The following is a 72,089-nucleotide window of genomic DNA, read 5'->3' on the forward strand; positions in this document are numbered from 1 at the left end:
GAGCTGATGTGCCTGCTAGCACGTTGTGCCAACTAGGCTGGTAAGTACAGGGGAGGGTGGCATTCCATCTTATCTAAAGGCTATTGTGTAATCAAGTTCACCGATGTGCCACTGCTTAACGGCAGTGTCTTAGTACTACTGGTAATAGTATCTTTACTACCTGATGTGTGTGTATAAATATATATATATATATATATATATATATACTAATGTTGAAAACTTTGGGGTCACGAAGCTGCTTTCATGGAAAACAAGGACATTTCTAGCTGCAACGTAATAACAAAAGGGTTTTCTGATGATCATTAGCCCTTTACGCTTAAACTTGGGTTAGCAAACACAATGTACCATTGGAACACAGGAGTGATGGTTTCTGATACAGAGCCTCTGTACGCTTATGAAGACAGTCTATTAAAAATCAGCCATTTCTAGCTACAATAGTCATTTACAACATTAACAATGTCTACAATGTATTTCTAATCCATTTGATGTTATTTTAATGGACAAAATTTGCTAAGTGAACATAGATATAGATAGATAGATATATGACTTATGCATTCGGATTTGCACAAATAGCAAATTTACAGAATTTTGGTAAATTTGGAGAATTGTACCAAGCCACGAAAATGAGGCCAGACTTCCCATGAATCAGACAAAAACGAGACAAAATGCTCTTAATTTTCATCCAAAATATGTGGGCCCACATTCACTTACACTCTTACTCTCTCACACTCTCATTCTCGTTTGCTCTCTCTCACGCTCTTTAAATGTTTCCCTTCCTTCACTGCTGAGCACTTCCGCTTCTTCTTAATCTTCTATATTTTATCTTCGATCTTGTTCCTTCTCTTCTATCTTTAATCTGCTATCTTAAATCTTCTATCTTTCTAGGCATCTCCACAGACATAACCTGACGAGAACTTTTGCTAAAATGGCAGCACAGATGAAAAGGACATCACCAAAAGTGGTGTCATTTTGCCTTAAGCTGAACCCAGGGCAATATGGTGGTGCTTCTGGTGACTTCCTCTCCCCGATCCTCCAATCGAAGCATTTAGGCAGCAATTCAGCCACGAAGAAGAAAGTCGCCAACGATCTGCTGATTCCATAGCTGAAGAGTTCAAAATTTCCACTGGCATTAATATCAGCACAAAAACTGTATGGCGGGAGCTTCATGGAATGGGTTTCCAAGGCCGAGCAGCTGCATGCAAGCCTCACATCACCAAGTACAATGCCAAGAGTTGGATTGAATGGTGCCAGCACGCTGCCACTGGAGCAGTGGAAACGTGTTCTGTGGAGTGACGAATCATGCGTCTCAGTTTGGTAGGCCGATCAGCGAGTCTGGGTTTGGAAGATGTTAGGAGAACAAACTGTAAAGTTTGATGGAGGAGGAATAATGGTTTGGGGCTGATTTTCAGAGGTTGGGCTAGCCTCCTTTTAGTGAAGGGGAATCTTAATGTTTCAGCATACCAAGGTATTTTGGACAATGCTTTGCTTCCAACTTGGTAGGAACATTTTGGGGAAGGCCCTTTTCTATTCCAGCATGACTGTGCCCCAGTGCACAATGTAAGATCCTTAACGACATGGCTGGATGAGTTTGGAATAGAAGAACTTCACTGGCCCACACAGAGCCCTGAACTCAACTCCATTGAACACCTTTGGGATGAACTGGAATGAAGATTGCGAGCCAATCGTTTTTCATACAACATCAGTGCCTCCCCTCACAAATGCTTAACTGGATGAAAGGAAAGGCACTTCCTGCAGAAGATGCTTGTTGGGATTGAACCTTTATAATGTATAGTGAAGTCAAGGACCTGAAGCACAACTCTCCTGCAAACTCACCTGTCAACCCTAAAGTCATAAAACTAAAGTGATATTTCAAGGCCTCCAATGAGCACTTGATAGAAATGCAGCCTCCATGGAAAAAATTGACACTAGTCAGCAGGCGGCATGAAACTCTGCTTATTCCAAATAAAAAAATGGTGATCAGTCCAGAAAATTGTCCTTTTGTAAAGACCAACTTTGAAATTGTTGAGACACAGTGATGGACATGAGTTAGTCAAATTAGTCAAATGTGCCTGATTTATCCACTCTGGATCCATGCTCTGGAGACAGTCCTCTTTAAAGTGCTTCAATCCACCACTTCAATAAAGTGCAACAGCCAATAAATAAATTAAACAAAAAAATAGATATAAATAAAGATGTGAAAAAGATAGAATAATGTTCTCTCATGTCCTCAATGCATTTTGCAACACCGGGGCTTCATCAGGAGGAAAAAAAAGTCCCTCTAGTTGATTTGTATGAATCGGGTATGAAAACCTGGTCTGACAATTGCCCTTTGAGAATATGACTTGGCATACTATATACCACTTACGTAAAATATTGTAAAATGTTCCATCATTTTCTGTAAATATTTTAAAAGATTGAAAAATATTAATGAAAATAAATCAGCATGCTAGACACTTCAGACTTACAACTAAATCATGCGGAAGGCCTCAGTCCAAAACAATGAAGTCTTGTTTATTTGGAGTTCCGCTTTCAAAATAAACATTTGCATCAGTAATTCAGATAAAATGCTATTTTCAACGAAGCAGAAATGGATTAAAATGCAGAATGGACCATCTGTCTCTACAGAAACCACACAATTTTCAAATCATACTGTAGAAAACCTCAATTTCCCTGTTTAGCCAACACGTTGGTGTGGGTTTTGGTTTTGTGCACGGAGACATGAATGTTTTGCACATTTTGAGGGCATTGTCTGATGTTTGATGGCCCATATTGCAAATGCTGCAAAATCTTCTCTTTGTCACAGTCTCTGAAGACCAAAGCATTCAATATAATAGCTTTAATCTGTAAGCCGGAACACTTTGCTAATGCTCCCGGGGTAAGTAAGGCACCAGTACACAGACAGAAAGATAATCCCGTATGTCTTCATTATGCCTGTAAATGCAGAAACGAAAGGTCTGGCAATACGTGACCATCCCTTTGTACCATCAATGTGTTAGAAGAACGTTACAGCTCTCCATGTCTGATCTTTACTTTGGCATTTGCGAAGAAGAAAAAAAATATATACCTATTTTAACCTTTTGCTGAAAGCAGGGCCTGTTGTTAACCCACGCCATAACTTTCCCAATGTGGAGGCAGCTACTGTTTCCACTTCGAGGACGGAGATACAGCGCTAGTTTCCATATTGGCAAAAAACCAAAACATGAATATGAAGACAGAAACGGCAAAGGATTTCTACAGCTCTTTAAGGTAAGGCAGATTTTTTTCCCCCAGAACTTTTTATATTATCTATATTACAAATATCATGCCCCTGAATTAACATAGCCTTTCAACCCAGTCTCCTGAAAATTACAAACTATTGTAAAATTTTGCAATCTTTTTTTTTAAAAAAAAATTATTGTTATTTAAAAATAACTCGTTATTTCTTCTCAATGTACTTTTTATCAGGGGATTTGCTTGGTTCGTACACATTTAAATCACCGCACGTTATTTCTCATTTATACTTTGCTCGAACTTGAGACAGGGAAGCCAATACGAGTTGCGAAACCTTCTGTTGGAATCCGGCATCATTTTTTCTGATTGCTAAGTAAAACAATAAGCCATGTTGCTAATTAAGACCGATAGGTAATGCGGTCCACAGAATACTAGGGGTCTATTAGCTAAAAAGCCTGATTAAACTATACATGAAGCCACATGGTATAGAACACGGTAATCTGACACATTAAGGGTTATGTATAAAATGTCGCATGTGCATGAAAAGCAGAATGGCTCCAATCTTGCTTGCCATAGGTATAAACAGAAGTCCCAACCTTTAAACACACAGAAACAATACTACTATGTACAATGTGGCAGATTTATGCCTTTTCATTCACGGGCCCAATGAAGACAAATTCATTGTAAAGTGTCGCAGTTACAAGATACTAATACATTTTGATCTATTTGAGATTGGTACATCTTTATACAAAAGCCACAGGGCTAGGTTCAAGAACATTTGAAAATCCTTGCCAAGTAGCCACGTGAGTATATTTGGGAAAGTACAAAAGAAAGAAAAAAATCTAAATCTATTTAGTGAACATAAAAGCTATTTGGAAAAATATTTCCCCTAAAGATCAATGTGGAAAGATGTAAAGTTCTCAGCATAGAGCAGGGACTTGCGATGGCATTACATTTTTGTATCCATATGATATTATTGTTAAGTTTAAACAGATTAACAACACATTTCCAATATTTATAAAACCACAACTAAATTGCAATTAAAACAAAATATTTTCTTAAAAGTGTCAACCCCTATTGTTAAATGTGTATAATATGCAGCTTCTTATCATTTGCACACTGACAATGTAAGGGATGATATGTCAAAGTTTTTTTCTCTATTTCATCTAAAAAAATATTAAAGTTCCCCTTGTGGTCCTGTGCATTGTCCTATAATGAATACTCTGTAGAGCTGATATGAACTTCCCATGTCTGCTTTCGGCATCCCAACCTTTTGTAGTGGAATAGGGAATATATGAACCAGTGTGGAGCTCGGGCAATGACCAGCTTACCTGGTCGTCCTAAACTAACTGTGACATAAATAAATAAAAAAAACAGATGAATTATATTCCAATACGTAAGATGGATCGAAACCTCACCAACTCCTCTCCACAACAATAATAATATTATTATTAATAAAATGCAGACCTGGCAACCTTCTTACTGCTTAGTTTTACACCAAGCTGCATTAAATATGATATTCTTTCACAAAGACATTTCTGAAGCACATCCAAAATTGTAGGCATAAGTTGCATTTGGCTTTTGCATTTGTTGTTCTAAAATAGACAAAATCCTAGACTCACTAAAGGCAAAGTTAAGCTTATACTAGACTTGGACTATACTGACATCAGAGTCATGGAAACATAGAAGTACCAAGTATGTGGGCGCTCTGGGAATTTATCACTCACCATCTTCCTTCAAGTTAAGTTAGTTCAATGGAGATTCCACTCTAAATACTGCTTGTATCAACTTAGTTTTCCATCAGTTGAAGAACTTGGCCTACTCCATAAGTTTCACTTAGTTTTCAGGACAAAGCAACAGGGTTAGTCAGGCAAAAGGAAACCACCTACTGTACCTACTGTAACTCTACACAATAATTCTATTAAAACTGTTTTTCAATATCTGTGGTCATATCCATTCCTCCCTTACAATGTTTTTAATGTCCTCCAGTTACTTTACTTCCTTCATTGGAATATATTTTCTTTCTAAGATGTTTGAAATAATTTAATTTAGATAAAATTAGCAAATAAACAATTCTAAAGACTGATATTTCAAATGATCTTCATTATCATTTGGATCCCTTCAGGATCTTTCTGCTTTTAGGTTAATTAATTTTACTCCATGATCAGCCTTATCTGGTTAATACAATGTGTTTAAAATTGGCATAATCTGCATTTCAAAGGCCGTGTAAAAGATAATACAGTACAACACAGAGCAAAATAGCATGAATGGTGTTTTTCTCTAAATAAAAATGTAATTATCATATATTTACTAATATTTACTCATGTTTATCCATCTAAAACAAAGGTATAATAAAATAAAGGTGACGGATAATATTTTTAAGTAAATGTTTAATGTTAATTTTATACCCTACATGTATCATGAAGGTTTTAGGCAGATTTTCTTCAGAAGAATGATGTGTTCAATGTGTTGTTAGTGGTTCATGGTGTACATAACATGATCATCGCATTATATAAAGGTAAAGAAAAAAAATCTCATTTCACTATATATGACAAACAAAATAGTAGTTCTGAAAACGAAATAATTTTCTTAAAATCTCCTTTTCAACATAGGTGACCACTTTTGCAAGCAGCCATTATAGGTTGCCTGCCCCATGGACAGATTCCTGGGCAGCTGTCCCCTTTGCCATGCTAAAGGCAAATATCAGATTATAGCACAATTCTCTTCTCTGCAGAGCAGGCGAACACATTTAACTGTAAATGCAAGGCTTCATTCTTTAAGTACAGTTACCCATGCAAGACTTTAAGTGGGATGGGGAAAGATGACTGCTGCTCAGCTAGCACACCAGCACCACATATGTGTACGGTACCATACATGTCATCAGCACTCAATGGGGTAAAGTGATGCATAATATTGTAATTTTTGTAGGTCATTATGTTATATATATATATATGGATGCCACTACAGGCACTCGTTACTTGCTGATGTCTTTTTTGTAAGTTTCTTTCTCTATTAACCTAACGTTACACAAACATATATTAAAAAGGCAGTCTAATGTCCAAAATTTTTTTTTTTTTATTTTAATGCACATTTAGTCCTTTTTGCTTGGATTCAGATTCATTTTGCCAAATATAAATTGGTGCATGCATTTTTTTAGTTATTGGAGCCACATATCCAGATGCAACATTTTACAGCTGTGTATCATGTAATGTCAAAAAACCTGATTTTCATGATAATTCCACCTACTCTGGACAAATTGTTACTAATCACATTAGAAACATCCTATCTAGTATACTATTCTATGCACACCTAATTATTATATGACACTAAAGTAGACATTGATTTTTCATATATATTGTTTTGTTCATGCAGCATAATTTCTCCAAGACACAAATATATGATTAATTAAAAACACAATGTTATTTCACTAAGGATGTATTGGACATGGAAGGATGTGCGTTTTATTTGAAACAGAATAGTTGAAGCTGTGATTGTAGCTTGGTTTTGTGTCTTTGTTAGACAATAAAGATTAACAGCCATCTGTTCACAGGACACAGAGTAAATCAGAATCCCAGATTAACTATCATGAAAATCAACAGTCATAAATAATCAGGCTTTATTATACACGCCATCACCGTCTAATGGCTGTTACATTGGAACAGAATACTTTACTGTTTTACGTATTTGCACCAAACAGGCCTTGTTTACAACCAAAGTGAAGTCAATAAATAGCCGTTGAAGTGTATATCATGGTTAATTATCAGTAGAAATTGAAGAAAATGGCTTTTTGTGTATTTGTAAAACAAAATGATTTGAATAATAATAAGACAACAATAAGATGATACATTATATATATAATCTGTATATAGGGTTATTCGTAAATATTTTAGTGGGGCACAGTTATGGTTGTAGCAGTGGTTCATAGTTTTGAGTCTGGGCTGGATGGTTTGGAGGCGAGTTTGAAATGATGGCAATTGTTTTGTTATGACCCCAACCTTTCTGTGGTTGTTTGATTAATCAAGGTAAGATTTCCCATTTTCCACCAAGCTACTATAATCATAAATAAAAAGCATATGAGATAGGAGTTCTCAAGATCTGATCTATGATGGGAATCCTGGTTCCAAATATAAATGTAATGACATGAGCGGATAGCCTTATTCTTAAGACCTTCTGTAGTGATCTTGATTTAATAATGCCTTACTTGTGTTTTTCCATTCCTTATACAAGTGGTTTAACTTATGTAGAACAAAATGATGTTTCTTGGAGAAGGACAGATCACGTGGACGTAAACTTCCATTTAATGTATAAATTCACTTATCAAGGCTATAGACAAATAAAGCTGTGTTGATTAATTAAAAAGTGGGTGCACATGATATCACTACCCTCTCTGCCTTTATCCCTCCTGACAGATGTTGTGAATTACTTGGTAATAGCACCATCTGTCCCTGGTCAGTTGCACTTTTTATGCCCCAAGAAGGCACTTAATGAAGAAGGGTTTCATCCTAAAAAGAAAAGTAATGCCTTCATTATTACAAATAACTCTTCTATAATAGCATTTGCTTTAACAAATCACATGAAAGATAGCAATTGTTCCATGTTTCATTCTATGCCCCCCTACTGTACTGATATGTAAACATTCTAGATCATAAATATTTCAGGAAAAATATACATGGAACTCCTAGCGGCCTATTCATCATTACAGCACTGTTTGTATTTCTAAAAAAAAATATATACTAATTTAATCAGTGTAAATAACCCTAGTTAAATTAGATGTTCTTCAGAATTGAATTATTCAATTTCATTATTTTTAGTTTCTTTGTATTCTTTTAATCTGATAATATACAGGAAAGATACATTAGTGTGTCATAGTTTGCTATATATGTGGGGTCAGTGGACATAATCACATTCTTATTAGGGAATTGTGTAGGAACATTTGGACTATAACATCCTCACCTCCAGCAAGAGATCAAAAATATTCCTAAAATATTACCATAACTATATTTCCAACACATAGTGTATTAATTTATCACCCAAGGTAGGTAGAACACCAATAACAGCTGATTCTATCCATCATTAGTCGTTTCCAGGAAAAGCCTTCCTACGTGTTAGCACACGGGTAACATTTTCAGTTGTAGCATGTCTCTGCTAGCTTTCGATTGATGTACAATTGCATGTAAAATGAACAGAAATAACAGTGGGAGTACACAGGGGTGGAGGTAGAGGAGATGGGAATGAAGAGTCCTCTCCTTGCGCTTTCCATGTAGAGCAACTAAATCATTTAAACAACTCCTTTACAGGTTCAGTTTTGGGATGCATATCATAGGGTTAATTAAACGCTAAATTTCCTGAAACTGTTGGGATCCATACCCACCTCTTAATCTTCCAAGATTAAATATCTGCAGTGATGGTGTCCCACAACCACTGCCCCTTGTTATCTAAAAGGCAAGTAGGGATATACAAAAGTATTGGGACACCTGACAAAGACATTTAGGACATTTCTATGCTTTCTACTTTGTGGGAACAGTTTGGAGAAGGCCATTTTCTGTTCCAGCATGACTGTGTCCCAGTGCATAAAGCAAGGTGCATAAAGACAGGGTTGGATGAGTTTGGTGTGGAAGAACTTGACTGGCCGCACAAGGCCCTGACCTCAACCCCATCAAACACCTTTGGGATGAATTGGAATGAAGATCGTGAGCCAGTCCTTCTCATCCAACATCACTGTCTGATCTCACAAATGTCTACTGGATGAATGGGCAAAAATGTCCACAGAAACGCTCCAAAATCTTGTAGAAAGCTTCCTAGAAGAGCTGTAAAGGGGGGGGGGCAACTTCATATTAATGTCTATGTATTATGCAATGTCCGGGTTGGCGTGATGGTCAGGTGTCCCAATAATTTAGTCCATATAGTGTATTTTCCATACATTAGCATTGATGTCTTATCTGGTTAAAAAATGAAGAGATGACGTGTGATACATATGAGGTGATCAAAAATTTAAATAATAAATATAATTAAAGTACAATAATAGAAGTTGTTATAGAGATATTGGTCTACTCCTATTTCCTCATGTGTTATAGGATGAAACATATGAGTGATGTTTCCTATACATTGGATTATTTGTATCATAAAATAAACTACTGCAAATGATTCTTAGATAGGTTCAATCTCATTTCCACTTCACACTGAAAGTCATATAAAAGAACTTCAGAACTATTCAGAAATAGATTGCCCTTGGGTCTACATTTTAATAGAGTCTCAAGTTGTAAGCATAAAAAGCTTATGTATTATTACTTTCATAATATTATTATGACTTTCACATTTTAAGCTTATATTCCCTAGCAAAAGGATGGATATTTATATTTTCTGCTTAAAGGCACATACCTGCTAACTACAGAGGCAAGATCAAGCGAAACAATGTCCCGCAATTTGACCATGTTCATTTAGGTGTAAAATAATGTTATCACACCCTGTTGAACGCATACCCCCTGTCCCAATATCACAATTCAAAAATGTGGTCACCTTAGGCAGGGGGGAGGTGGAATATACTATACTCCTAACTTTCCCGGCAGTTTCTCCTCCTCTATTCAAACCCTGAATTGATTACGAAAGGCAGAGCTTTTGATGGGGCATTAAGGGTGTATGGGCAGATTCTCAGGATCACATATTCCAGACTCCTTTATATTCTATTTTGATTTAATCTGTTCCAGTTGGTCCTTTTCTCAATGGAACATCACAATAAAATGTTTTAAATACAGGAGAAATAATTCAGAATATGTTTACCATTAGAGTAGTAATGTTTTACAACAAGGATCGTTATTACCATTACTATGATGATGCCAGTATTAACTAGGACTAGTATTAACTAGTCCTAACATAGAATAATCTTAAGGTAAAGCCATTCATAAAGTCAGGCAGGCTTTTTTAATAATTTTGATTAGATATCCCATAATGTAATGCACTATCCAATGTCTCTTCTAGGTACGATCTCCGCATCTGTCTTTAACGGTGAAAATGGAATTGATCTTTTCATGGTCAATAACTCAGTGACAAAGGGCCCTGCATTGAGTAGCAATGCTTAAAACTTGCCTTTTACAATATCGACAGATGGACAGATGAAGCAGTGAATGCACAGACACATGAATAGAAATAAGATTGAACTATGGATCACACCATGCCCATATCATATGGGGAATAACACTTTGAGGATCCAAAATAACATGAAATTTAGAGCCAATTCATGAGCCGGTGGTACACTAAATTCATAAATCAAGCGACGGCAATGCTTTATTCCACAAACGATTGGTGAAAAGAGCAGCATTTCCGTTGAATCTCCTTTATCAAGCACTTTATCACTCATATTCCCCAAACCAGTTCTGAGTTTCTAGAAAAAGGAACACCAGAGAAAAAGAGGGGTACATGAGAGATACAGTTTTATGTACTACACATAATTATTTGCATTCAATTGCTTGGTACCTTTCTACTGATAACCTTCAGTGCAAACTTTATGGTGGGACCATAATGAGAGGACCATGTCTGTCAAGGTTGTCCTTAGAGATGGTGCTACCTTTTGTTCTCATAATTCATAGGCTTGGAGCTGTGGTCAATTATTCTGTTGTGTTATTGGGGTTGTCCTGTTTGCCTTAGTTTAAGCAAATTAGGGTAGAGACTGTCTAGCTTACATTTGAAAATGCTGCCATTATGGAAGAGGTAAAAGTGGAACATATAGGAGGGTATTACTGATGAAAGTCGGGATTGGAGAATTCTCATCTCTGTATTCTTAAGGATTCAATGTGTCTTTTTATATTTATACTTACAATTATTCATGGAACAGAAACTTTCATGGGGGATAAAAGATGACATATGTGTATGTCTATCTCTACAGAGCATTTGTAGTTTAGATAAATTATGCACAGCATCCTGATCTCTTAATCTTTGGCAGCAGATCACAGCCGGTAAATCCAAATCTAGTCAATTTGTTGTATAAGAAGCCTAGTGTGACACAGATTACATTATGTCCTGTTACAGACTGTCCTCTCTGTAAATAAAAACAAATTTGGATCACAAGTGGATTTGTCTCGCAAACCAGTATTGATGAGTCACGTTATAACGCAATTAGTATTCAAGACTTTAAAATTCATACAGCTTGTTTTGAACCACATGTATGTGCACGAAACCTAGTTATTTAAAGTAATGCAAAATGGTAAACTAACCATTTATTAACTGTACCCTGCAGTGAATATTCTGTTGATTTTCACATATATTATTAAATAAATTAGAAAATTTGCCGTTTAAAGCAATTAAACACATTTATTTATTTATGTACAAAACAAGCAAATGTGAGAGAAGATGCACGTATCATGTCTCCTCTACCGTAGCCGCCCCAGTGACCTCTACCATAATGGCAGCATTTTCAAATGTAGTTTAAACAACCTTTATTAATTTGATCGTCTACAAACTTTGTTAATAACAGATAACACTTTATTTAAGGACAATGTCCCAACAGTGACAGAGGATTTATTCCTGACTGTACGCAGATAATTCTGTGATCTAGACCCAGACTGGAACAGACTCCAAAGAGCAGATTACTTCATATACTGATGATACATATAGATGCTCCTGCTCCTGTCAGTTATGCAAGTAAAGAACATTTGAGGCACTTTTAGTCTATTCTTATTTTTTAACCTGTCACTTTTTTTTGTTGCTAAACTAACCAGTATAACACAGACACCTATTATGCCAGCGAGTTCCAGTTTGTCACTGTTTCCCCTTCTTCTTTCACGGAGTATATAAGCACACAAGGCTTGTGTGACGGCCCAGGGTTAATAGGTGCCGTCTGTAGTAGTTATTGTTTGTGATGCCTGCATTTCCCAGTATATGTTGTAATGTGTTACCCTGTCCCTGTGCCACATGTCCTGCCCACGGACTTTAACCCCTCGCAGCCTGGACACCATCGGCCCGACCACAGCACTATTACATGGAGCTACCCCACAGGTTGTGGGGGTACTGACCAGGGGTGGTTCGGGGAGGGAGCCGGCGGTAGATTCCTGGCCGACGGAACTTCCATGAGAGCAGAGGTTAGCCGGCACGGTTACCGAACGCGTGCCCGGCTATATTGCAGTCCATCCTGGGAAAACTTTGAACGGCTGCCACTCGCGGTCCCTTTGACCGTTCGTGTCGCTTTTTGGACAGGATATCCTCAGGACCCCGAGCTATACATCGGTACCCTGTGATCGCTGCCGCTCCTTCGGGATCACCCTGAAAACGACGGTTGAAAGCTGTACGGACATTGCGGGGCTCGTGGCCTAAGTGTTGCACCGGACTGTCTGGGCTGGGTGGGAAGATGTGGACATGATTTATGGTTTGTTTCTCACCTAACCTGTATATAAGCCTGTGTGTTTCCCAAATAAAGAGTTCCTGTTCTACCTTACCACGAGTCCTGTCTTGTTATTGGGGTGAGCCTTGGTGCTGCCCTGATCAGGGCGGTAGAGCACTGTATTGCTATACTTCCATATACTACAGTGCTGCCAATGTTTCTGAAGAGCTGTGTCCTCTGCTATGATCACTGAGCCAAACGGTGTAGCTCAGCTTCGGCTAGCCACAGTGGTAAAGCAGCCCCTTCTCTCTGCAACGCTGGTTCTGTCTGGCGGTGGAGGGGTTAATCTCTGGTGTCCCGGCAGGAGGAAGCAACGATTGGCGGGAGTACCCAGTCGGGGTACAGGTCGGTCCCGTCACAGCTTGATCTGCATATTGATGTGAAAACAATAATTTAATATAAAAGTTAAAAACATTTTCATCTGATTCCGTGGCAAAAATAAACAGACATTTAAAAAGCCCAGAGCGGCCCCCTGAAGACTATGTTTTTGGTGGCAGAAGTTCGTTGGCTGCCATGTCTTCTCAAATACTTCAGTCATTCCCTTTCTTGGGCGGGAGGGGTCAAGAAGATCCATCTCTCCTGCAGGCCTTTTTGGCCAGAGTGGAAAGGAACGGGCCACATACCCTTTTGGGGAGTGTGGCTCCTGGATGTAAAGATTGGGGACCAAGTCATGCACATCCACCACAATACCTCCTGTTTCGCAATTAAAAAAAACAATGCTGTAGTTGTTATCATTGCATGTCCGATGAGAACCCTAGCCTTCAATTTAAGAAAAATACAGCCAGCAGCATAAAAAAAATATGAAAATGTGTCATGGCCTTGACTTCCTCATTTACCTGACTGTAGTTTCATTAACAATTTAATAAAGTGTATACAAAATATACTGCTAATTACATTTTGAGGACCTGGAAAGCATGAGCTACTAGGCTTGATGATATAAATTAGTGGGAGATGTCTGCCATCTGCCTGCCAGCTGTGGTATTGCACCATTTGGAATGTAATGCAGTCTGAAGGTATATATGCTGCCAGCACAAAGATGTGACTTCACAATGTTAAAACCAATAATACTGTAATTAAGTTTGGGCAAATATGTTTCAGCTGCTTAACCCATTTGTTAAAACATGAGGACATGAAGGACCTTCATGAATGATGTAGTAAGCTCTGCATATAGGTCAATCAATTGTTTTATAAGTCTCACTTGATTAAATTATGCATTATATATGACTAAACAAGATTATTTTGCAAGAGAAGTTCACTACAGTGGGCCCTTCATAAAGATGTGAAAGGTGAGGTTAATCTAGAAAAAAAAAAATTCCAGATCCCCTTGCTATAAACTCGACCAAAAACACAACTTTTCCATATAAACATTAAAAACTGTACTCATTATCCTCGTATTGATGTTACCACTTTTCTGCATTCATACATGAGTACAAATTAAACTATTATATATATATATATATATATATATATATATATATATAATGTTATGCTAATGTGTAACTCATAATAGTAATAATTAAATTAATATTTGAGGAAGGACCTCTGCATAAGTGAAAATAGGGCATTAAGTCAAAAAAATAGGTAGCATCGCTACAATTGTTGTTTTTAATGTGTTTTTTAACTGCTACAAATTAGGACAATTCCCTCAATCTACAATGTTGGAATGCGTAACATAAATACATTGTAACAAGTTACTGACACGTATCCTAGATAGCAATTGTGGGGTGAATTCATTTAAACACAGTAAAATAAAAACTCAAAATCTTGACATGGTTATGGGCCATCACTTTATCACTTTATGATGATCCTCCAAACCACCATGTTACTTTAAGGCCAGTGTCCACTAAATGATGTACATGCAGTCGCTGACTGTATAAGCATGTCAAAAACATTACGCTTTTATACTCCCACAGGGTGCAACAGCACATATCCAGCCGGCAGTCACACACTACAGTACATAATCTGCTGCTGAAGTTACAGTAAGGCTAAGTATGGGGTTCTGTTGGCCAGCAACCCATTGGGTATTTGCTCATTGTAACCAGATGGCAAGTCCAGGACTGCGGTTCACGAACACCTACAGACTTGTTAGACAAATGGATGCAAACATTTAAACAATATAAGAAACCATATAATCAAAACATAGTTTATTATTTGTTACTATTATTAAATAGTGTGATGCATCTGATACCTTGAAAGAGACAACAAGCAAAAAAGCTTTGGTGGCACCCATGATTCTCATTGGGACCACTAGATTATGATCGATCCTCCAAAATCTTGTCCTCGTCATAAATGGGAGAATATTGTGGCAGATACAGTATATACTACTCTAAATGATTTCTTGAAATCCACAGTTATTAACCCCTTGATGACAATTGCCGGTCCGGGCACGTCACGGAAAAACATGTCGTTAATGACAAATGACGTGCCAGGACCGTCATTTGTTAAAACGGGTTAAAAAAAATCGATCCGTGATCGATTTTTTTACCCAAACGGCGTTGCTGTAATGCCTCGACCTCGAGGCATTCAGCAACACCATGACCCTCCCCGGGGCGTCAACATCTGCCATACAATGTATGGCGGCGGACGCCCGTTTTAAAAGCATTTAGGAGGCGATCAACGATCACCTCCTAAACTTAAATGGTGTTGCTGGAATGCCTCGATCAGGAGGCATCCAGCGACACCAAACACTTACCTCTTGATGGACTGTGACCGCTCCGGAGAGCGGTCACAGCCGCAGCTGCCGGTGATCTTCGCCATCAGCAAGATGGCGGCGGCCCGGGAAAAAAAATAATAAAGATGAAAAGGTTCGCTAGACGGTCTCCAGACCCTCTAGAGAACTCTGGCTCCACTTGCAGGTTGAATACAGGTACTGCATTCAACCATGCAAGTCAATGGAGCCCAGCTTTCTAATCACAGTGTGATTAGAAAAAATAAATTAAAAATAAAATAAAATTAATAATAATTAGAAAAAAAAAATAGTAAAAAACCAGTAAAATGTAAAAATAATTTCCCTCTGATGTCACTATCAGGGGAACCTTCAAGTTGAAATTTTTTTTTAAAAATGTTTTAAAAAAGGCAAAAAAAAATTAAAATATATATATAAAAAATATATTTTTGTGAGCAAGTCCTAAAATTAGCACATTAGCTTAAAACAATTCTCGCATGGAAAGAGTTAAAATACTGGCATATTAAATGCCCATGGGGTGTCTACTTTTAAAAAATGTATGATTTGATGGGGTAAATTGAATTGGCCGGATTCAACAATGTCCCATTTAACACGGGGGGGGGGAAGGATGGCCACACATCTAATTTCCAATTAGAAAAATGCACACGTACCAAATGTGGCCTTTTAGTTCCCCCCAAAAATGACAAACCCATGCATGTGGGGTATCATTGTACTCAGGAGATGTTGCTGAACACATATTGGGATGTTGTGTGACAGCGGCATATACCAGGAGCTGTAAATTGATATATAAAGTAGGTGTGTGTGGGAAAAATACACACACAAAAATACTACTGCAAACTTTGAAAAAATGCTGGTGGTAAAATGTGTGCATGCAAAGAGTTAAAATACCAGCATTTAAAATACCCTATGGTGTCTAGTTTTCAAAAATATATGGTTTTGTTGGGCACACTGAAATGGCCCGGCTCAAAGATGTACCAAATAGGGCATGGGCAGTGGATCCCCAAATGCCAAAGTTCAACATTGAAAATGCGCATGCCCCAAATGTGGCCCTTTTGCCCCCAAACAGCCAGGCAATATCATTCATGTGGGGTATCACCGCGCTCAGGAGATGTTGCTGAACACATATTAGGGTGTTTTGTGTGACATATACGAGAACTTTTTAATTCATACCTGAAGTAAAATGTGTGTGACAAAACAAATGCAAAAAAATAACTACCACAAAGTTTGACAAAGACTGGTGGTAGATATGGTGCATGGAAAGAGTTAAAATACTAGCATTTGAAATACCCTGGGGTGTCTAGTTTTCAAACAAATATGGCTTTATTGGGCACACTGAAATGGCCCGGCTCAAAGATGTACCAAATAGGGCATGGGCAGTGGATCCCCAAATGCCAAAGTTCAACATTGAAAATGCACATGCCCCAAATGTGGCCCTTTTGCCCCCAAACAGCCAGGCAAAATCATTCATGTGAGGTATCGCTGTACTCAGGAGAAGTAAAATGTGTGTGAAAAAACAAATGCAAAAAAAATGACTACCATAAAGTTTGACAAAGGCTGATGGTAGAATTAGTGCTTGGAAAGGGTTAAAATACTAGCATTTGAAATACCCTGGGGTGTCTAGTTTTCAAAAATATATGACTTGATGGGGTAAATTGTATTGGACGGCTTCAAAGATACCCGAAATGGCACATGGGGGGAAGAATTACCAGATTTGGAAAAAATGGCTTTGAAATAGCAAAACGCTACCTGTACTTTTTGCCCCATAATGTGTAGAAAAAAGCAAAAAAACATAAAAACATTGAGTATTTCTAAACTCAGGACAAATAGTAGAATCTATTTAGCAGGTTTTTTCATTACCTTTTATAGATGAGTAAAAGATTTTTCAACTAAAAGTTAGAAACAGTCATTTTTTTCTAAATTTTTCACCATATGTTATACTTTTTTTTAATAGTAAATAATATGATACAATCAAAACAATGTCATCTAAAGAAAGCCCTTCTTGTCCTGAAAAAAACAATATATAATGTGTGTGGGTTCAGTAAACAGGAAAGAAGAAAATTACAACTAAACACGAGCAGCGCAGAAATGTTAAAACGGCCATTGTCACGAAGGGTACAAAAAGTAAAATCAGCCTTTGTCACGAAGGGGTTAATAATACACAAAAGGTCAACGGAACTTCCATGGTGTGGGTTAAAAGGTTCTGTATATAATGAATATGATTTATTTATGTATTGTTAATGACTCGTCCATTAGCATGTAATTTTGAATAGATTTTTTAAGTATTTATTAAGACTCTACTATGGTGGGTTTCAGTTTTTTAAGCATGTCAATATAGAAGGAGATTATTCCCGTAATGAAGAAAATTATACTGGCTTGAGGCATTCTTGAACAAAAGAAAGGGTAAATGTTCGTCGAAATTTACAGCTAACGATATGAGCAGTCCCAACTAGTTTTAATAAAATGTAATTAACATAAAAATACTACATAGTAACAGTGACAGTAAGTAACAAGTGTGTTAGCATATAGGCTGAATCCATATCGTCACAATTATTGGGTTCAGTGCATTCGGGAGACTTAGCTATGGGCTTTCTTGATTAGCATAATATGTACTGTAGGTAACATTTTGTACAAACTTGGGACCTGAAACTGATGAAATTGTCAGTTGAAATGCGAATTGAAGTAATTGGTTGTTGTGGTGGGAAGAAAGGTGAGTTAAGTAATTATTCTTTGCTTTTGAGTACCTATTTAGAAGGAGAGTCCACCATAAGAAGTCCAGTTAGAGGTTAGAATTTATAGCTGACGTTGATATTTTCCTCAGCAGGCATTCTAGGAAAGTCCAAATACAGAAATCTCCATATTTTTAAATCTGGATTTGTGTTGTAGATTTTAGTTGTTTTTGGATAAAAATTATACTTTCATCGTTTTTACATATTTGTTACTAGGTTCTTTAACAACATGCTAAAGCAGACACCTATGGATACATGACATGGACGATGTTTTTATCTTGAAGCCCTCACACTGTTGTTGGACCTCAGGTCCTATGATTCTCAAGAAGCCTGTGGCTTAACTTGACTATATTTCAAAAAGGCATTTGACACTGTCCCTCATAGACTTGGATTCTTTGAGTTTGCATGCCAGAATAGTTGAATGGATAAGGCAAGTGTTGAGTTATAGGAGGCAATAGGTTGCAGTTAATGGTGTATATTCAGAGGAAGGACTTATAATGGTCTGCAACAGGGTAGACATTCCAAGTGGAACAACTCAAATGGTGAATGACTTAAGTAAATTAGTAGAATGGTCAAGAGTGTGGCAGCTGCGGTTTAATATTGATAAATGTAAAATAATGCACTTGGGATGCAAAAATTCCCAGGCACAATATAGCATTGGGGACACCGTTCTGTCAGTGACAACAGAAGAGAGGGAGTAATTATTTCTGATGACTTAAAGGTATGCAGAAAATGCAATAAGGCATCTCAAAAAAGTAAGCTGGATGCAGGGTTGCATAGGGAGAGGCATTAGTAGCAGAACGAGGGAGGTAATATAAAGATATGTTTCTATATTTGCATTCCAAAATATACTGTGCAATTAACGATAAGAAGAATAAGTCTGTGGACTACGCATAGTCGAAAGATTGGTACTATGAGTTATTCTGCTTAATATTAAATGGAAATGCCCCAGATATTAATGTTAAGTCCTGGCTGTTTGCTGCAAGCTGAATAACATTTGCAAGTCAGCTTTCAGTTTCTTGTAACTTTTCCCAAATCACTTGGCAGGAACCAAAGAAAATGAGAGTTAAAAAGCTTTGCTGCTAAGCAACCACTCAGTTACAGCTCACACGTGCCCATCACTCCTTAGATCAAAGCTGTAATTACAATACAATGTCTATGAACTCACTATAAATAACTAAATATCTGGTATACACCTGTTATTATGTGGTCAAATAACTGTGTAGTTGAAGAAGCATGTGACTTTTTAGCATTTCAGCTGGAATACGAATAGGCCGACCATGATATGCTAATAAATATGCATAATGCCCTGGAGAACATAGTACGGACCAGACCAAATTCTATAGGACTGCAAAATATCACATTAGATCTTACATTCTATAGCACTGCAAAATATCACATTAGATCTTACATTCTTGCAGCTGTATGAGGGCCACTGTAAATATACTTTTTGCATTGTTGTTAATTGCACTATAGAAAGCATCTTTGGAATATATATATATATATATATATATATATATATATATATATATATATATATATATATAATGTGTGTGTTTGAATATGTATAAACAAGGCTGAACACTTCCATGAACCACATACAGATAAAAGCCTGAGTATGTTTAGCAAGATACTATAAACATCTATGTGTGTGTGTATATATATATATATATATATATATATATATATATATATATATATATATGTCAATAAATTAATTTTATTAGACGCTAATGTACCGCTGGCAGAACGTAGGACACTATAGCTTTAGTATTATGAGAACAAACCATGCGTATTATCCTCCTAAAATTAATTTGCAATCTCTCAATATGCATAATTTTGTTTGGGTGATTTTATAATGATAGGTTTTGGGTTTTTTTTTTAAATGTCATATGCTCAAATATATCCCATTTGCAAAAAGTGTCAAATGTGAGCCTTACGTCAATCTCTAAGTGCCCAAATCTCCGATATCAAAACTGGTAGGTAGAAGACAATGTTTTAAAAAAAAAATTAAAAAGGGGGCCTTAAAGATGTTTTTAGAGACTGCTTGGGGATTACGCATAGTAAGGTATATGTGCCGAAGACACTTATACATAAGTGCCAGCGTGTTTGTTAATACTGCATATATTCACTAATGGTGTAGATGGGACCTCCTGTTACTTTTGCCCTTTTAATCCTGGAAAATGGATAATCATGAACTGTGACGTGATAAGCGCCACTGTATTGACTTATGTCTAGTGCTTCTTTTCTCTGGGTTTTTCCACATTTCAGTTTGTGTATGAAAATATCCAGAAAGTCAATTGATTGATTTAGCTGCAAGCGTATACATCTTGACCACAAACATACGTTGGTAATTCTGCATATAGCAATAGCACTTAAGGAGGGGTTGACCATACTGTATAATAGCTAACTTGTTGGATATAAGAAAATGCGAGACATGAAATGACTAGTATACTATTGGTTGGGAAGTGGGATTATGGGGATGGAGGGGGTAAATTTCACATGCGGTTTAATTGGAGGAAGTATAGAAATATATTTTGTCACGTTCTCGAGTAATAGTTGTTAGTTACCACCAGACTCATAATGTTATTTACCAGTATAATTATAATACATTGATTATACGTTCTTGACTGTATTAGAATATGGAATAAGGTTTACACAAAAACAGGATATTATTATTATGACAAACAAATAATGATAACCATTAAACCTGAACACCTATTGTTGCATTACATGTGTGGTGCAACATGTTATGTAGTATTGCGCTCCAAATAAGATAGTTGTTGGTTTTCACCTGTTGCCTGTATTTTAGAATTTAGATAATACAGAATATATCTTTTTCTGTACCTCTACGTTTCATGACATGCTGTAAAGGCTATAATTTATCATAATCGGTAGCCCTACAGGTTTTTCCAGGGCTCCATTGTCAGTAAAAAATGGCTAGTGTTTTTTTTATATAGGGCTTTACCATACCCTCACCCATACCCCTGTACATTATTACTCATGGATTATCTAAAATCTGCGCCTTTGCTTCTTCTTAGCCTGCCCAAAGGGCTTCCATACCAATGCCAATTCCATACCGATAGCGCAGGCATTCTTCCATTAGGTTCTGCCCTGAAACCAGTCAGACCAGTAGTATAAGTGAGCACGCTCCCAGTGCTTGAGCATTTGTGTACACCAGTGGGCCAGAATGTTTTGGTACTGGCACAGAATGGCAAAAGATAATTGCAGTCATGATGTTGGGAAGCTCCTGAACACGAACTGGAGCATTTCCAGGGCAATTGTTTATCTACCTTAAATAAGTATTACTTAAAAGAAAATGCGGTTTAGTCACACAAGGAGCTCCGCTGTCCATGGTGCTGAAGCCAAGGACTCATCACAGTTATTTCACCCTGATATTGTACTTCTTAAAGCGGATATTTCATGATTCCCAAATTCTCCAGTCTAATACACCAAATAAATAATATAAATTTATTAAAAACCCACCTTATTTGTGTTCAGCGGGGAAGATATCTTAACGTGTCTATCTGCATGACACCGATCTTTATGATTATTCCTGTCCATTATGTTATCTCTCCCTTATTGCTAAGTTGCTTCTTGTCGTCGGTTGGTTCAGGTAGGTTTTGTAAGGACAGGTAAACCATAGGAGAGAGATCTTGATTAGATAATGCCGGTCCTGCCACTCCTAGACACACATTTCAGCTTCCAAAAGGTTTACATTAAAGCTAAATATCTCCATAATCATTACAGAGATGACCAGACAATATAACAAGCTAAAGTGTTACATTGAATTCATTATGCTGGCCCTAATTCATTCACTATATACCGATCATTGAGCCCCAATGCGGTGCAAATTCTTACTTTATTACAAGTGATGTCCATTTTACACTCTCAGACCCTGGTTTTTTTTTTTCTTCCCCTCTATTCCTTAAAACATAAACAATATGTCCCTTACTTTACATTTACTATGCTGGACCATCATGACCATGTTGTGGCTGAATTGTAAGATTTTATTAAGCTATGGTTATTATGTGTTGCCTGTTATTTTCATACCTGCATAAAAGCCCATCAAATAAGGGTGTATGCTTTAAATGAAGCACATGGACTGATTTTAATGTATCATATTGCATTTGTCCACAAAATATGCAAGCTGGACGGGTAGATGGATGGTCCATTCCAACGAATTATAGGAACGCCTACAGTGTATATAAAAGAAAAGGGGTATATATGGAAATGGTATAAAGGGATTGTATACCATTTTCTATCAGTATTGATGCTGGTGTGCTGCTGTTCTTGAATTGTAGGATAATGCGGGGTTAATTAACTGGTTTAGCGCAGCAGTCACCTAAAGGGTTAACAGACTGCCGTTGCCGTCTTGATTTTTCGCTGTAACCAGGGAATCCTGAGTCCCGCTTTGGTGACACCAGAGGAAGTGACGTGGGTGTTATTTATATGTCAGGTACATTATTGCTGCAGGATATATTGCAGTGTGCGGAGGGGAGCTGCCTCCTGCTCTCACTGCCACGGCTATGGCCATGGCTAATCTATATGGCTAATAGAGGGAAAAGTTGGTCCTCCGCGCTCCCTCGCCTTCCCTCCTTCTCCCCGTATTAACCCTCTCAGCGCTTTGTGTGCCGGACACTCGCAGGCATTTTGTCGGAATAAGGAGGACAATCACTGCAGTAGCTAATAGAACATAGAATAATACCGACCGCCCGTGTAACTCATACAGTGCCGGAACAAATCCTTCCGAATGCACGCAGTGACCGGTCCATTCATGTACAGCTAATAAAAGCATAGAACGCGTTTATATTGCATTTAACACCTTACAATCCAAGCGAAATCGGGTCATTTCCCTCAATGCTCTACATAATAACAGCCAATGTGCTGAGATGTGCGTGATCACTGACACTCCTGAGGGGCGTGGAGTGCAATCCCTATGATGCTCAGCCGGGCAGAGGCCAAGCATGGTTGGAGTCGGGCGCGCAGGCTGAGCGTGCTGAGAGTGGCGGTGTGAAGCAGCTGAGAGCCCCAGAGGTAGCCCATTCCTGCTGAGCGCACACAATACACACCTAGCCCCTGCCGGGAAGCGCACAGTCGCTGATGCTAATGTCAAGGGACTGAGAGGAAGGGCTGTTACTACATCTCACACTGAGCAGCATTTTAATCGCTCTCCCTGACATTCACGCTTCACTTCGCTTTTACTCCAATATATTCTCTCGCGTCCCTATTCTGGGTGCCTAACAGCTCCCGATTATCGCTTAAGAACAATCCGCGTCTGGCCCCGGCATCCTTCCAAACGAGGCAGGGCAGATCGCCTTATTTGCATGATTTGGGTTTAGTTCTCATTTAACGCAAGTGGATATTCCGTGGAATAATAAGAATAACCATCACCATCCTACTGGCAGAAGGAACCCCCCACGCATGCGCATGGATGATGCTCAGCCGGCCCTGGGTGAGCAGCCCAGCTTTAACGGATGTGACCACGGCAAAGATTTGCAGCTCTCCCCCGGCATTGATGGTGAAATTGTAAGTATTCGGGGCCGGAGCGCCGGTCACACAGCGGCGATACACCGGATCGGTCCTGCCAAAAGCAGTCAGCCTGAGCTCTGCCTCTCTTGAAGATGGCGATCAGTAGGTTTTGTGAATTCTATTAAATTCACATAATTAGTTTAAACATCCCTGCTCTGTGGAAGGCTTTCTGCGCCCTCCCTGACTCCGCTGATCTGCACAATGTTGGCATGTGTAGTAAGGATGGTTTAGGACAGTATGCTTTAAACTCATTGCATAGATCGGTGGTATTTAGCTGGTGTTATCAGACTCACACTGCGGTGTAACAAAGTACGACCCAGCGGTTTGGGCATGACAACTGGCTGAGCGTGATGGGAGTTAGACGAGATGCAGTCTCTCAGGCCTGCATTCTATAGTCTAAGGACTGATGCTTCGGTCCTGATTTCAGATCTGGCCTGTCTTTAGAGCATTAGATGTGTGGAGTTTGTGTTATATTAACCAGTTCACTTCCCAGGTGTTATAAAACGGTCCACCTATCTGTTGCTTTGCGCTGTAAAGGCAGGGGGAGCAGCAAACGAATTCTGCCGGTACATAGAAGTACACGACCGGGCAATGGACACGCGCTGCACGGCTTGGGATGGGGACAGCCCGATGCTTTTCTAATCGATTGTATAAAAATCAATGGCTGCGTAATCTAGAGTTTCTTTAGAATAATCCAAGAGCAAACAGCAGTGCGATCGCTCCATAGAAGGCTGTGTGTGTAGCTATGATGATGAGCGCTTTGCACTTACTCTATCGATTGTGTGTTTTAATGATCCCGTGGAACCCGGTGCGACGTGCTCGTGAATGACACACACGGCATGCGTGTTATTCCACAGCCGATGGATGACGGTCACACTCCTCTCTGTGTATCCTCTCGTCTTATCGCCCACGTAACCCAGCTCGTGTATTCTCCGTGCGATAGCTCGAGATCTCCTCTCACTCAGATTCCTCTGCTGCCTCACCGGCTGCGGACGATCACTCATAACACCCTCAGCCATAGCCATACCTGCACATATAGTGATACCTTCAACCGTATATATGTACATTCAGCTAGATATAGATTGTATACGGACCTATTACTAATTGAATGGAAAGCGTTTAAATAATTTATTTTAATTCAACTCAATTTACTATGTGAATTTACTATGTGAGCTGTATTGTCCCGGGTAGTTTTTAATTCTCCTGATTAACTATTTGAATGCTGAAGGGCTTCTCAATGAAATTTAGATTATACTGTCTCAACTGCTAGAAAACACAAGCATATACACCCAAATCATCCAAATGAAGCTTTGCACCATGCAATGCCCTGATAAATAGATAACAGGAATGGGCTTTTCACTTGACAGATCAAACATTCAAGGGGAAACAATACTACATTGAGACCAACTCATAGATGTAGTTTACAATTCTCTATTTTTATTATATTTTATATATATATATTATACATTTATTATATATAACCATTTAAAAACCAACAGATGCAAACTCATCAGCATTGGTCAAACCTATTAGCGGGCATTTGGTTCAAATGATCTCAATTGATCATTTGGCCAAGAGAACATGGTATTTATCAAATGGCTTTAAATTGATGTGAAAAAAATGATGCTTTGCTTAATTTCTAATGCTAATAATCTCTCTCCGCAATGCCCTAGTTATGTCAGTGTAGTTTAGTACAAACTATGGTTTAGTACAATGATGGAGGAAATAGGAAGAATGCTAAGGAGAGGCATTTAAAATGAAAGAAATGTTATCACTTTGAAGTTTCCGCCAATGGTGACCTATTCTGCGTGTTTTGTATCCAGAACTTTGTATCAAGAAAACTGTACTAATAATGTTTAAATCATTTGAAGTGTGGACTTTATAGTGGTTTAAGTCTTGAAGAACATAACGTTCATCTAATTTGTTTATGGAATGTAATTATTTTAAATAAATATTCTTATTTAGAATCAGTAGCCTTTATTTCTCATCCCCATCCATAACAACACCTATTTAAAAGATTGTGATCTAGGTCAAGAACCTCCCACTTTTCCCAAATCCTACTGTTGTTTAGCGATTAAAATAAGATATATATATTGTGACAAACTCTGTAGCACGAGGGCCATAGATTTCAGATTTAGCGATCTTAAGCACAGTCCTCTAGGGCAATAAGGCTCAGGAACAACAACTTGATTATTTTCAACTGCTCAAATGAAACGCCCCAAAACATAAAAAAAAAGCAACAAACCTAGCTCCCAATTGGAGCCCTATCTAACTATTCTTTACTGGCCCAGACCAACCAGCCTAAACACCCACTAGCTACACCTCCCAGCCATGACCCAGCTAAGCCAGGCTCTGGAAAACCTCCTCCAGACAACACACAAAGGTCCAGGCAGGTATCAGGGCACTTGGCTCAGGGATAGTCTTCTTCAGGGCCTCTACTTGCCCTGAGGGTACTGGGGAACTTCCTCTTCCCACAACAGTCTCCCTGATCATCAGGCTCCAGGGGGTTTTATTGCTCAGCACCTGTAAATGATGCAGGCCATGGGAATCCCAGACAGATCCTGCAGCCCTCTAGTCTCTTGTAAAAGCCAGCATGAATTTTCCATTGGAAGGGCAAATGGAGCGTTGGCCCACCCTGCGCTCCAATTTCTCCAACCCAGGGATCCATCTGCATAACTTGTATAACACCTGTGCCCAAATTCCAAAAAAGCATCTCTTTGAAGTTTACAGTGTTACAATATATACGGTGTATAATACTGTGCAAAAGTTTGATTCAGGAGTTACAGAATGCTGTAAAGTAAGAATGCTTTCAAAAATAGACATATTAATAGTTTATTTTTATCTTTTAACAAAATGCAAAGTGCGTGAACAGAAGAAAAATCTAATTCAAAACAATATTCGGTGTGACCACCATTTGCCTTTAAAACAACATCAGTTCTTCTAGGTACGCTTGCACATAGTGTAGTCTAAACATCTTGGAGAACTAACCGCAGTTCTGTCTCTTCATATAATCCCAGACAGACTCGATGAGATTGAGATCAGGGCCAGGGCCGGCCCAAGGCAAAATGCCGCCTGGGGCGAATTTTAAAATGCCGCCCCCCCCCCTTATCTACCCTTCCTCTCCATCCGTCCCTGCCGCCCCCCCATTATCTACCCTTCCTCTCCCTCCGTCCCTGCCGCCCCCCCCCCATTATCTACCCTTCCTCTCCCTCCGTCCCCCCCACCCCCTTGTACTTACCTTTCAGCAGTCCTGCGGCGAGTCTCCCTGTTCGGTCTCGGTGCGGGCTTGTAATGCTGAGCGCCGGAAATCTTCCGGCACTCAGCATTACAAGCCGGCACCGAGACCGAACAGGGAGACTCGCCGCAGAGGAGAGAGAGAGGGGCGCCGAGCGGTACTGACAGCTTGGTAAGCGAAAACCACTCGGCGCCCCTTTCTCTCTTTCGCTTTTAAAAAAAAAAAAAAGGGCTTGGGGCGGCAAAGTGCCGCCCCTTCAAAAGTGCCGCCTGGAGCGGTTGCCCCACTTGGCTCCATTGTCGGGCCGGCCCTGATCAGGGCTCTGTGGGGGCCATATCATCACTTCATAATATCATCATAGTTTTCAAATATGATGAAAACTGGAGCGTAGCTAAATGCTTAAGTTTCTAATTTAGCTATAAATAATCAATGCCTAAAGCACAGCATCTGCCTTTCCCTTTTAATTGATGGTGCCATTAACACCATCATAACACACACAAGTTCATAGCAGAATATTTTATAGGCCTGATTTAATCACGTATCTAAATTGTCAAATTTAAGGGTAAAAAGAGCGAGTGGTTTGACTCCTAGGGTACAAAGTGATGTAGCATGTGCTCAACCTAGTATACTCATTTACTCAGTTACCGATGTAACTCTGATACTTCGCACAACTAGCACTAGTTTAAACGTAAAATCAACTCTTTCCAAGTAAATCAAAGCACACATCAGAGCAGTAATTCAGATCAAAGTAATTGAACCAAAAATCCAGTAAAATTGGGTCCAGATCTCCTTGATACCAACTGAAACTACTACAAGAAAAATATAACACGTTATTATTAATACAGCAACTGTTTTCATATATATATATATATATATATATATATATATATATATATACGTAGGTAGTAAATATATGTAAATCATGTCTATAATTTATTTTAAAAAGAATGAATAATATCAAATAAATTAATATCTGCAAAAGGACATTTCAATAAGTAATGAAAAGGATATTGAGGCGAGATGCACAAGACAGCATGACCTAGTATTATAATCCATAATGCAAGTAGTGGTGCCTAGCGTTGGAAATCGTTTTGGTTTCATATTTTGTTGTTTATGTAGGTCTGGTTTAGTCTGTGTTGGATTAGTATTAAAAACTTAAAAGGTGCTAGCATCGCAAGAGTTATTTCTAAAATCCCTTAACTATATTTAACTTTTTCCACCTTCATAGGGTTAGCTCAAAAGTATTTTAAAAGTAAACTTTTATAACAATGCTTTGGAAGTTTCAAAATAGATTCTGATACACCTATTTAATCTTTAATATAAATTCAATCCATGCAGTTAGGAATCTATCAATAACTATAAGAATTACTATTAGTAGTTACACTGAAATGTTATGTGTATGTATGTGTATATTTATATATATATATATATATATATTTTATATATAGATGTATATATACAGGAACACTACCGTTCAAAAGTTTGGGGTCATGTTTTTATGGAAAACAAAGATATTTCTAGCTGTGTAACAGAATTGCAAAAGAGTTTTCTAATGAAAACTTAATTTGGATTAGCAAACACAAAGTGCCATTGGAACACAGGAGTGATGGGAGCGATAAACGGCCTTTGTACGCCTATGAAGATATTCCATAAAAAATCAGCTACAATAGTCATTTACAACATTAGCCATGTCTACAGTGTATTTCTAATCCATTTGATGTTATTTTAATGGACAAAATTTGCTTTTCTTTTACAAACAAGGAAATTTCGAAGTGACCTCAAACTGTTTAACTTCTTTAGTAGTGGTTGTCTAGGTTCTATATTTTAAATAGGTAATTAAACCACAAACTGTCTCTGTTTGAACCAATTAAAGGCACACTCCAGCCCTCATATGCACGTTAATGCATTTTGAAAATACAAGAAGGGCTTCTGCAGAATTCTCTGAATGTATTTGCCTCTTTTTTCACGCCCAGCTAAACGCCCTGCAGAAGATGCATGCATTTCCCTGGCTGTGATGTATCCGTCTCCAGCCAGATCCAGCGCAGGCTCCGGGTCGCGGGAGTGGGGTCTTGACACGCCTGCTTCCCGCCCGTTTTCCCTTTAAATGGGGGTGTTTTCCGCTGCTGTCAGCGGGAATGCCCCCGACGTCTGCGGGAACTCCCACTGACGTCAGCAGGAACGCCCTGACATCAGGGGGAACGCACTTGACGTCAGGGGAACCTCTCGCTGACGTCAGTGGGCAGTCCCCAGGTATGGACATAACCAGTAAACATACAGTATATTGCGTTAGCTTTTAGTATATGGAACTATAGGAGGCGTTATCCCTAACTGTACAGCTAATATAAAGCATATGGGGATAACTTTTAATATGGCAGAATCTTGGCAGGTTCATTTGGTGGTTAGAACCATGGTTTTGTAATCTTTTCCTTGACGCAATGATGGTGTCCTGTTCAAAATGTTAAGCTTAAATGGTAAAAATTATTTGTAAGAAATTTTCTGGCTAGTTCATTTTGTGGCTATGGCTGTACCCTCTTTTTGTAATTTGCCAGTTTGTCTTGAATTTGTCTATAAAGTTGAGATATTAGGAATGGTTGCTAAAATAACTGCAAGCATATGAAGGGCACAGTGCCTTAAAGAGATATTCCAGCCATCATATTCCCTTCGATGCGTATGATTGCTGAGAGATTGCTTTAGATTTCCATGGTGTCTACTTGCACATGTGTGGGGAGATTCTGCTGGATTCCCCCCCATATTAATTTGCCCCTTTGACACCCCCCCCCCGGCTATTTCAGAAGCAGGAGAATAAATCTTCTTGCATATGATATACTTACTGCAAGTCAACAACCAGTGTTGGTTCAGCAAATGTTGGGGGGTCTAATGAGATCCCACTATGAGTAGAAAGCATTGAGTTCAATAATAGAAGCAGCCAATCAGTGGTCAGAAATTTTGAGCCATAGAGAAGATGGGGAGCTGCAGCTTCTACCTAAGGTAAGTGCTTGGTTTTTTTTTTTAAAGGAACTTATGAACTGTCTCTTTAAATCATGTTATGGCATAAAGATATGAATCAACTAAATTACCGGCATTGCAAAATTATTTTTATAACTTTTGTCCGTTTGTCCTGAATCTAAGACAACACTAATGAGCAGACTAATTGGGTGTACAGTTGTTCTCTGACATTAAATTCTATGTCATTGTTAGTTGGACAAAAATGTAAATGTAACGTGAACTCGGCCATCCTTTCGTATAATTTACTTCTCAAGATAAAAAAAGATCTTCCCTTGTTCAATCAAAAAGCCTTTGGAGAAAATATGTTTAAATTCTGGGGGGGGGTTGCTATTAAATCTGTGAATGCAGAAATTGAGTTTGAGATTCTGGAAATATACACGTGACCTTGTATTTGACACGCTAGGCGATGATTCAGTCTAGGTGAGATAGACCTGTCTCGCATTCACTATAATTTCTGATGAAAGAAAAATAAATGAATTTTTGGGAAGTTGTTACCCAGTAAAGGTATCGCATTAGTCATTAGCACATATAACACATTGTGACTCAGTAACCAATATGCTGTATTCTGAACTTACAGGCCAAACAACATGAGTCAGTACCTAGTATGGTAGTACAGATTTTTCTTTGAATCCATTCATGATAAAGGCAGACTGACAGTAAGTAGGTTGCATTGGTTTTATGCAATCACTTTATCGTCAGCACCGGTGCTGTGTTGGCGGGGGAGAGCTTGGCTTTGGATGTATTCTCCTTCTGTAAAAGTGTTTTTACATAGGGCAAGATCTCATTGAGATCACACATTCAGAGTTTTGTCTTCAACATCTGTGTAGGATCATTTACTACTGGCCATTTGGCCGGAATTGTCCCCGTGGTCTGAAGGTTTCCAGCATTCTCCTATATGTTGGGCTACACTTCCTAAAACTCATGGAAGATAATATTGAGAATAAGGACAAATAAATAGTCTAATCAGGAAATCAAAAAAGTATATATGGCTTTTTTTTTATCATCACCAAAAGATTTCTAAATACTTGTTGGATCTCCTTTGTAACCCATATGGTCAATCTGTCCCTAATTATCCTAGGCTTGAATATATTGCTGCAAACATCCCTGTCATATGGAGTCTTCATCAATCTTATAACTTAAATCAGTGAAAGCTGATATAATATGCTAAGACCATCCGAACTGTCTATCCACAGACATTAATATCATTTGTCTAAATATGTGTATACAATATTTGTTTACAAATCGCATTGTTTTTAAAGTAGCTAACCCAGAAAATGTCTTTCTTTAAAAAAAAATATTATATAAATATATATATATATATATATATTAAAGCTTAATAAGAGGCGCGCACTCACTGGCATCTTTTGAAAATAAGGAAACTGCAGAATACCTTTGTATGTTCTAGTTTTACATACTGGATTTCTGAGCATACTGATACAATATACTGATACAATAGTATTATTTGTCAATGCAAACCTTAACCCCTTGATGACAATTGCCGGTCCGGGCACGTCACGGAAATTCAAGTCGATAACGACAAATGACGTGCCAGGACCGGCACGTCATTAAACGCGTGCAGAAAGCGATCTATTTTCGCTTTCTGCACCGAAACGGCGTTGCTGTAATGCCTCGACCTCGAGGCATTCAGCAACGCCATTATCGGCACAAAGGGGCCATCTCTGGCCCCTCCCCGGGGCGTCAACATCCGCCATACTTCGTATGGCGGCAGACGCCCGTTTTAAAATGGTGTCGCTGGAATGCCTCGATCAGGAGGCATCCAGCGACACCAAACACTTACCTGGGGATGGACTGTGACCGCTCCGGAGAGCGGTCACAGCCGCAGCTGCCGGTGATCTTCGCCATCAGCAAGATGGCGGCGGTCCGGGAAAATTCAATAAAGAAAAACAATAAAGTCTAAAAAGTTCGCTAGACGGTCTCCAGACCCTCTAGAGAACTCTGGCTCCACTTGCAGGTTGAATATAGGTACTGCATTCAACCATGCAAGTCAATGGAGCTCAGCTTTCTAATCACAGTGTGATTAGAAAAAATAAATTAAAAATAAAATAAAATTAATAATAATTAGAAAAAAAATAGTAAAAAAACAGTAAAATGTAAAAATAATTTCCCACTGATGTCACTATCAGGGGAACCTTCAAGTTGAAAAAAAATGTTAAAAAAAAAAAAGGCAAAAAAAATATATATATATATAAAAAATATATTTTTGTGAGCAAGTCCTAAAATTAGCATATTAGCTTAAAACAATTCTCGCATGGAAAGAGTTAAAATACTGGCATATTAAATGCCCATGGGGTGTCTACTTTTAAAAAATGTATGATTTGATGGGGTAAATTGAATTGGCCGGGTTCAACAAGGTCCCAATTAACACGGGGGGAAGGATGGCCACACATCTAATTTCCAATTAGAAAAATGCACACGTACCAAATGTGGCCTTTTAGTTCCCCCCAAAAATGACAAACCCATGCATGTGGGGTATCACTGTACTCAGGAGATGTTGCTGAACACATATTGGGGTGTCGTGTGATATACCAGGAGCTGTAAATTCATACATAAAGTAGGTGTGTGTGGGAAAAATACACACACAAAAATACTACTGCAAACTTTGAAAAAATGCTGGTGGTAAAATGTGTGCATGCAAAGAGTTAAAATACCAGCATTTAAAATACCCTGTGGTGTCTAGTTTTCAAAAATATATGGTTTTGTTGGGCACACTGAAATGGCCTGGCTCAAAGATGTACCAAATAGGGGATGGGCAGTGGATCCCTAAATGCCAAAGTTCAACATTGAAAAATGTGCATGCCCCAAATGTGGCCCTTTTGCCCCCGAACAGCCAGGCAAAATCATTCATGTGGGGTATCACTGCGCTCAGGAGATGTTGCTGAACACATATTGGGGTGTTTTGTGATAGTGACATATACGAGAAATTTTTAATTCATACCTGAAGTAAAATGTGTGTGACAAAACAAATGCAAAAAAATGACTACCACAAAGTTTGACAAAGACTGTTGGTAGATATGGTGCATGGAAAGAGTTAAAATACTAGCATTTGAAATACCCTGGGGTGTCTAGTTTTCAAAAATATATAGCTTTATTGGGCACACTGAAATGGCCCGGCTCAAAGATGTACCAAATAGGGCATGGGCAGTGGATCCCCAAATGCCAAAGTTCAACATTGAAAAATGTGCATGCCCCAAATGTGGCCCTTTTGCCCACAAACAGCCAGGCAAAATCATTCATGTGAGGTATCGCTGTACTCAGAAGATGTTGCTAAACACATATTGGGGTGTTTTCTGATAGTGACATATACCAGAACCTGTTTATTCATACCTAAAGTAAAATGTGTGTGAAAAAACAAATGCAAAAAAATTACTACCATAAAGTTTGACAAAGGCTGATGGTAGAATAAGTGCTTGGAAAGGGTTAAAATACCAGCATTTGGAATACCCTGGGCTGTCTAGTTTTCAAAAATATATGATTTGATGGGGTAAATTGCATTGGCCGGCTTCAAAGATACCCGAAATGGCACATGGGGGGAAGAATTACCAGATTTGGAAAAAATGGCTTTGAAATAGCAAAACGCTACCTGTACTTATTGCTCCATAACGTGCAGAAAAAAGCAAAAAAACATAAAAACATTGGGTATTTCTAAACTCAGGACAAATAGTAGAATCTATTTAGCAGGTTTTTTTATTACCTTTTATAGATGAGTAAAAGATTTTTTAACTAAAAGTTAGAAACAGTCATTTTTTTCTAAATTTTTCACCATATTTTATACTTTTTTTAATAGTAAATAATATGATACAATCAAAACAATGTCATCTAAAGAAAGCCCTTCTTGTCCTGAAAAAAACAATATCTAATGTGTGTGGGTTCAGTAAACGGGAAAGAAGAAAATTACAGCTAAACACGAGTAGCGCAGAAATGTTAAAACGGCCATTGTCACGAAGGGTACAAAAAGTAAAATCAGCCTTTGTCACGAAGGGGTTAAACAAAGCAGGATTGCAGAACAGAAGTCGAACATCAAAGCTTTTATTGGGCCAACATAGAAAAAAATGCAGGGTCACATAAGGTCTTGGGACCACAGATGGAATCTGAAGAAGAGACCTCTGAGTTTGGGGAAGCATTTATGCGCTTTCTGCCAACATAGAGGTGTTGAGGTTTTGTTGACAGGGATGCCGGAAGCTAAACTCTGTGGCATAAAGTGGCAAAACCAGAATGTCTAATTAAAACCTCATAGCCTGATGTTATCAACCTTATTCTCGTACCTGCCTTATAAATGATGCCTAAACCAACGAGGATCAATTAGCAAGTAAACAGGGAACAGATAACTTAACGAGGAGGTATGATCGTGAAGGTCTTGGGAACACAAAGCGAAGATAATTTTTTTTTCTCATGGCATTTGGATTCGGTCACCTATACAGTAAAGTGAGCACAGACATCTATAAATCTATATACTATGCATGTATAATGTAACAAGCAAATGTATAGTTCAAGGGAAAATTGTATTTATCAGTTATGTACTCTATGATGTCTGCATATGACATCATATGCAAAGTAACAGTCTAGGTAGAGAATAATTAATTTGTAAATGATGTCAAACAGGAGGCATAGATCCAGTAAATGCGTTGCTTTTTTCTTCTCTGATGCTTCACATCGGTTTGCAGTTCAATGTAGATAGTTGTGAACTGCAAAACAACGCAAAACAAAAACACACACATTGTACTTATTCCACCAAATCGCATTTTTAGCCATGGAATAATTAATGTCATTCGAGATCCAGAATGATCCGCAAAAACACGGAATCCCAAGGTTGCGGCCACATTATTTTCTGTGGACAACAGGCTCCAATGTTTTTTACATCATGGCTCAAAGGTTCAGAAGCACTATAATGGATTTAGGCTTGTGGATTGTATTTTAGTCGAGCGCTCGGCCATCCGAGGCTCTACCACGAGTGCCCATATGCATTTCAGTTGCATTTATCAACCTACTTATTAGAGAATGTGAGAAGTTTCCATTGTATGAATACTAGAGCATATTTACAAGCTAATTGCATAATGATAATAGCTTGTTACATCATGGCTTCAGGGATCCACAATTTGAACCAGAGACTGATAATTACAATGAGAGGTTTTCATGTAATAATCAGCATAAAGAAGCACCTTATAGCAGATGAGCACCATTATTTGGTCTACAACTTTTACGGTGTCGGTTCGGTATATTATATGATATATATTTTTATTGGAATTCTCATGTTTATTCTCTGCTAATGTGTCCAACATCTCCTTGCCATCCTGTACTTAATGTTAATTAGATGTTAAGAATGCTTCTTTTCTTCTCTGTGAACAGCTAGGAATGGGATCAGTTTCAACTTCCCTTTACTAGCTGGATTTATGGGTCGAATGATTTAAAAAAAAAATTGGAGTGGTTATCATAAAAATTGGCACATATTAAAGTAAAAAGGGTGGTAATATTAGGAAACGTATATTAGGGAAAAGGAATAGAAGGAGAAAAGTGCAAGGAAAACATTGTTAAAAATATTAGTCTACAACACAATTTCCGTCTGTTCTATTCTACTTTCCTTCTTCAGTTTGCTAAATAACTCAAAGGATTTATAAGCTGGGTGCGATATTGAGAGAGAACAGTACAGAATTATTATAAAACCTCACTGGTAAATACTTTTGAAATTGCAAAGAAAATGATTTCACAAACTCTGTTGTAAGTAAAAATAAAGACATTTTTAATGCAGATTTGTCACTTTTTTAGACCTAGACTCAGTACTCAGTATTTACTTTACCGAGATGGTGGTAGTTTTCTTTTGAGTAAAGCATATGGTGGGTACCCATGTAATGTTAGAAAATTTTACTTTATTGAGAGGGTGGTAGACAAGTGGAACTGTCTCCCAGCTGAAACGGTAGTGACTTATTCAGTGAGGGGATTTAAATATGCGTGGCATATGGCTATCCTGAATCTAAGCCAAAACCGAGGACTGATTACAGAATAAATAAAATATATGATCATTATAAGAATCTTCAATGAACCTGATATCCAGACTTGACTTATTCTTTGTCATTCATGTCATCTTTTGGAATCTTTCCCTCATTTCTACTCTGTCCAAATAACCTCACATGTGATAATTAAACACCCATCTGGTATTTTATTTCATTTCGATAATATTCAAATATATGTCAAAACAAATTCTAAATAGATGAAAATATCACATACAATAACACACTTAAACAAAAATGTACATTTTCAAGTGCTAACTTGCCGTCTTACCAATAACACTCAAACACATTAGTATCTGTTCTAATTTTTCACCTTTCAACATGAATAAATTGTCACTACTAGATATATCACGTTATGATTGAAAGGTTAGACTGCAAAGAGCAGATGTAAATATTTTAAAATAAAAAACAACTGTTTTGAAACCATATGTTTGACGCAGAATGGGCCTGTATTTAGGTGGCAATGGCAAACCAACCTCTCTCACACATTGTAAACAAGAATCGCCAGATAGGACTTTAACACATATAATAGCTGAGTGTCCCATTTACATTTTCACATCCCCCCCCCCTATTACACACATAAATGCATGGAGATGTTCTGTAGAAATCACTTATATGCTTTTAACCCCTTCTCTAGAACTCCCACCCTGCCCCAGCTCCTTGACCTCCAGAAGACATGTTTGTCTGAATGCCTCCTACTGCCTTTGCTCATGTGGTAAACTTACGGTCAGTCAGCTACAAAGCTGGCACAGCAAGAACTTTGAGGGGGTTAAGGAGACCCCTATGCGCTTAAAAACACCCATTGATTTCAAAGGGATTGCTTTCCTGGTGCAAAACTGGATCATGGAGGGTGCAACACGGTAGCTGTGGAGTTTTAGCATCTCCAAAACATGCCACTTAATTTTCTGACAGGTTGAAGAATGCATAAGAAAGTACTTACCAACTACTTTAATATGCATTTGCTCGTGACAGTAGGCTGACCCTTTAATGAATTGAGTGAATGAACTAAAACATACATCAAACTACAGCCAATGTAGGGTGTTAGGGTCAATGGTCACAGAAGTTACACAACCAAAAAGTGGTCTTCCCCACTCCTGGATAATTCCTTATTAAAACATAACTTTTATGAAATATAACATAAAGGGTTAGAGGATACTCTCAAATGCGCGAGGGAGACTATTTAGTCTCTTCTATACTGTGTTTGTATCGGTGAATATTTGATTGGATGAGGTGGCAGCACCCTCGTGACATCCATCATCTGTGGATTTTCTGTTGGCAGAATGTGCTGCCTTTTTTTGCTCAAAACATAAAACAAGAAATAAACCGAGTAATGCTCCGCTCTTGGATGAATACCCTCCATGACACACAAGGAATGGGATCTCCACCCAGAGACTTAAGGTAATGTCCACTACTACCGTATATTGTTACAGAAACTACCTAACAAAGAGGCAAATGTAATTACTAAGAGAATTCAAACATCGTATTTGGCAAGTAAAATGGCAGACTGTGCCCCTGACACCAGGAACATGAATTGTGGGCACTTTTAATAGTTTGCCATAGATGGGGGGCATTCAAATAGGGAGATTACTGAGCACAGTCAGGTCTCAATACAAGCTGTTCGCTACTTGAAAAACTCTCAGGAGCTATCCCTAAGATCCCCTTCTCTCAGTGCCTAGAGAGATACCTCCACGTAGTCCCTCATAGATGAAGCGTGTATTAGGCTTGATAGCTATGTAGGTAATCAAGAAAAAAAACAGAAACAAAACCTACTATGACGAATCTCCTGGTAGCTACATAGGCATCCTAATAATTGCCTAATGGCTAGAATGTCTGCCTGGTGATTAGAATGAATGCCTGGAAAATGGGAATAACCAACAAAATAATGAAAAAATATCTAATAAAATGGCATCCTCTAGGAGGACTACCTGGTAATTGTCTGGTAGTTACGATGACTGCCTGCTGTTAGGGACCAGGAACCAGACATTGAGATTGCCGATGTAGACATATGCGCTTGCACAGACTGCCCTAGGTTGTCTTGAACACATGGCCACTCTAGCTGAGATGAAACATTACATCTCACCATCTTCACTGTGTGCATCCTTCAGGGTCACCTCTTCTTGAAGAAGTTATCCAGTAAATGTTGAAGTTGGTTCATAAAGCTTACCCAGCCATTGGCATTCAAAAATCACCTATCTAAGGCCTTAGTGTTTTTTGATTGGTATTCGCTGGGTATGCATTGGAATCTTGCTTTGTTCTGCGTACTTATCGGTCATTATAATTCTAGCAGCAACCCCGGTATCTGAATGGCTTTTATGCTTTTTTGGGTTGTGTGCCCCTCTTTTTTTGTATATTTTGTGTACAGTTAGGTGTCATTTTTCATCCCTCTTCAAATTATGTACACTTGACAAGTCAACTTCATCCACTAGTGCACAGCTGCTTACACTTTAGTAACTGCCTGCTACAGAAAGAACTCAAGGCACAGTGAAAGGTTATAAGGCTGGTTTATCGCTGGCTGCAAGAAAAGAGGAAGAATGTCAAAATGGGGTGTAAATGTTGTATAGTATAATACCTATATTTGGAAATGCACCTAAGACTTCATATACAGTCTTGTTTATCCCAATGAGACAACTCACTCGTGCTTTGGAAGACCAATCAAAGAGCTTTTGCATGTCATGCACATTGTCAACTGAGACATCTGCAAATAATTCATGCACTGCACTGAGTACGTATATGCTTTTGAATGAATATTTAGACATTTATCGTACTTAAATAGTTATGGAGAGAATAGTTTACTAGTACCAGTTACTATCGTTTTAACAAAGAAGGTTGTCTTCTGTTTATTGTTCCTTTAGGTTAGCTTTGTACCAAAATGGAGCATTCAGTTATAAGCTTAGAGACATGTTTAGACATGATCACATCTACTGAGAACTAGGATGATGGAGAAATACAGGTCTCTACAGAGACATAACTATAAATTGACACATCTATCCTATCTGTAGAGACAGAGTATGTCGCTTTGTGTTTCTTACTTTCAAGCAATAACAATGGTTAAAAAGTGCCACAGTACAGACATTTAATATAAATGGTGTTTCTTTCATTCTCTTGTTCTCTTGTATGCAATGTTCTTGAGTTTGAAAGGAAACATTTTAGATATGATCACTGTCTGACCTGGTCCAGAGAACTTAAGCTCGCTTAACATAGGATTATAGAAATGAAATACAGGCTTGTCTACGTTTAATACCAAAAAAATCACCGGTTTCATATGCAGGTTTAGAAACGCAATAAATATAAGCAGGCTATGGTTGGAGCTGTTGATTAAAATAAAAAGAGGGTGCAGGAAGCACGTTGCGTGTATTTAGACCTGTTAATTTTAACATGGTCAGTTTTCCTCGGACTACGTTTTAATAGACAAGTAGAAATATATAATCTATCTTTCCAACATCTGAATGCACTAAGACTTATTGTATTCCCGGGAGATAAATATATAAGAAATAGAAGTGGAGGCCCCCAAGACAGAGGCTTGAGCATGCCTTTGCCTTTTGGGCACCAAAGCAACAATGAGTAATTAGGTGCAGGAAATTGTATTGAAACTTGCTTTGCTGATAAAATAAAGGCTGAGATGAAGTACATGACAAAACGGTACGTAATCATCTGCGTTACCCTTATCTTAAGTTAATGTTTTTATTAAGAGAGGAGTAGAATCTAAGTCTGATGAGCCAGGTGTACCACAGGTGTATAAATTCAAGCAGGCTGCATTTACAAACATTTGTGAAAAAACTTCCACTGTCAGTAAATCAGCACAAAAACTATGCGGCTGGAGGTTCATGAAACCGACCAGCTGAACACAAGCCTCATATCACCAAGAACAATCCCAGGCATCGCATTGAGTGGTGTAAAGCATGCCACCACAGGTCTCTGGATCAGTAGAAATGGGTTTTGTTGAGTGATGAATCCCGCTTCTCTGGCAGTCTGACTGGCAAGTCTGGGTTTGGCTGGTGCCAGGAGAACGTTACTTTCCTGACTGCACTCTGCTGACTGAAAAGTTTGGTATAGGAGGCATAATGGCTATTTTTTCAGGGGTTGGGCCCCTTAATTCCTGTGAAGGAAAATCTTAATGCTTCAGCATACCAAGACATTTTGGAAAATGCTATGCTTCCATCTTTGGGGAAGGCCCTTTTCTATTCTAGCATGACTTTGCCTCAGTGCACAAAGCAAGGTCCATAAAGGCATGGTTGGATGAGCTTGGTGTGGAAGAACTTGACCGGCCGCACAGAGCCCTGACCTCAACTCCATCGAACACATTTGGGATGAACTGGAAAGGAGATTGCAAGCCGGGCCTTCTCGTCCAACATCAGTGCCCGACCTCACAAATGCTCTACTGGATGAATGGGTGACAATTCCCACAGAAACGCCCCAAAATCTTGTGGAAAGCCTTCCTAGAAAAGTGGAAGCTGTTATAGATGCAAAGGGAGATCTGTCCAAAATACATTAACAGAAAGGGAATATAGAAAAAAAATTAACACTGAATACATAAACGAGTAAGTTCTTTCCACAACATTAGCAACCTATTGCCCTCACTCTCAGAAATGAATTTACTAATCTAGGTTCTTACCATGTGTTTTGTGTCTTTTTTTAGCAAATGATTCAAACCTATAATGAGACTTTGGGTTATTTCGAAGATGTCTTCTTACCTCCTGTTGTTTACTCCAGTTCGAAAGCCAATAAACAACTGGCCAATCAAAAAGGAGGACGTTAAGAGCATGCTGGGATACGTGATCTGAGCAGATGTAACACCTTAAGTCTTAAAATTCCATATAATGTGCATTACCACCAAGGTATGTGTGTGGTAGGAGCGTTACAGAATCTGCTGGCCCACTTGCTGTTCCTTACTGCCCAGACCCCACCTTTGTCCCTTCCAGCTTCCCTACTAGGGGGTAGACTCTGGGGAAGACCTCCTGTGATCTTCCTAGGTATGGCTATGTGTTTTAATGCATTTGAAGAATCTATAAATCCCAAACGGTCTTGAGCAATGAAGCAACATTTACTGGATAGGAATAGATGGTTCGTTGTCAGTAATTAGCATCAGTAACAGAGTTCTGCCATTTTTTTTCCTAATCCCAAACAAACCTGTAAAAGTGTATCATCCAAATCTGCAATCTGGACAATTCAGTGCACTTTAGAACGCGCACAGAATGTATTTCCAAATTATCCCACAGGGAAAGTGGAGCTGGGATTACATCTGCTGAAGAACAACTAGGAATAAGGAGCCCCTGCCAACTTTATCCAGGGTTACGGAAATCTAGACCAAAGCACATATTTGATTTTTTTTTTAAATCTAATAAATCTCACAGGACAGCCGGATTTGCCTTAACACTTAAACCTGAAAATACACGGCATTCAGTAACCTCCCCCATCCACGTAGTATACATTTACTAACTGTTTAATGGAAAATGTAGGTAACTAGAAAAGTCTAAAAGTTAGTTATACTCTAGAACCGTGGCTGCTACTGACTACAGATCCTATAATGCTCAGCAGCTAACATGTAGATTCTTTATTCCTACTCTGAGATCCAAACCCCATTTAATCAATCTATTAACCTTATCTGTTTGAAATTCAGTTGATTGACACAAAGAAAGATATGTCATTTTTTTTTCCTGCCTGAAGAATAGGGGATTAACAACTTCCATAAATATAAAAAAAACCAACTCATTAAATCAAAACAGCAGTAAGCAGCTTTTGTCCATCCCTCATCTGTTCTCATCTGTAAAGGAATACTATTTAATAATCCTTTTTGTTATGGAGATGACAGAAATCGTTCAAATGCAGAGTGCAGTGCGATAACAGCATTGTGCCCTAGCCTATATATACTTGGACAGAATCAACGCATGTAACATATAAACATAAAACATATCAAAATAGTTGTCGAATCATGCAGCACACGCTTCTGCTCCTTTCTGCACTCCCAGATAAATGTTGTGCAGGAAATGCGCCAAACATATCTCCTGGCACGTGATGCGCATATACTGCAGCTACAATACACATGACTGCCTGCTGCTCCTGCCATCAATTTAAATGGAAGCGCTGCAGCAGTTGTGTAGAAAGCATACTTCTGTATGCTTCTGCTTTCAACAGAGACAGGCAGTAGGAGGAGCAAATGAAAGCAAATGAAATCAAAGTATGTCTGCGCTGATTTGCATGCGGCAGAATGCATTAGGACTCATGGAATAGTCTTTCTTTCTATACTTAAAAGGCTGTACATGTTTACCTACCAACTGACCTTAGCTGGGCTCCACTAAAACCCATTCCATAGCTCTCTAGTCAACATACATGCAATTAGTGGTGAAACAATAGATCATCTGCATTAAGGTGCCACTGACAGAATTATGCTGTTTAAATCAGAATAGTTGGTACATATGCCAATATGACACTCATTATTATTGGCATTGGTATTGTATAATTCATAGTCCATAGTTTAGATCAACATTAGAAGGTTATGTTAAATGTGTTCCCTGTGTTACACTATTATCATATTCTTGTATGATATTTGTGTCTGTGTTTATGTATGAGGTTCCAAATACTTTACCAAGGGCTAAGTTGCTCTGTTTAGTAAGTGAAAAATAATAAGAATGCACCAGGGAACATGTTCAAAACAACACAGGAACCTGTTGGTCTCTGATTGGTGCAATTTTCCAGAAGACTTCTGTTTACCGCTCGACAAATAGAGCTCGGTATACATTATATATGTTAATAAAATGAGAATTTAAAGGATAAATTGACCCAAACATAGAATTAATAACTATTAAATCTTAAACATTAAGATTCTATTTGTTTACCATTATGTCAGGAATGATCTGCGAGAAACTTTTAGCTCTCAGCCTTAAACTTACTTGGCACCAAAACGTAATTTTTCATCTCCAGAATGACTGTAGCGGGATTAGAAATTTTGTTTTTTTAATGAAATAAATTTATGATGTAATGATTATACTTGACATTGATGTCCTAGAGAACTAAACACTGCCAGGATACTATGTTGTTTTTGCTCGGCTTGTACACGTTTGTTTAATAAAACAAGACTGCGCTTACATGACTCGATCCAGTCTTTTTGGACAAGTTTACCTTTTCCATTTTCTGGATTGTGCACCTGGTACCAAGCATGCAAATCGTTTCAGAGGACAGCTAAAAATTTGTATAAGACAGAATTTGGACAATGCTTAATTTCCCTATCGCTGTTTGTTGTTGCACATGCTAATTAATCAGTTTTCTTTTTCATTTGCAATCTAAATATTCACATAAGACGTCTGCCATAATGCCTCAATTATGATGCAGTGAGTACACGTTTTTTTTCTGTTCAGTTCCGGAGCAAATTATCATATTTGTGTAGAAAAGACATTTGATTAAGTCTGCTATTCTTATTTATTTTAGAATATTCTTTAACAATCATTTTTTATGCTAGAAATCTTTCTCTAGGGAAGCCTATAGTGTTCCATATATCATTGCCTGTAACTAAAGTCTGTTTTAATGAAAAATAGTGTTCTTGTGTTGGACAAACTTCGTAAAACTTATTCTAAATTTGCGCTTATAATGAATTTTTGCCACCCAAGACTATTGTATAATAGTAACTTACAAAATGATTGATTTTATATGGCAGCAACGAACATTTTTTATCTGATGACTTGGAGCTCAGCTTTCCCTCACATCTTAGTCGAATGGTTTCTGTGTTAACAAAGAGTTAATGTATTTCAGTGATACATCCCAGCCTAACGGATACAAAAAATGTGACCTTTGCCGATATAATCCAGTTGTGTTTTATTTGCTTAGATTGAGAATAGCTTTCATTTGTAACAAGACCAAGGAATTAATGGGAGTGAAATGGAATTATCATTCACCATTTGAATCAATGGAGTTATGTTGTATTGATTGTGTAATATTGTGGCCCTCCAACTGCCCTAGTATTATATGTATTAAAACGTACAAGTGGAGGATTCCAGATGGATATCCATTTGTTACGTACAACATTATTGTTGATTCCCAGAATTGCCTGGTTAGAGTGGCGAAGAAACACTCACCCTAGTGGCTGTGTGTAGAATTGCAAGTAAAAAAGTAAAATTATATTATGATTATTATTTTATATAGCACCATCAGATTCCGTAGCGCTGTACAATGGGTAGACAGGACATAACAATTAGTATATAACATAACAAGATGACATACAGAAACAACAGGTGAGGAGGGCCCTGTTTAAAAGATCTTACAATCTATATAGTCCCAAATCTTCAATTCGTGGTATCACCAGGGCAGTTACTCTATGATAGCCCTCTCCTGAGCGCTTTATTCATTCATTGGTTGATCTTTGATCTGGGATTAACCAGTTGAAGCTATCAGAAAGTTTTTTTAGTATTATTTCCATAAATCATAATAATAATATACAAAGTGGAACATATACTTTGGGATTTAAGTTATTTTGTAGACATGAAACTTTTAAAGCACCAACGGATCTTATGAACTATTTGTAAAAATAGATAAGCACAGATGATTCAATTAATGCATTGGATCGTTTAACTAGCCTTCCTTTATTATTGTTAGAATCAATGAAACCTTGGCTATAAGTCACAACATTTACCTGGGAAGCTGATGTGTTTGAGTTTATTAACGGTGTACTTAGCCAAGGGAAAAACCCAATAAAACATTAAACATCCATATTATTTTTTTAACATCTATTTAAATTAGATAATCGTGTTTTCATGAGATATTATTCTTCTGAGCCACTCATGGAAAAATAAAATACAAATGAATACATAGGACAACTTAATATAACAAACCTATGTGCAATCACCCACCTCTCTGTAAGCAGGGACTCTGGTTAATGAAGGGAAATTCTCCAATGGTTATCAATTTTTGCTCCAATGCACTGTAACCTGGAGTCCTATAAACTTTAAGCTTCTGCTTTAACCAGATTCTACAGCTAACTGCCTTGTAATCTATTCCAACTCTGTCCTTAGAGGTTATTTAGTTGATGACAGTGATTTTAACTGCTCATTGATCTGATGCACTTGTTTGTTTGTATTCCAGCCCATGGGATCAGAGCGGATGGAGATGCGTAAGAGGCAGATGTCCGTGCATCAGGAGACAGTAAGCTCCACTCAAGCACAGCAGGGAGTTGGGAATAGGGGATCCAATGCCTGTTGCTTCTGTTGGTGCTGTTGCTGCAGCTGCTCATGGTATGTTTGACATACATTTTCCATTGTTGATATTTTCACCACAGGAGTTGTAGTTGCTCATGCATGGCATTACTGTAAATTGCTATAAATAATTACCACTTAGCATTAATAAATAATATGAAAAAGAGACAAGAAGTTTTTATAAATAAAGGTCTCTGAGAGAGCTTAATGGAAGCATGGTTCTCTCGCTATAAGTTCACCAACTAGCATTTGTATGGTAGAGAATGTAAATAAACTAGAGTGTTTAGCACCTGAGTGGATCCTATATTTGGCCTCCCATTTTAAAATATCAAAACACCCACTCTCTCACTCACTCTTACAATCTCACTCACACTCACTCCTACTCGCACTCTCTTACTCAGTCTCCCTACTTTTCTGCCGTCCATGTCCTGTCTCCTTTCCTGCAGCCCTTCTTCTTTCTTCGGCCACTTTTCCCTGGTATCAGCTCAGCTGACCAGGCCTTATGGAGCTCTTCCTCAAAAAAGGTGGAGCTTCCTCAGTGGAGCCACCTGGGACAGACCGCTCCTCTCCACCGAGTACGCCACTGTGTTGTGGAAAACTGTTGTTGATATTTCATGATTAATATTTTTAGTGTTTTATGAATAAAAGTTCGAGATGGTTGTGCAATTTTTATACCTGAGGAGGCCTGTGTTGGCTCATGGAGAGAGATGGTGCGTAAGACAAAGCCAAGCATCTTCTATTGTTTAATATTTGGTCCTTGTGAGTGTCTATATAAATGCTCCTTTTCTGTGGTGTTCTGACAAGGCTTGTGCTATGCTTGTGCTATGCTGCTTGCAAGCGCAGCCTCCTCCACCCCTAACGTAGACAGAGATATTTTAGGAGACATACAGTACAAAGCAAACGTTTTAGGCAGGTGTAAAAAAAATGTTGTAAAGTATGAATGCTTTCAAAATTAGACATATTACCGGTAATAGTCTATTTTCATTCAACAACATGCAAAGTGAGTTAGCAGGACAAATCTAATTCAAATCAATATTTGGTGTGACCACCCTTTGCCTTCAAAACAGCATCAAATCTTCTAGGTACACTGGCAAAGTTTTTTTAAGGAACTCGGCAGGTAGATGCCAAACATTTTGGAGAACTAACCACAGCTCTTCTGTGGATTGAGGCAGTTTTAGTGGATTCTTTCTCTTCGTGTAATCCCAGACAGACTTGATGATGCTGAAATCAAAGCTATGCGGGGGCCACACCATCACTTTCAGGTCTTCTTGTTCTTCTTTATACTGAAGATAGTTCTTAATGATTTGGCTGTATGTTTGGGGTTGTTGACCCTGATGGTTTTGCATGATGAATAAGTATCTGCCTGTACTTTTTAGCATTGAGGAAACCATTAATTCTGACCAAACCCACAACTCCATTTGCAGTCATTCATTCAGGACCTCAGACCAGTTTCATCCTGATTTTTTTTAATTGCTTAGTCAACTTAATTTGTCAATTGCACATTAATCAGATACATTTTCAGACTGCAGTAACATTGTGGAATTTAAGACTCGACATGATCTTCTCTGATTTCACTTCTATAATGTTAATCAGCCATTAAGCCTTAGATTTAGGATAGCTTTATGCCTGAATTAAGGTCTGAGTCTTTACATCAGACAAAGTGGGCAGACTAGAAGGGCCCAATGGTTATTGTCTGCAGCCAAATGTTATGTTTTTATGTTTAAGAAATAGTGTGTTAAACACTTTGTTGATACAATAAATAAGACAAATTAAAAATGTCAGGTTGGTTGAAAGGTACTGGGTTTGGAGGCTTTATGACAATACAGGAGGTTTTTCTGTAGTGTACAGTCATTGTAATATTTCTCCATGTTTCAGTCTCACTGTCAGAAATCGAGATGAAGAAAGAACAAGGAGGTCTTCTAATGAAAACAGAGGTGAAGGCATACCAAACTGTGAGGAAAGGTATGTATGGCATATATTTATGGTTAACATATAAATATGCAAGTATGAAGGGCCACAACTGAACAATACTTTCTGTGAGTGGTTGTATTTTATTGTCCAAAAGCAGCCACATTCCAAAGAAGAATCATACAACAGTGCAAAACCAGGTCATACTAACAGCAAACCTGTATCTCACACGTTCTCTGCATTCCATGTTATACAGCATGTGATATTAGTGCTGTTACATTTATTTTGTCATAGAAAGACATTGATATTACTCTAAGCCATCTCAGAAAGCAAGCGGGCCACCAAGTTGGCATTCCAATCAAGAATGGTTCAGAGACTAATAACTAAATGAAAACAAGACATCTGTTTTAATATTTTCATAAATATTTTAATATAAATCTTTTTGATGGAGATTATTTTTTTACACAAAAACATGATTGTCTTTATTCCTTTTACCATTAGTCCAACCCCTACTCTTGAAGATGTGTACTCGTGGGGACAGTCGTTTGACAAACTAATGACTACTCCAGGTGGGAGAAACGCTTTCCGTGAATTCCTGCGAACAGAATTTAGTGAGGAGAACATGCTTTTTTGGATGGCTTGTGAAGACCTTAAAAACGAATGCAATAAGAACATAATAGAAGAAAAGGCACGGCTAATATACGAAGACTACATCTCAATTTTGTCTCCCAAAGAGGTATAAAAAGCATAAGATTGCATAAAACGTGAAAGAGTTCACATAGTTTTACATTTCTCAGTAATTCCCCAACCATGTAAGCGTTCAGTTTACTTCATGTTAAGATATATGGCTCCTTTACCAGCCCAGTTTGAAGTTAAGAGGTTTAGATACTTCTCAGTTTCTCTTATACTCATATAGAGCAGCTCCACGGTTTTATGGACCCAAATGTAAAACATTGGCCATATTATTAAATTCTTTAAGTATGAAATCAGAACATTTGAACTAAAATAATTAACACAGTCATGGAATACCAATTACAAGACAACCCTGATTATAAGATGACCCCCAGACCTGTGGATTTTAATGACAGGAAAAAAGTGTGTCTTATAGTCAGATCTTTTCTATTTGAAAAAAGAATCAAAACCACTGTTATTATTATTTTGTTGCTCTCACATGGTCTCTTTCAGTGTATCCCTACCTTCTCCACCAACTGCTTCCGTGTCCATGTCTCCTTTTCCGCAGCTCTGCTTCTTCTCTTTTTTTTTCTTGTTCTTCTGTCTTCTTTCTTTGTCCACTTCTTCTCGGTATCAGCCCCATTACCCAGGTACACTTTTACAAAAGGGGAGGGGCTTCTGCTCTCTCCTTTAATTGGAGGGGCGAGGGAGAGGTTGTCCTCGTGGTACGCGCCATGGCTCAGCACGTTTGCAGAAGTACTCAAAGTGGCCAGAACATTGGAGACAGATTCGCGGAGAAAAGGTGGTACAGAAACGCTTCTTTTTCTCCGCAAATCCATGTGCAATATTCTGGCATCTCGAAGTACTTCCGCAAAAAGACAGAGACACTGTGTTCACCCAAGGAACAGCCTCTCTCCCAGTTCCTCCAATTGGAGGAGACGGTGTGTGCAGAGGCTCTGCCTTTTTGTGGGGGTACCTGAATGACAGAGCTAATACTGGGGAGGACCAGACGAAAATAGAAGGCAGAAGAGCAAGAAGAGGCAAGATAAGAATTAGAGGTGCAGACAAGGAGACATGGAAACACGGAAGCAGTCGGCAGAGAAGGTAAGGAGACATTGTGAGAGAATGTGAGAGAGAGTGTGAGTGAATGACAAGCCCCTAGGCAGTGTGGCAGAGCCCTGGATTTGAGGTCTGAATAAAAACCGATGTTGAGTATATTTACTTGCCTTATATTCAAGCAAATACAATAAAACTTTATGATTTTAAGGTAGTTATCATGTATCAAGTATAATTGATGTTTTATGTGTGTTTGCTTGTTTTGCACACCTGATGAGTGTGGACTGGTAGAAAGCTATAGGTGCTCTGACATAGTTTGAGCTTTATTGAACTATGACTGTAAAAATACTGGGTATCTGTAATTCCTCTCCATTATTTCTCTCCCTTATGGGACCTGACACTGACTGGGGTAGGTGAAAATGGCAGGGAACCATATCAAATTGATTAAAACCCTTGTAAGAAAACACTTTTTAGCTTCCTTTCAGAACCTTCAAGAATAACCTATCAAGGCAAGGATAGATCTGTCCAACACTTGGGGTGCTTAAAGTAGCAGGGATCCTTATTGAGTGACTGTCAGATATTATATATTATATATATATTAAATGGGCACAAGGAACAGTCCCTCTACCTGCAAGAAATACATCTGCTTATGGCTGAAAACCTGAAAATGCCCCTCATTTGCAAATAAGACAAGGATATTTTCAGGTTTTCAGCCATAAGAAGCAGTAACGCTCAATGCTGGTTTGCCCTTCATAAGAATATCAGGGAGTTGAAGTGTTTTTGGTGAATAGACTCTTTTCTCCTACATGCATTTATTCTATTCATGACAATTATCAATAATAATCTGCTAGTGCAGTCACAGAGGTAAAAATGATTTTCATTAAGCTCTACGTTTTTTAAAGCACCAGCAAGATGAATGCTCTTTTAAATGTTATACCCACCTTATTTGAAGCCAAAATCAGAACTTAATGTTGTTTTATTCATAGTGTGGAAAAGACAGCGCCAGTTGTCTCATGTGTTAAAACATCAATCATAGCACTTTGGCATAGTCACTTCTGAGGCTGGCTTTACAAGCGATTTGGGACTTACCCAACACCTTTTTTAATGAATCATATTTCAACAGAATGAGTGAAACAAATAGTGTTTTCACACATTTACACTGCAAGGATACTGAGGGAACAAAACATTTGTACGGATAAACAATAGGAAGACATTTAAAAAGAATGCCAAGGGAGATTCCCCTCCGAGGGGACATTCTTAAGTCCTGGCGTGCTGGATAATAATTATTTTTCAAAGAACTTGACCTTTCCAAGCAAGCATTACAGACACGAACAATAAGCTATTACATCATTAATATCTCTTCACATTATAAGGGCAGGAATAAAACCTGCCAATCATTTGGGTTCTCTACCTTTAATCATACTTTTATAAGTATATCCCGGGAACTTTTATTATCATGTCACAGCATGGACCAAGTTGCTCGCCGTCAGAGGTATCAGCCAGTGGTGCATTATCTTTGTCTATTTGTGGTACATGTGGAAAGGTTGCATGAACAATGGATGTGACCCAAAGTGTCTCTACTTTATTTCCAGGTCAGCCTGGACTCCAGAGTCAGGGAAGTTATTAACAGGAATATGTTGGAACCTTCCCAACACACATTTGATGATGCTCAGCTTCAGATATACACCTTAATGCACAGAGACTCCTACCCACGTTTTATGAACTCTGTAATATACAAGAATCTTCTTCAGTCCTTGTCGGAGAAAAACAAAGAATCTTAGTTATATTTCCTTTTGTTTTGTCTTTTGTGTTTTTTAAATTACAATTTATATTGTTCTATGTTGTTCTTGTTATTTATTTTTTTAAAAAAAGAATAAAAACCTGGGGTACCAATCCTTGGCAGGGAGTTAAGAGCTACTCATACCCTTACCTGAAAGTAACACTCAGGCTTATTTTAATACGGACTGTAATTCTTACCTTCTGCTGAGGGCCCTTCATTGCCATGCCTGCTCCAGGTAGTGATCAACCTTGCCAACTTTTTTTTCCCCAAATAAAGTTGGAGAACATTTTTAAGAGAAATATATATATATATTACCCTTTTGGGCATCTTAGGTGTGCGCTCTATATTTGTGGAACACCCCTCTGGTATTCAAGGGGTTAAACGCAGTAGTTGTATTTTTACAACAGTAATTAGCATGTACTCAAAGACATGGGTTACCCTGGTGGACGTGCCTTGATGTTTTAGGAGGATTTCTAGGCAGCACTAGGTTAAACCTTAACTTACATTTATAACGTCTTACAAATGGAAATATTGTTTTGGGTTTGTATTTCCACTTGGAGTATATTCATGAGAAATAAACCAGCAGTGCGCTGACCTAAAAGCAAAGAGGAAAAAAAAAAAAATACTGAACAACCTCAAAACTGTCAAAGCCAATTTTGTGAAAAAAAAACTGCTTTTAAATGTTTTTTTTCTTCATGCTGGGAAACCCTTACGAGAAAGTTATTATTTTCATGGAAACATTCTCACAGATTATTCAATTAACTAAAATTGTGAATGTTTATAACGGTTAGTTTTGAACAAAAAAAAAAAGTTAAATGTGGATATTTACATTCTTTAGCAAAAATATTACTGTAATAAAGCACAATAGTTTTATCTGAATAATTGTTTTTATTTAATTAATACAATGGAAACTACTATGTAATGTAGAAACTACTGTACACAGAGGTATTTTCATGTGGGAGGTGTTAGCAGCCACTTTTAGTGTTAAATTTGTCATTTTCTGTGCAGTTGTGCTCACACTGTAGCCTTCTTTTGACTTTAACCACAATGCCCACCATACCCCAAATCGGCCCCTTTTGGTTAGGAAGTGGTTATTTATAATGTATATTTTTTGTGTCAAGGTCCCTTTGAGGTATTTAGAGAACTCAGGGATCTCTCTTGGAACTGTATGGGACCCCTGTCATGTGACCTCATTGAGTCCATTTAATTATTAATTGTATTTAATTTTTAAATTTTTTAAACTATTTTTAAAAATATATATTTTTTAAGAGAGAAACACTCTCTCCTAATTTACACTTTTGATCTTCATTGCTGCTGATAATAGAGTGATCAGTAAGCAGGGCACCACTGCCCTTCATTGGTAATTGCAGTACCCGTGATCAGCCAGCAGGTTAATCAGAGGTCTCAGGAAGGTCTAGATCAGTGGTTCTCAACCTTCCTAATGCCGCGACCCTTTAATACAGTTCCTCCTGTTGTGGTGACCCCCAAACATAAAATTATGTAATTATATATTGTGAAATGGGTTTTCCGATGGTCTTAGGCGACCCGTGTGAAAGGGTTGTTCGACCCCCAGGTTGAGAACCGCTGGTCTAGATAGACTGAGAATGCCGTTATTGCACTGAGCGCTGTTACATCAGATCAGTCAGCAGGGAGCTAGTGACACCGGCTCCTTAGTTATCTAGACCATGTTTTATAGGATGCAATGATACATCCTAAGGGTCATGAAGGGGTTAATATAGGGATGTGCTTTATTTTGGATGCAGCAGATTCATTACAGAAGTAACCACATACAACATATTTGAATTATTGTCAAAATATACAGTGAAATATTTACGTATCTCTAGTCAGACCTTGCCTGGAGTATTGTGCACAGTTCCGTAGACCCATCTCCAGTAGGGTAGAGATCAGAGAAGTGATACTAAAATTGTGAATAAAAAGACAACAGAAAACCACCCAAGACTTTGCTCTTTGAAATGGCATTCCCAATTATTATCTCCTAATCTCTCGTACCTTTCTCGACAATCCACCCCTACTCTCTCTTTCCCTCTCCTGGCTCTGTTAAGCACATAGAAGCGGGGTTCACCCTGTTTATGCACTATATAATCTCAAAGATAGAATGGCAGACACACCAATCTCAGTACGTATGGCTTACAAGAGAGGGGATATAGGGTATATGATATAAACAGATTCAACAAACTATATGAGGGAAGTACCGTATTTCCCCATGTATAAGACGCACCGGTGGCCCAAAATTTGAAAAAAAATGTATTATCATAAAATTCATACTCATCCTCATCACTCCCATCCATTAACTGCACCTAAATTAAACCTAAAGACCCCATCAACCATAACTGCCCCTAAATTAACCCTAAAGACCCCATCAACCATAACTGCCCCTAAATTAACCCTAAACACCCCATTAACCATAACTGCCCCCAAATTAACCCTAAAGGCCCCATTAACCATAACCGCCCCTAAATTAACCCTAAACGCCCAATAAACCATAACTGCCCCTAAATTAACCCTAAACACCCCATTAACCATAACGCCCCTAAATAAACCCCAAACACCCCATTAACCATAACTGCCCAAAAAATTAACCCCCACATCCCCTAACTTTCAGCAGCCCAAATATTAATTTTATACTTACTGTTAGATGCTGTCTGAGCAGTGTGGACACTATAAATAAAAGGGACAGGGCCAATCGGCAGTGAGTCAGAAAGGGACGGGGCCAATCGGCAGTGTGACTGCAGGGAGGTACTGGGAAGTACCGTAGTAACTGCAATCTACAATCTACAACCGCTGTATAAGACGCACCCAGTTTTTTCGAAAAAAAAGGTGCATCTTATACATGGGGAAATACGGTCTCTTTCAAAGAAGAAGAAATGGTAAGGGGTCATAATATATAGCTAGAAGTGCATGGTGCCATGTGATTTAATCACTAGTAATCTAAAAAACCTAAATTTACTGGTGAAGGATTGGGGAAGATCAAAAAAACTGCATACTAACAAAAATAAAATTCAGTCTTTAAAGAAGAGATAACCCTCTTATCTGCCACTGGAATTCTATTCCCATCATCCACTGCAACCACTTTCTAAAAGCATAAGTTACATAGTTGGTAAAGGTTGTTGGGTCTCCCCTCCAGAGGAATTCTGCTTGTTTTAATGTAGACTTATAAGTGTGATCATTTGACATGCTTAAGGATATTTTTCCTTTCTTACAGCATAAGCGAGCCAAGACTCATCAGACAAGGTTTTATGTAGTCTACGTCTCGTATCCGCAAATAAATATAATTTGGATGATGTCACATATTGTCAATAAAATCTGTTAAAAGCGAGGTTACTCCTTTGGCATATTCCATTTTGATATAAGGTGCTGCTAATAAAAGTCAACGACAGAAATATTGTTCTGGTAAAGAATAGAAATTTAACAGATGTTACCATTCCTTTAAACTGGAAATTATTTTCACATCAGTTATTTAACATTTGCCTCCTGCTAGGCGATTTCTTTACGCACACAGTAGGAAAAGATGAACATTTCGGCACCAAGGCTGAGACCGGATGTTTTACCAGTGCACTTCAAGATGCCAGAGAAGGACAATTATACATTAGGGAGAGAATATCGGAGGATAGACAGGCTGGGGCAAGGAATTAATAGGAGTTTTTAGGCAACTTTATGTTCTGTTGAAATTATTGTAAATAACTAGGTGAAAAGCTTTTTATGTATAGTGACTTATCAAAAAGTGGTCAAAGCAACCAATGAAATGTATGTTGGATTATTCCATGAGACCATATTTAAAACTTATTTACACAAATTCATAAAAAAAAACCCTCAAAAGCAATTAGTAGTGTGTTTTTTCAGTGAATAACCAACTGGGAAACCCCAAATGTTTTGCTCTTCTTGAAATGAGGGACACTGGGATATAAAGAAAAAATAGCTCGGTTTAAATTAATTCCGTCTATACTGACACCTTTTTTTATTTTTTTTTAATGTTTTCTAAATTGCCCCAGAATTGGCTTCTACAAGCACAGCTAAAACTCTTTTCAGATAAGGACCCCAAAGGGACAAAAAAGCATTTTTTTTTGTTGCAGGCCCTTCCATGAACACATGCACTACACATTCAGTTGTAAGCAGAACTGTATACATCAGGGACCTTTTAATTTATCTGATTATTCAGTTGTGTTTTTTTTGTGTCAATCTCATTACCAAAAAAAAAATACAAACCAATTAGCTGTAGAAAAAGACCCATGTGGGACCCAAGGCAAAACACCTGCATCAATAGATAAAAATAGAATTACAATATTTGTGTTGCAATGGATAAGCATTGTAAAATTCTACTATACAACTAATACCTTATATACCAACATACACCGATTAAGTACAGCATTATGGCCACTTGCCTAACATTGTGTAGGTCCCCCTTTTGCCACAAAAACAGCCCTGACTCGTCGAGGCATGGACTCCACTGGACCTTTATAGGTGTGCTGTGGTATCGGCACCAAGACATTAGCAGCAGATCCTTTAAGTCCTGTAAATTGTGAGGTGGGCCCTCCATGGATCGGACTTGTTTGTCCAACACATCCCACAGATGCCCGATCAGATTGAGATCCGGGGAATTTGGAGGCCAAGTCAAATTGTTGTGTTCCTCAAACCACTCTTGAACCATTTTGCTTTGTGGCAGGACACATTATCCTGCTGAAAGAGGCCAGTGCCATCAGGAAATACCGTGTCCTAGGGTGTGCCGCACAGGCCAGCCTTCGCCCCCACATGCATCAATGAGCCTTGGCTGCCAATGAGCCTGTCGCTGGTTCACTGCTTTCCCTTCCTTTGGCCATTTTTGATAGGTACTGACTACTGCAGACCGGGAACTGCTTCATATGAGTGCTCACCTACTAATGATTTTCTGCTATTCAAGAAGTTAGTTCCTATGACCTGGAAGCCTTATAACATAGCACATATCTAGAGACCCATGAAGCAGAACAATGTGTAATCACAGAATTATTTATGCCACAACTGGAATCACACATCCTTATGCTAGCCATATATTCCCAGAGGTTATCTGAAGATATATCTGAGGTTCTGAAGGTTTACAAAACAAGATACCTTTTATTTGGCCAACATAAAAAAGGTGTAAACCTCATCTAAGGACTCCACAAACATACTTAATACACCTCTCTAGGTACCCTGGCAATAATTTAAATATGCCACATAGAATGGGAAAGAAATTAAAACTGTAGGTTATCCACTTAACCTCATTAAGAGTGATGTTTTATCTAAGTGAACCCGTTCTTTTAAAGGAAAGATTTACTCCCACAAGTCCTACTCCCACCTTCCCTCACTCTCTTTTTCTTCTACTTTCAGCAGCTGGGGATATCTTCCTGAATCCAGGGCTCCCTTTCCTCTGCCACTCAAGGTTCCAGAAACCTCAATCTTATCCACATAATCTGTCACTCCTCCTGCCCACCTTTTACCTTTGCTCTCTGGAATGTGTAACAAACTAACAGCCATACACAGCCTCTTCTCTTCTAGTTCCCTGCACCTTCTCGCTCTAACTAAAACCTGGCTAATCTCCTCTAACACAGCTTATCATGCTACTCTCTCCTGTGGTGGCCTCCACCTCACTTATTCTCCCAGACCTGATGACAGAACGGGTGGTGGTGTAGGCCTCCTACTCCCCCAAAGGTCCTCATTTCATCCTGTTCCTTCATGCCCTTTAAGCTAATACCATCTATTTACACCTTGCTGTTGTAAATCTTCCCCTTGGCCCTGCTAATATCTGTCTCAACCACTTATCATTGCTTCCCCACTACCTTTCCTCTGATATCCCCTCTGTCATCCAAGGAGAGTTCAACATCCCATTAGATAACACGAAAATTATTTTCCATTACCTCCTCTTTCGGTCTCACACCACATGCAAATTGCCCTACTTACGATTATGGTTACACCCTGGACCTTATTATTTCTCTAGCATGTGCTCTCGCTAACCTCTCTAATTCCCCCTCTCTGACCACCTATCCTCCCAACAACCCCGCCTAACCAGAAAACGTACCTTTCTCAAGCTTCAGAAATTCTCAATTGATTTACAGCCTCTCTTCTTCCCATCTCAAACATGACATGTCCTAACCTTACTACCTCTCCTTTTAACTCCATCCACACATCTGTTCTTTAACGTGGTTAAATGCAGTTGGCGGAAGTGAAGTCTCATTCTATGTTCCATTTCCTGCATTATAAATTCATGCTTCATTCCTACTATTCTGCTCTCACCCTTGCTAAGCAAGTTAACTTTACCTCCATTATCTGCAGTCCTCCTGCTGCCATATTCCTCTTTTGACTCTTCTTCTCCTACATCACTGGAGATGAAGCTTGCCCTCTAGATCCTATCCCTTTCCAGTCTCTCCCATCTACTCTTGTCCATACAGACCTCTCCTTCTCTACTGGATCCGTCCCATGCTCCAAGCACGCCACCATAACCCCAATCTTGAAAAAGGTCTATGCCCTCGTTTAAGCAAGCATGGGACAGGCATAAGGCTAAGCTAGATATAAGATAAGGTCAAAGACTAGTATTTAGAGGTTGGGTAGACTAGATGGGCCAAATGGTTTTTACCTGCCGGCACTTACTATGTTTCTCGTTATCTCCTGCCTTGACTGATGCAACCCTTTATTACTTGGTCCACCTCATACCCTTTTGCCCCTTTACAACTGGTTGATGCCAGATTTAGCCTCACCAGTCACTTTACTAACTACTCTCCGCTGGCTGCCTATGTGCTTCAGGGGTTGTTTTCAAAGCTCCTCTCTTACATCTCCAAGTATGCTACGTTACACAGTCTATTCCAGAGGATAGGATTCATTGTATTTTCCTTTTAGGAAATGTGTTTTTTGTAGATGCACAGAACAGCAAACAACAGATGTAAACGTAAGGAAAGAAAAGGGCTGACAAAGAGGGAGATAAAAAAAAATTGCCCTCTGTATCAAAATTTGGAACTCACTAAAGCAAACTTACTGGGTGTTAACGTAGCCACACTTTCATGTCCATCCTGTGCATCCATGTTGCTGAATAAACAGCACTTTTACCTTCCACTTAACTCCATCAATCATTTGTAAATAGACAAGGAAGCCTGTATACCAATCATAAGACACGGATGGTACACAAGGTCATACGGTTCAATGACCTTGTGTGAAACTGGTACATACACAAAGCTTGATATCCACCGGATTCATGTCAAGAAGTCAAAAAATCCTCAAAATGTTAAAGAGAAAACTAGGCTCACTTGCACAACGGTCTTAATCAAAAGAGAATTTTAATTATGAGTGGTATGCGCCAGCAACATCCCAAGCGATCGCCAATTCACACAAGAGATTGTAGAAACCAAAAAACTTTTAAAGAAAATATTACAATTTTTATGAACAAAAAAACGGAAATTTTTTACTCACCGTAAATTCCTTTTTCCTTAATACAGTGGCAGTACGAGTGGGTAATGTCCTTTCCTTAGGGACAAGCTGAATCTAAAGAAATAAAAACAATTAAATGCCCGGAGCCCCTCCTCCTTACCCATAAAGCCGGGGCCGACCGGAGGAAGCCAGTAAGTAACAAGACAGACACAATATTGCTTGCCAAAAAATAATTTATTCTATCATAAGAAGGGAGGGAAACCAGTACTGCCACTGTATTAAGGAAAAAGGAATTTACGGTGAGTAAAAAATTTCCGTTTTTCCTGGCATACAGTGGCAGTACGAGTGGGATGTAGCAAGATCCCAGAACTGGGGGGGCACATATCAGGAGACCACCGCCTGGAGCACCTTACGCCCAAAATCTGCCGCAGAGGAGGAGAAGATGTCTAGCCGATAATGGTGAATGAAGGTGGAGAATGAGGACCAGGTAGCAGCCTTACAAATGTCCTCAGGCGAAGCTGCAGCCTTTTCTGCCCAGGAGGCCGCCATGGAGAGGAAGGACACGGAAAAAAAGTAAGAAGAACCAAGGGCTGACTAATACTGGTCCTGGAAATGACTTTAGGGAGAAACGAAGGTTTAACATGTAGAACAACTTTATCATCATGAAAAACTGAACTCCGGAGAGGAAGACAGAGCCTGGATCTCCCCAACTCTCCTAGCCGAGGTAATAGCCACAAGAAAAACCGTTTTCAGCGAGAGAAGCTTCATGGATACTTCCTCCAGAGGTTCGAAGGGCGCTGAACATAAAGCCCGAAGCACAACGGAAAGATCCCATGATGGAAACAAAGACCTCCTAGGAGGACGTCGAATAGTGGCGGCCTTAAAGAAGCGCCGAATAAGAATGTGAGAGGCCAGATCAGAAAGAAAAAAATGACTAAGGGCCGAGATTTGCCCTTTAAGGGTCGAGACACTAAGGCCCAAAGACAGACCCTCCTGTAAAAAACGAATGACGGAGTTGATGGACGGAGGAAAAATCGTAAGGTGCCTGGTGGAGCACCACAGGAGGAACTTGGTCCACACCCGAAAATAAATCCTGGACGTTGAACTTCTGACCGATGTCAACAAAAAGTCTGAGATGTCGTCGTCCAAACCTTGGTTACTCAATATCAGCCTTGCAACAGCCAGGCTGTCAGACGGAACACCTGAAGAAGTTCCAGGCGAAGGTTGACGTTCTCCAGTAGCTGTGGTGAAATTGGCAGCTCCCAATAGGTGATGGTCAACTGCTTGAGGAGGACAAACCAACTCCTGTTGGGCCAGTACGGAAGGATGGCCAAGACCCTGGCCTTGTCGTAGCGAACTTTTAGAAGGACGCGAGGAATCAAAGCCACTGGCGGGAAGATGTAGGCCAACCGGAAATTCCAAACCATGGAAAGACCGTCCAGAAAATGAGGCAAATCCCATCTGTTGAGGGACTCGAACACCGGGACCTTGTGGTTTTTTCGAGTCGCCATCAAATCCACATCCGGGAGACCGAAGCGTGCCACCAAAGTGGAGAAGGTTTGTGGGGTCAAGGACCATTCTGTCTGTGACCATTTTGCCCTGCTTAAATCGTCCGCGATTAAATTGTAGCAGCCTCTGATATGGGTTGCTGAAATATCCGTCAAATGAAGTTGGGACCACTCCATAATTACTGCACACAGGATCTGAAGACTCCATGTCCACGTTCCACCCTGTTTGTTGAGATATGCGACGGCCGTTGTGTTGTCTGATTGGATTTTTACCGCCTGACCCTCTATGAAGGGCCTGAAGGCCAGGAGAGCCTGAAGAACTGCCTTTAGCTCTTGGAAATTTGACGAGCGGACAGCATCTACTGGAGCCCAATCTCCCCTTCGAAAAAGGGAACCCAAATGGGCTCCCCATCCTCGGCCGGAGGCATCTGTGGTGATAATTATCCAATTTCTGGGTCAGAAAGAAAACCCTCTGCCGAGATGGGACGACTGTTTCCACCAATTCAATTGGGAGAGGACCTGGGCACTTATTGCGAAGGAAGTGTCTAGATCTTCTTCTTGCTTGGACCAGTTTGAGAGAATCTGCCACTGCAAGGGACGAAGCTGACACCTTGCCCAAGGTACCGCCGGGATGGCAGCGGTTAGCAGACCCAGGACGCTCATAGCCTTCCTGACAGAGCAAGTTGGACCTCTTTGCAGTGTTGAGATCTCTTGTTTTATCTTGAGCCGCTTGGAACGCGGGAGATAAACGCAAAGGGACATTGAGTCCACCAAAAACCCTAAGAATAGAGTCCTGGAAGCAGGAATGAGGCAAGATTTTTGCTTGTTTATTAACCAGCCGTGTTGTTCCAGGAACTTCATAGTTGTGGAAAGGTCTAATAAAAGCTTCTCCAGGGAGGACGCCATGATCAGCCAATCGTCCAGGTAAGGAATGATCGAAATATTCTGTTCTCTGAGGTGAGCTGTCAAAGGACAAAGGATCTTTGTGAAAACCCTTGGGGCTGATGCCAGACCGAATGGAAGGGCCTTGAATTGAAAATGATGCACCCTCTGATTGACCCGCAAGGCAAACCTCAGAAACTTCCTGGACGCCTCGGCTATCGGGACATGAAGATATGCGTCTTTCAGGTCTAAGGTGACCATAAAATCTCCCTCCTTTAGCACCTGTGTGACTGAGGTGATACTCTCCATCCGAAAATGCTGGTAGGGGATACAGCGGTTTACAGACTTTAGGTCCAGAACCGGACGCAGGGAGCCATCCGGCTTCGGCACTAGAAACAACCGGGAATAGACTCCTTTGAATTTTTGGTGAACAGGAACCTTTTCTATAACTCCCTTTCCCAAAAGCTTCATGCTTTCTGAAAAAAGCGTCAAATTCTTTTTTACCAAGTGGTAAGACGAAATCAGGAACTGGTGGACCGGGGGATGAAAAAACTCTATCCTGTAACCCTCCGAAACAATCCGACGAATCCACGGATTTTGGGTGGTCTGTTCCCAGGAGAGTCTGAAGTGCCGAAGGCGACCCCCTACTTTGTCAGAATTTTCTTTTGTCCTGCCTTTTCGGCCGGTCTTGGAATTTCTTATCTCCAAAAAGCCCACGAAAATTCTGAGATCTAGTGGATTGGAAAAAGGGCCTCGTGTTCCTATATGGATATCTGCGGTTCCACCTTGGTCTTCTATCCTGAGGTAAGGCTCTTTTCGTATCCGAAATCTGCTTAATAAGATCTTCCAAAGGAGCACCAAACAACTTCTTACTCTCTAAAGGTAAGTCACAGAGCGCAGATTTAGAAGCAGAATCAGCCGTCCAGGACCGTAACCACAGGGCTCTGCGAGATACCGAAGACAAAGCCATGTTCTTGGCTGATAGCTTAAGGGATTCCTGAGCCGAATCCACAAAAAAACTGTTAGAAAGCTTTAAGTTCTTAAACAGCCTATTAATCTCAGAATCAGAATCATCCGCAAGACGATCTTGCAACACTTGAAGCCAAATGTGCTGGGCCCTAGCCACTGCTGCACCGGACACCGCCACCTTACATTGGGCTCCTGCCGCCTGGAAAATACGCCTGCATGAAGTCTCTGCCCTCCTGTCCATAGGGTCTTTGAGCCCAGACACCTCACCAATAGGGAGAGTAGTCTTTTTGGAGAGTTGTGCCACTTGTACGTCCACTTTGGGGGGATCCTCCCAGGAATATTCCCCTTGAAGCCTGAACAGCTGCTTAAATTGCTTTGAAATAAAAGCTCGCTTTCCAGGGTGCTTCCATTCCCTGGCAATAAGGTCATCCACCTTAGGAAGTACAGGAAAACCTTTAACTCTTCCTACATCATCTTCTAGGAGCATACGAGTCACCTCTTTGGTGAACTTGCGGAGGTCATGGGAGGGAAAAACCATTTCATCCTCCGAACTATCACTTGATGATGAATTAGAGGACCTGGAAATCTCACCCGAGGAAAGGTCTGATTGAGAGAAAGATCTCGATCTTTTGCGCTTGTGTGTAGAACCAATCTTGACTTTCTCCTGAGTTTGAGCTGCCGAGAATTGAAATGCCTCAAATGTCTGAGCCAAATTTTCCTGAAACCACCCAAGGAAAGATTGCAGGTCTTTACGCTTCTCAGAAGCAAGCTGTTCAGCAGAGCAGGCGTTGCACAATTTTTTTCTGCAGCCATCAGGCAGTGGAGTAGAACACTCAGAACATGTTAAATGTTTAGCTTTGGAAGTGGCTTTTTTGGGAGCGGAAGCAGGTCTTTTATCCTTATCCGGATTCTCTGATGGGACCGGACTAGACATCTGATAAAAAGAAAAAAAGCGTATTATTTTTTTTAGGAGGGAAGAGGATAGGAAAAAGCCAAGATAAAGAAATATCTTACCTTAACCACCTCTGAACCGTGTGGGGGGGCTGGTGACACGGCTGCACTGTACTGACGAAAGCTCCAGCAGTCAGACAGGCAAAGCGCTTATCTGCAATTTTTTAAAATTGCCGCCCTCCGGAAGATCCGACTCGCGCATGCTCAGTAGCGCTATCGGATCTTCAGTGGAACGCAACGACACCCGGGCGTGCGTTCCACCAGACTGCGCATGCTCCCACTTCCTAGTACACAAAAGGAAGACAAAAATACATCCTCCGTGACGCGAACCGCTACGGAGGGAAGACCTCTCTCTGCTCACCACCCGGGGAGCAATCGGAGGCTCACGAAACCCCCAGGCAGCAACTGAAGATGCCGGACTCCTGTCCGGACCGACTATTCAACCTGTCCGTCCCTGAAAGGGACAAGAAAAGAACTGGCTTCCTCCGGTCGGCCCCGGCTTTATGGGTAATGAGGAGGGGCTCCGGGGCATTTAATTGTTTTTATTTCTTTAGATTCAGCTTGTCCCTAAGGAAAGGACATTACCCACTCGTACTGCCACTGTATGCCAGGAAAAAACTGATTAAAAGGTCCATATTTACTTTTAAAGAGAAGCTAATTGGCTGTAAAATTAAAGCAAAACAGAGCAACCATTGAAATTTAGAAAAATAACCGGGTAATATTTAGTAGCAGATTACAAGATTGTTTTTGAAATGCTCAAAAGCATTTCTGGAGAAGTACATGCTGTTGAATAAAGAAGGAATATTGTTCATTATTTTTAGTCAGTACATACGTATGTATGAAAGATTACTGTTTTTAAATAGATTTATTGCATTTTCTCTGGACATCTTTTCACGTTTTACCAGAAGGGTACAATTTAGTACTCCAAGAGAGAAAGCGACGAACACTTGTAGCAAGGGAGTACAACTCACTGCTTTCCTTAGAATTCTATCCCTGTATAGAAAAACGGAATGAAAACAGTACCAAGTAAAGCTGTCAAAATTTGCATTCCATAGTTTATGGTTGACCTTTTCTGGCATTTTTTTAAATTTTGCCCTTAATGTCACCTTTCTACCAGTTACATGATTTTATGGAACATACGACAAAGGAAAAAAAATGTATTTCCCAGCATGAGATAGGCAGTCCTAGTTTTTATTTTCTGTTCTTGATTGCATTTTTCTCCTTCTTAAACACTTAAAGTCCTTAAGACAGAAAGCCAAAGGTGTCACAGATTAATTTTCCCGTAACCTCAAGTGATTCAGTAATGAGCGAAATGTCCTGGGGTATACCGACTGTAAACTACTTTAGGGGTGCAGACTTTAAAAGATGCTTCAAATGCACTCAAAAAGGATAAAGACATAGGCCTGTAGTCTTTGGTGTAAGTACAAAGCATTGTTTTCTGAATTCTACCGTTTTACACCACAAATCAAAAATCCCCAGCAACTCAGAACCCAAAATGAATCTTCCTATGTGTTTTGCTAGTATAACAGGTTCACAAATGCCACAGCACACGTAAAACGTGAGAATTACAGGAAGGATAAATAGTAAATCGCAAAAGGCAGCAAAACTGCAAAATCAATTTTATATTCCAAATCTTACATTCAACAAATGTGCATATTTCCCACCCTTAAGCATGCTCTGGCAACATGTCCTGGAAGAAAAATAATGCAGTATGTAAAACTGGGAAAGGGGAAGGAGAGTTTACCATATCCCAATCTAACCGTCAAGAATCACGGCAAATTGCAAATAAAGGCCAAAAGACGATGCTTGGCCTGTATGGTGAGCAAACAATCAGGCAATGGAAAATGGTTAACTGCATTAATTAGCTCTCATTTTAAACTACCAGGCGCTGCCCAGCAATTGGTAAGAAAGACAACACTGTAGTGATATTTCTTTTTGCATCTCATAGTAAATATGTAACTGTACAGGTCACTCCACGAAAACTACAACACCCATCACCCTCTACCAAAGGCTTAAAATGAGGACCATGAGAGTTGAAGTTGAACCTCTTCTGCATAAAACCGTTATTGTTCTGATAAGGTAACTAGTTCTTACCATTTTCACCAGCGATTATGGCAAAATTAATTATGTTTACAGTAGAAGAAAAAACCCCACAAGGTGCCGTATCATAATTGATAAAAGTTTAATCTTGTCCATGTTATTAAAAAAAAAAAAGAAAACACACAAAAAAAATCTGAAGCCTCATAAGGGTGCACCATAAAATTGGAACATCTTCTGTTTATGGAAAAAAGGGAGGACTTATTCAATAGTGATTTTGATCTAAGATCTCCAATAATCCTGCTGGTCCGAATCCAGGTTTTAAAAATCTTCTTTGCAGAAAACTATTTGGTTTACCAAATTCAAAAATGTCTTTCATGTTGTAAGAGAGTGGCAGCATTGTATCCATTTAGCAAAACTGAAAAGAAAAAAAATATATATATATATTTAGTTCAAAACAGTAAACAATATATCCTGCATAGCAGGTGTCTTTAGTAAAATAGTCAAGGAAAAGCCTGGCTGCACATGCTCCCCATGATCACCTTACTGATGTTTGTCCCTTTCACATAAGATGCAAGCTGCAATGCCATTAGTGTGGGGCAATGTGACCCCAGCCACCTCCTAGCTTTAGATGTGAGCCGATGAACCTCCTTTAAATATAACATTAGCCTTGTCACACTATGAATTTCACATTTTCAGGCCCTGTATCAGCCAAGCACGGTCGACAATGTATACCGACGCTAATTCGGAACCGGTCACACGTTGTGCAGACAGGCTGTATACAAAAGTCTACATTCCTGTATTTCTTACTTTATGAGTATTTGTGCTGCTGCTCCTCGTTTTGAAAACTTCAATAAGGAGCAAGAGAGTTTTTCCTTCTACACTTTGTATCAAGACAGCATGAACAAGATACACTCATGGAGTCTGACAGATTCCTGGCTGTTGTGCTTTACAATGATATTACGGCTGGATTTAACAAGAGTAAGGACAAAAATTATTACCTTCCATCGGTTTCCACATTCATTGCAAAAAACAAAAGTTGTCATAGGTTCATCAGCACTGCGGGTCTGAACCTAAAGATTTAAAAAGAAAAATAAATAAATAAATAAATAAATTGTAGTGAAAAATCATACAACCCATTAAATAAAAATTTTCCCAAACCTGCCCTTGAGGGAAAGACAAACACTTTGTGGATTTGCATAATTATACATTTATATTAAATTAAATTAAATAGCACTTCCTACGCTGATACAATCTAACTTTAGTTAATGGATTCCTTGATTGACACTTTTTTTTGGGGGGGGGGGTGACTCTGAACATGACTGCTGGGCAATTTATTTTTTTATGTTCAGCATTACAAAGCACAATAAAAATGGTGCTGCCTCCTTCACTCCTAATGCTACCTGAGCTCTGATTAGGTTAAATCAATGCATATTTTCCTTTTTAAACACCCTTCCCTTGTTTGACCCAGGCATTGAGTGCATAAAACCCCTAGTTTTTCCCCCCATGTCTGCCTGCTTACATGAGAGCTAGAAAACAACCCCAAACTCTGAGAATATTACATCAACTACAACGGGCTGGTAGATTTCATGGCTGCACAAAGGGCCAGTTGAGAAAGACAGTCAGCCGTCCTCTACTGGTTTTCCACGAAGCTTCTATACTTGCCTGTGTGTAGGTACAATTCTTCTTTTTGCACTTGCCACAGCTAAACAAGTCAGTCTCTGTGCCTCCAGTCTTGGCCATTTGATGCTCTCGGATTGCCTCCTTGGTCAAGTTTTTGCGCATTTCTTTTAGTTCGTCACTTGCCATTTCCTAGACAATAGGATTGACAAAAAAAATCTATCACTAGTGGAATATCCTTGGACATCGAAGAGTAATTTATGCTCATGGATTTCTTCTGAAGCTCAGTGATTGTTCCATGTAAAACAGGTTATTGCTCACATTAAAATACATAAAGACAATTGTCCCAGTTATAATACTTCATAGACAAATATTGATCAATGGATGCTTTGCATCATGTGCCAGATTTCAACAAATACTTGCTATAATCATAATTAGCGAAAACATTACATATTTGTGATTTATTGCATTTAAAGTTCACAAAAAGCCATAGAATTCCCACTTGTGTGTGTCAGTGTTTGACTGCTCCGGCAGAAAAACACATGATCATTCATCAAGTCTACCTATAGTAAACCATAAAAAAAGAAAATTCACAGGTGATGTCACATCATAGATAATAGGTAGTCAGGATGAGGGGGCAAAGCCGACAGTTTTCAGCTCACTCATGTAGGACAAACTGTGCTAGTTCTTCCTTTTTCTAGTTTTGAATAAATTCCAATTAGCAGAAGGTTACGTTATTTTAGCGAAGTGAATAAAGAAATAAAGAGTCCAGTTTACCCCATAATAGGAATACTTCAGAGGAAGAAAATGACCCATAGCCCTATTTGGCATATTCTTATGCATTCTACAGTTGACATTATACTGCTATATAGATACATTATTACAAAAACAAAAAAATAAAAATCAGAGCTTCGCAAGAAAGATTGTGTGTGTTTACAGCAGCCGGCAATTAATGCTTCTGACGTCATTGGAATATTAACTCCCTACTGTAAACTCAGAGGTCTATGGCTCTGGGGAGAACGCTGTGCCGTGTGCTCCAGCTGCTATGGGACCCAAATGACATTTCAAACTCATTTGGTTAACAATTACTGATAGGAGCCATTTTTTATACAAAGTAGTGTTAGAGGTGATCTGCTGTAAAATTTACCTCCGCAGTCATTCGGGCAAACACATCAGGAGCAATGTTGCCGCACAAAACGTTCCTCCTCAAGTTTGGGTTTTTTGCATCTTTGAGGTTTGCGATTCTGCTCCGCACTCTGTTCTTATATTTTGCATCTGTGTTTTTAAACTCTTGGAATACTGGTGCAGTGAAGTTAAAGAATAATGCAGAATACAATCAACGCAAACAGACGCACACACCTAAGGAACAATCATAAGAAATAGTAGCTAAACAGAACCACAGTGTGTCAGTGTTTTGTTTTTTTTTTTAGAAACCAGTTAACTTATTTGCATTTGGTTTTCAAAATCAACACAACTGGTTCAACATCTATGGCTAAGTAATATCATTACTGTTCTACTGCAAAAGGATCAGAACTGTTTTGCTAGGCCACATGACCATACCATGTATAAATCATATCCAGTAGGTGAAGAGCCAGAGGAGCATTATACAACATGTGATTAACGTCAACGCATTATCTTTCTGTAGAAGTTGAAAGACATAAAGCCTTATGTTTTGCCAAACACAATTTTAAAAGGATATCTTCTTCAATCTGAGCACCCAACTCCTCGTCATCAGCACCGATGGCAATGTAGTCATCTAAAAACAAACACAAAAGCCTATAAAAAAAAAACATTAAAAGCAAATATGTTGCTTTCACAAAACCTAGGGTTCAGTACCACTAAAAGTGTGTAATGCAACACATAAGCGGGAATCAATATAAAATAATGCTTAGATGAGATAAAAAAACAATAAATAAGCTGCACCGCACTGTTTGCTCTGTGCAAAAGGGAATGAGATGTAAAAACGCAGAGTTATTTGATTTCATGCAAAGGGGTATTCTTCCGTAACGTCATTATTTCAGTGTTGCGTCAGTTACTGTATTGTGAGAAAGCTCTGCTGCCCCCTGGTGTTTTCATTTGGGAACAAGCTTTCAGATCACCAAAAGCTCTTCCGTGCGTCACATCCTTGCACATGCAGTTTGGGATTGTAGAAATTTAGGAGGAAGCGCTAAATTATCTTTAGAGAAATTGGCTTTTTGTATGACGAGAAGAGTTTTAAATTTGCAGGGTGAAAATGTTTACACATCTGAAACATTTTAAGAAGGATATAAACCATATACTGTATTTGCCTAAAACACTAAAAACCAAGCATTTTTCAAGACTGGAAAACAACAAAAAAGAAAAGCTCCTCTCTTCACTTACACGGACGATCCCATCGAGGAAAGAGGGGCGAGAGCCAGTAACCTTGTCTTCCACACAAATGAATACCCAGACCTAGCTAGATAAAATACAAGGAATACAACAAACTGCCACAGATGCACGTCCACTGGCTGCTCGGACTTTCATTCAGTACTTGAAGCTCCTACAGGGGTATATTTAGGCTTTAGTTACAACTATTTGCTGACAACATTTCCAGCTTGTTGAGGTTGAACACGGAACACACTGAAAAAGATTTTTCAGTAGCTAACCTAAAGCAAACACCTGCTAGGACTTACGGTTGCATCAACCCACCTCCTGTTTTGAGAGCCACAGCCAAAAGTTCTCTACATTTCAGTCGTACTGAATCGGAAGTGCTGGGCGCGCGTGGATATGAGGTAATAAGTCCATCGGAGGAGGTTGAACACTCTTCTTTCCGGAAGCTGGAATTGCTGCTTGAACTGCTGATGCAAAACATATATAGTTAGTCGGTATAATGCGAGTGTATGCATATTTCTGTCAATCACTCTGCCCAACCCGGAATAACAGATTTCCAAACTGCAAGTTAAAAGATATATAATAATGCCAGTGATCACCATCATAATATAATCAGGTTTAAATTCACCCTACAAGGCGTTTTATAGTCTATAGCATAAGTGAAAATGAACAAGCCAAACATCACCTATGTGAAGCGCTTCCGATTTTGCTTAAAAGACAGGGATCAGGGAAGCAAAGGCATCTTTTTATTATAGTCCATAAGAAGAAAAACGGCAATTTTACGGATCCTTTCATTACTGTCTGTAACACACGAGTTCAAATACCTCTCTTCCTTTGCCTCTGGGCTGCTCTGAGCAGGAGGTGGAGGCTCCTTCTTCTTCTCTTCTGGCTCTTTGTCACCAGAAGGACCATCTGCAGAAAAAAGAAAGTTTTAAAATGCATGTTTAAATATCATTTCTATTGCTTGAATGAAATACCGCACATAAACAAGCAAAACCGCAACATTTGAAGCTTAAATGCATTCAGTTCTCCAACATTAGAGCTCTAACGTCCGCAATAAAAAAAATACAGGTTTCCACAAATTCACACAAAAACCTTTTTCTTGGATATTTTATAAAGAAACACAAGCCTTTCCAGCATGGTTCCGCTGACTAGAATGAACCAAACGTTAAAACAGTTCCTTGAGTATTGCGGCGGTGGTTATAAGATACGCAGATTTTATTACACGTGTGCTGGCGTTGGTGTCGCGCTACAGAATGTTCACTGGAATTGGTGAACTGACCAGATTTTTTTTAGTTAAAGTTAGTAAATACTTTCAGTTTCCTTTAAAATCATAGATGAAAAAATAAATCATGCAATCAAGACTCCCTGAATAATATCCATCTATTTTACCTAGTAGTTTTTTCCAGGATTTTATGAGCGCTTTCGCCAGAGACGTCACTTCTTCCTCCCCACTCTGTTTGCGGATGGCGTTCACAGACATGCCAATCCGGGTCGACTGCAAAAACAAATACATTAAAGTCAAACCTGGGGTGCATTTGCGGACTATAAGCAGGGCTCATCCAACCACATACATCCAACATACAGCCCGCTAGCACGTTATCTGAAACGGTCAGCAACGTGAAAGAAGAAATTCTTACCTAGACCATGTACGGCACTGCCATTGTAAGACAAATCAACGACTCCATAGAGAGACAGATTCCTTGGCCGGCTATTACTAAGAATGGCAAGCACCGAGTCCCAAGCGGAATAACATGTCTTCAATCATTTTACTTAGCAGCCACAACAGATGGGCAGCACCACAATGTCTTTGCTAATTTATAAATTCAGTTAGTGTAGTCGTTGTAAAACAAGCGTGCCGGATTGGAAAGTGTCGTCTGGATCATGTGTAAATTATTCTAATTTGACAGCACATGACATTCACTTCCAAGCTCCGGTCGGTACTAGTTTTCTGGTATACACAATATAGCTGGTTATTTTATATTTAAACACTTGTTGTCACTAATGCACAGTTGTCACATATGCACCGAGCTGTGGCGGTCACACAAAACAAAGGGGGTCTTTTTGGTTGCTTAAGTTAACAGCAAGGAACAGCTGCAAGCTCTGAACATGGCCGGGACTGCTGGAACCCGAGATATCAAGCAGTTGCTCTATGTGCCAACGTGAATTAAAGGAGATCAGAAGTCATTCACTATAATTGAGCGTGACAAATTAGCCAATACTACATGGTGTGCCTGTTAACCACTGCAATCTAACTGGTGGCGAAGGGTTAACGGAGGGGACTCCATACAGGTTACTTATTTGAAGAATCCAAATACAGATCAAAGAGGAAAAAAAGCCTGGAGGCTCTGAAATTTGTATAGTCCATCCGTGTTACCCATCACCCAAGTGAAGAGACACAACATACTCAGCACTGTACCGGTCAATTGGGGGGAAAATAAGCTACAAACATACCTGAAGGAGCTCCAACGTCATGGGAAGGCTTTTAAGTTCCTTCAACAAATCCAGAGCTCCTACCTGCAAAAAATAAATAAATATTGCCATCAAGTTCCACCTTTAAAAAACCACAATAAAAATGAAAAACAAATCCATTGTTACACAACTTCATATTAGCGATGTCACAACAAGGCATGCGACAGCAGAAGGACATTTCTATTGCAATTAATAACAGATGTGTAAGATCTTTATAGATTTAACAGGCTGCGCATTATATAAACTTCAGTTTCCCAAAAGTATCAACATGTGTGTGTATATTATATATATATTTATTATATGTTACTATGGCTATTGTAGCTCCCATACATAAATGGGAAATAGTAAATATTATGACTTAAAAGATATCTTTTTGTTGAAGCAGAAGGGAATACAGGCTCTTAAAAATGAAAAATCAAACGGATTAACGTCTGCATACCACGCAAATATAAATGCACGTTCACTTGATTTCAGTTTCACTTCATGAATGTATAGGGAATTACACACATTATATATTATACACATATACACCTCTTTCCATACAAATCTCGGTTATTGTAAAGGAAGCATATGGCATTAGAGAGATCGCATTTAAATAAATCGTACTTTTTCTGCACATGAGCGCTACTGGTGTGTGTGTGTATGTGTATGTATGTGTATGGTGTGTGTGTGTGTGTTGTGTACGGAACCCCAAACAAATCTAGAACATGAGGTGAATTAAAGTGCAAACAATGGCTTAAAGTCACTTCTTTTAAAAGAAAGAATCCGCCACATTAGGCGACTCGCTGCAGCTTTGCAGACTGCATGCTCAGCGGCACCAAGCAGCTATAAAGCCCATCTCTCCAGCAAACTTTATTTTTTGACAGGATCCATGAGTATCAAATGAGGGCCACCGCTACTCCGCACTGGGACAATGTGACCTACAACCCTGCGGGACTGCACGGGTTAAAGGGCAACTTTGTATTTTATACATTAAAATACCCGCCATTTTAGGTTTAAAAAAAAACAAAAAAGAAACACACTGCTCTGAGAATAGAAGATTAAGGAAACGTGCTCCTGCCGTCGGAGGCGGGAGCTCGCGCTCCCCAAGCTTCAAAAGTATCACCGTCCATTTACGGATCCTACCAAGGTGAAGAAAAGTCGGGGGTTGTACAACTAATCACCTGCGCTAGATAACGCTGCATTTTCATAGAGGCAACGGTAAATACCAACAAACACCCCCGCCCTTCCGCACAACACTCACCGTGTTCTTCTTCTGCACCATCCGCTCCATCTTCTTCGCGATGCGGATGATCTCGTCCCCCGTTGCCGTGCTCATTTTTCTTCGTACCTCGAATGAACGGTTACACTTTCTGTTTACAAACACAACCGCCTCCTCCTCTTTATCCGCGGGTAGGAGGAGGAGTAATAAATATAAAAATAAAAACAACCCAGGGATGAATCCAGTGAAGTCAATTTCCCGCCTGCGCGATCGTTATTTAGTTAACAAGCCTACCCTGTCCGGCCGGAAGCGGTGTACGACTGCC

General features: G+C 39.1%; 1 protein-coding gene across 1 annotated transcript; it reads left to right on the forward strand.

Annotated features, from left to right (window-relative positions):
- The first annotated feature begins 23,431 nt into the window (after positions 1 to 23,431).
- LOC149305401 (regulator of G protein signaling 20-like) lies at positions 23,432 to 50,384 on the forward strand. The gene is made up of 5 exons (XM_089477365.1): positions 23,432 to 23,521; positions 44,858 to 45,006; positions 46,843 to 46,929; positions 47,377 to 47,611; positions 50,196 to 50,384. The coding sequence occupies exons 2-5, from the start codon at positions 44,861 to 44,863 to the stop codon at positions 50,382 to 50,384; spliced, it is 657 nt and encodes a 218-aa protein (XP_089333491.1). The 5' UTR covers positions 23,432 to 23,521; positions 44,858 to 44,860.
- Positions 50,385 to 72,089: the final 21,705 nt, after the last annotated feature.

Source organism: Sceloporus occidentalis, unplaced genomic scaffold, assembly GCF_023333645.1.
Source record: "Sceloporus occidentalis isolate IW3139 unplaced genomic scaffold, rSceOcc1.0.p SCAF_11, whole genome shotgun sequence".
Taxonomy (NCBI): domain Eukaryota; kingdom Metazoa; phylum Chordata; class Lepidosauria; order Squamata; family Phrynosomatidae; genus Sceloporus; species Sceloporus occidentalis.

Excerpts from the sequence above, each read along its gene's own strand:
- LOC149305401 (XM_089477365.1), top strand. The coding sequence starts at position 44,861 with ATGGGATCAGAGCGGATGGAGATGCGTAAGAGGCAGATGTCCGTGCAT. Across the intron at positions 45,007-46,842 it reads TGTTGCTGCAGCTGCTCATG|TCTCACTGTCAGAAATCGAG; the intron begins GTATGTTTGACA and ends TCCATGTTTCAG. Across the intron at positions 46,930-47,376 it reads ATACCAAACTGTGAGGAAAG|TCCAACCCCTACTCTTGAAG; the intron begins GTATGTATGGCA and ends TTTTACCATTAG.